Source organism: Populus alba, chromosome 19 (assembly GCF_005239225.2).
Source record: "Populus alba chromosome 19, ASM523922v2, whole genome shotgun sequence".
Taxonomy (NCBI): Eukaryota; Viridiplantae; Streptophyta; class Magnoliopsida; order Malpighiales; family Salicaceae; genus Populus; species Populus alba.
The window spans coordinates 14,317,588-14,389,676 of record NC_133302.1 but is presented as its reverse complement, the minus strand read 5'-3'; the positions used below and the strand labels follow the sequence as shown (position 1 = coordinate 14,389,676).

General features: G+C 33.1%; 4 protein-coding genes across 10 annotated transcripts; all 4 read left to right on the top strand.

Annotated features, from left to right (window-relative positions):
- The first annotated feature begins 17,842 nt into the window (after positions 1-17,842).
- On the top strand, positions 17,843-24,744 carry LOC118028869 (potassium transporter 2). Of its 5 annotated transcripts, XM_035032600.2 has the most exons (11): positions 17,843-18,178; positions 19,009-19,210; positions 19,757-19,861; positions 20,061-20,295; positions 20,403-20,648; positions 20,739-20,792; positions 21,801-22,061; positions 22,290-22,342; positions 22,439-22,556; positions 22,844-23,098; positions 23,428-24,744. In XM_035032600.2, the coding sequence occupies exons 3-11, from the start codon at positions 19,823-19,825 to the stop codon at positions 24,546-24,548; spliced, it is 2,382 nt and encodes a 793-aa protein (XP_034888491.1). In that variant the 5' UTR covers positions 17,843-18,178; positions 19,009-19,210; positions 19,757-19,822; the 3' UTR covers positions 24,549-24,744. The 5 variants fall into 5 exon arrangements, with proteins under 5 accessions (XP_034888491.1, XP_034888490.1, XP_034888493.1 ...); XM_035032599.2 differs by lacking the exon at positions 19,009-19,210; XM_035032602.2 differs by lacking the exons at positions 17,843-18,178; positions 19,009-19,210 and adding an exon at positions 18,318-18,652.
- An 18,138-nt stretch (positions 24,745-42,882) lies between these two features.
- On the top strand, positions 42,883-44,164 carry LOC118028871 (uncharacterized). Its single transcript, XM_035032605.2, has 3 exons — positions 42,883-43,218; positions 43,371-43,434; positions 43,904-44,164. The coding sequence occupies exons 1-3, from the start codon at positions 42,931-42,933 to the stop codon at positions 44,071-44,073; spliced, it is 522 nt and encodes a 173-aa protein (XP_034888496.1). The 5' UTR covers positions 42,883-42,930; the 3' UTR covers positions 44,074-44,164.
- A 6,848-nt stretch (positions 44,165-51,012) lies between these two features.
- Positions 51,013-56,961, top strand: LOC118028872 (tRNA (cytidine(32)/guanosine(34)-2'-O)-methyltransferase). Its single transcript, XM_035032607.2, has 11 exons — positions 51,013-51,166; positions 51,263-51,356; positions 51,444-51,493; positions 51,714-51,763; positions 52,476-52,584; positions 53,167-53,227; positions 53,350-53,402; positions 54,528-54,620; positions 55,112-55,175; positions 55,632-55,739; positions 56,333-56,961. Exons 1-11 carry the CDS (start codon positions 51,140-51,142, stop codon positions 56,572-56,574), a joined length of 951 nt encoding a protein of 316 aa, XP_034888498.1. The 5' UTR covers positions 51,013-51,139; the 3' UTR covers positions 56,575-56,961.
- Positions 56,962-58,874: 1,913 nt separating this feature from the next.
- On the top strand, positions 58,875-64,534 carry LOC118028890 (mini-chromosome maintenance complex-binding protein). 3 transcript variants are annotated; one of them, XR_004684106.2, is made up of 15 exons: positions 58,875-59,254; positions 59,375-59,488; positions 59,591-59,701; positions 59,893-60,024; positions 60,386-60,430; positions 61,082-61,192; positions 61,284-61,442; positions 61,763-61,837; positions 61,996-62,109; positions 62,256-62,458; positions 62,574-62,709; positions 62,941-63,168; positions 63,599-63,666; positions 63,764-63,932; positions 64,015-64,534. XR_004684106.2 is itself a non-coding variant. In XM_035032637.2 (15 exons), exons 1-14 carry the CDS (start codon positions 59,087-59,089, stop codon positions 63,876-63,878), a joined length of 1,779 nt encoding a protein of 592 aa, XP_034888528.1. In that variant the 5' UTR covers positions 58,875-59,086; the 3' UTR covers positions 63,879-63,909; positions 64,015-64,529. The 3 variants fall into 3 exon arrangements, 2 of the variants coding, with proteins under 2 accessions (XP_034888528.1, XP_034888527.1); XM_035032637.2 differs by having other exon boundaries at positions 63,764-63,909; positions 64,015-64,529; XM_035032636.2 differs by having other exon boundaries at positions 63,764-64,526.
- Positions 64,535-72,089: the final 7,555 nt, after the last annotated feature.

Here is a 72,089-nt window from a genome sequence, read left to right as displayed (position 1 = left end):
GAGAGACGGGAAAGAAAGAGAAAATTATTGCTGACAAAATGTACAAGCCTTCAAATAAAAGATCTTATCTCCAGGGAATTGATTGATGGACACACAAAATTGGAAGATATATTGATTTGAAATTCTAGATTAAAAAATTCAAACTCAATTTTTAAATCAATTGGTTGCTAGATCTTATATTTGCTCCTAGTCAGTCTAGATAAGTGTTCGGATATGTTTCTTTATCGATGAACAGAAAAAGAAAATTTGATTATTCTCGTCAGAATAAAAAATAAATAAATGCTAAAATTCGATGACCAAATAAAGAAGGCGGCAATGCACGGTATCTCATCCACATAGATAACACATCTTTCCACTCCTTTCCTCCAACCTAGCTAGGCCTGTACATGTTCATGTGACATTCTTTTTTAAAAAAAGTTTTCGTCTTCATTTTTTTTTTATTTCATCAATTTATTTTCTTATCTATTTATATATTATATATTACAATTAATTAATTAATTTTTATAATGAAAAAATTAATTTATTACTAGTTAAATATGGTTCACGGTGACATGCCATATATATGAAGAATATAATTTGTTGAAAATGTAAGCAAATAAAGAAAATAAATATGAATTGGATGGTAAAGCTAATCACATGATACAATACTTAAAATAAAAATTAATTCGAATAATATAGTCAATCACCAAATGCAAATGAATGCAATCGAATTAAAATAAATTGGACTACAAAGCCAACCATACTTAGATGCAAATATAATTGAAATAGTTTTGAATTATAAAAATAAATTTCTATATGAAATTGATGAAAACTTACAAATTGAGTATCCTTAGAAGATATTGGTATAAGAAAATGGAATTATAAATTTTTGAAACTTTAGAAGAGAATGAAGTTTTGTAGAGTGCTCTGAAAACCTTGGAAGAGAATGCTTTCTTATATAGAAAAATTGGTTAGTAGTATGAAAAAGTTTTTCTAATAATAAATCACTTAATTATTTCTCAATATTTTTTGTTGAATAATAATAGAAATATTTTCACATAATAATTAAACATATCTCCATGCAAATTAAAATCTTTGAAGATTCATTGCATTCTTTGTATTTTTTAATATAAAATCATGCTAATTACAGTAAAGTATTTTTTATCTTTCGCTCAACTAATGGTTTTTTAATCTAAGAATTTTTTAATCATAAATTATTTCTTGGTTTCATTATGATTCAGTTGATCAAACAATAATTGGCCAGAAAAAGGTAAGCAATAAGATAAAACATAAACACTCAACATGAAAAATCTGGAAATAAAATAATTGAGAGTTTAAATTGTGTAATCAAACTAGACTACATCAAAGTCCTAAAAAGATAAAATTTATTTCATAATAAATATGAGAGCAACCATGTTCTCATCGGAATACATCAAAATAAAATTAAGGAGAAGAATTAAACTATTATTCTTGAAATCCATTAATGAAGCACTTTATCCCAGCATGATTTCTTCTACAACATTTCTCCTCTTTCCCTCAAGTTGTCAATGGTGAAAAATCTTTTTTTCTTAGCAACTCTAGTCATGTTCTTGACCCCTTAATTCGAGCTTTATATTGAGAAAGTTATAAACATCAAAGTTGTAGATTCCTTTTTTATCTTTCTCTTTCCACTAAAATTACTTAATTTGGATATTTATAGAGAAACGTTATGTTTGATTTACTAAGATATGCTTCTGAAATTTCTAGTAAGGAAGTTTCTTGATTTTTACAATATAAAATTTCACTTTCCTCTTTCCCTACTTTTCCAAAATGTATGCACAAGTGAACCTTATCTCTTTAAGGTAAATTTCTTCATTTAATTGGCTTTTAAATGGGCTTCCTCAATTCCATGAGCCTTGATCCAATTAGTGTTAATATTTTGCTAGAATTCAAGGATTGATGCTAAATTTTCACTTCAAAACTCATGATTCCATGAATTTATTGCTCCCTATATATAATTAAGAATACATAAATAAAAATTATATAAAATATAGATATTGAAGATAAGCTAGCATAAAATTAAATGTAAGAGTATGGTAAAAATCATATAAAAATTAAGGACATCATATACCCCCAAACTTACTTATCATTTATCCTCAAACAAGAAAAAAGAGGAAAACAACTAAAAAACATGAATTGATTTAATTAATATAGTTTCCCACCTCAAAGGTTGCCTTAAATTTATAATCTAAAGGAATCATCTAATATCATACAAATCTAAAAGTTAATTTTGAACTTAATTATACCTCATTATCAACCATTTCATTCATGCTTACCTGTCATTTTCACTTTATTGTTAGCTCCTCAGATGATTTTTTTTTTATGAAAACAAGTAAATATAAAATTGATATCTAGTTATGAAATTGATATTTTAAACTTTATAAACTTGCTTTTCAAATCAATCTCCACTAATGTAGAATAACAATATTACTAAGGATTAATAGGTTTGTATTAGGCTTATAGTGCCAAGCTAAGGTTACAAAGAAAGGATAGGATTCAAACAAAGCAAGAGAACTTAATTTTAAACACAAATAAACATACTCACTTTTAACACATACACTACTCCTCAAACCTTTGAATCTCTCAAAATACCTCTTTATCATACTTTCAGAGATTCCTCTTTTTTTATTTTAAGAAATAAAATAACTTCCCAACATATTGTTGACTTTTAACACCCCTAAACGTATAACTTTGATAAAATAAGTTGTGGTAAAATTTACTTGTAGACTTTCTACCTCTCACACCTTATATACTCTTCAAAGAATGAAATTGTTCAAATTCAAATTTTTTTTAAAAAGTAAGGAAGTTAGTGTTTAAGGTCATATAGTGAATATAATGTTATATATATATATATATATATATATATATATATATATATATATATATATATGAAGCCAAATTATAATTCAACAAAACTCAAAGGATTGACTAAAGATAAGGATAATAAATAGGTAAGCTTGAAAGGCTCAATTTATTAAGAACAAATTCCTAAATTATTTTCCAAGTAATATCTTGTATAGGATTTCACTTTGAGTATCATATCGAACAAGTCTTAGAGTTTACTGAGATTATACAAATTTACAGTATCCATATAAAGCTTCTCTAAGCATGCAAAGTAGTTAGTAATCATGATAAACATTCATTGAATATAGAAAATATCAAATTATGCAAAATCAAGACATGGATTAACAAATAGACTTAAGAGATAAGGTTTTTTTTTCCCTTAATTATAATCAATGTCAACCATATTCTTATTATAATTTTTTTTATTCATCAAACCAATTTTATTTTATATTTTATATTTTTATTTTTGGTGTTTCAAACATAAACACATTATTCTCAATGAAAAAAAAAGAAAAAGAAAAATAATGAGAAGGGATAAAAAGTGCTCCTCTGATTTCTTATTAAATGTTGGTATTAAAAAATGCAATTGTATAACCCATTGAAGATCTCTCAAACTTATGCAACCTACCAAAAAAAAAAGATTAAAAAAAATAGTTAAATATAAAAGAAAACAAATTGGGTTGCCTTCCAAAAAATACTTACAAAAAATGCTTTATTTAAAATTTATAGTTAGACCATTCTCCAAGTTATTATTTAGAATTGATAAAAACTTTTGTGTGATAAATTCACCATTCACATAAGACTTTAACATCTTTCTATTGACCTTGAATGTCTCTTTAATCTTATGCTAAACTTAAATTGCTTTATATGAAAAAACATGAGTCAATTTAATCTTATGTCACAATAAATGGTCCTGTGATTTTCCAAAAAAACATTGATCTTGAATTGAATAGTAAAACTTTATATCACACTTTGAATTACCTTCTCAAAATATGCTTATCATGCCATCTTTTTTAGCTTTATCCTTGGAAATTCAAGTATTTTCATATGTATCGTTGCGAAATTCATTCATCTAATTAATTTTCAACATTCTCTTTATCACCTGTAACATTTAAATCAAAATTAAATGTCTTTATTTCATCTAATTAATTTTTAACGTTCTCGTATCACTTATAACAATTAAATCAAAATTAAGTGCATTTATCGCCTAATAAACTCTATATTTTAGCTCCATGAGTAAATGAAATGCTTTTTCATAAACTAAATAATAAGTTGGTATTCCAATTAGTGTTTTAAATGTTGTCTTATAAGCCTATAATGTATTTTCTAACATTCATGCTCATTCCTTTCATGAGATGCTAATGATATTCTCAAGTATGTGTTTCAACTTCTTATTAGACTTAACTTGGCTACTAGGATGATATAGTGTTGCAACATGATGAGTAACTCCATATTTAGCAAGTAAAGATTCAAATTGATGGTTGCAAAATAGCTTCCCACCATCACTATTTATCACTCTCGGAGTGCCAAATTAAAAAAACATATTTTTTTCAAAGAAAACTCATCATAACCCTAGCATTATTGGCTAACAAGGCAGCATCTTCCACCCATTTGAAGATGTAATCTACAACCATAAAAAATAATTCTTTTAGAATACAAAGATGAAAAATGACCTATTGATTAGTACTTAAAAGTACATGTTTATTAAGGTTTTATATCATCATTTTGCACTTGAAGTATCAATAACTCCTTAACTAAAGCATGCTTTTTAATAACAAGTTTGATACTATAAGATACCTTAATTTATGGTAAATGCTCATCTTAAATGCAGGCCTATCACATAAATAAAAGGATTGATTGATGAGTTTAAGTATTAAGTATTGAAAGTGAAAGGACAAAGAGATGGCCAAACTTATAAAAGAGATGCCGGTGCAGTCCAAACCGGAACATTGCTCGGTAATTGAATCATATCTGGAGCTCTAGATCTCGGATTTAGGTCCATTTTATATGGATGGAAAGGTAAGACAAAGGCCTACAACTTTCATGGGAGCCCAAGATTTAAAAAGGCCGTTTTGAAGTCCAAACTGAAGGAACAACGAAGAAGTCCGAAGCTGTCCTGCAGCCCAGACACTATTTAGTGTTCAGCCCATATCTTGAGTTCTAGAAGTCCAAATGACCTCATCTTTTTTTTGTTGGAAAGCTGAGACAATTTCCTAGAACATTCCTGAGGATTCTGGGCAAATTATGATGTTAGCAATGACGTCTTGTTCAGACAAGAAGATAAGAATTGTCACCAAGTCAAGATGTGGCCACCCACTCATCAATTAATTAACAAATCAATAGTTCCAAATTTTGGCCTATAAAAGGAGGCACTTACCATGTATTGAGGCATCTTGGTTTCCAGATCAAGATCATGCTCTTGCTTTCTCTCTTTGTATTGCTTATGTTTTGCTTTCATTAATATCAAGTTTATGCACTTCATTTCCTTTCCTTTACTTAGTTAACTTCTTTCTCATTTATGTTCTTATCTTGTTCATCTATGTTTCTTTCTTTCATTATGTTTAGCTAAGTTAATTATGTCAAGGTGAAAAGGGTACACTAATGGTGTAAGAATGAGTATAATATAAACTTAACATGGACCTTAACGTTGGATACTAACATGCTTTATATTTGTTATCTTGTTCACTTTTAATACTTTGCTTATTAAATGGTTAATCTAGATTTATGTTGTATAACACTTGGTACAACAAATACTTGGTACTTTCATAGCCCATACTGTATGGTATAACCGACACCTGAGCTATGAAAGGAACTTGATTTGTTGTTAACATAAGTTATAATCATGAATTTCTGCCAACATTTACAAGTATTAGCTTTATTCGAATAAGATAACTAATTTAATCATGTTACCAATTTATAATCTGATTGGAACCTCCTTTATGTGTGGTTTCCAATTGAGTAATAAGAGCTTATATTATACTTGTTTGAAGTACCATTAGTGGATCCTCTAACCTTAACATTTATTTTTATCGTTGTTTAATCCTTACATTAATCTTTCAACTCAAAGTTCTTATTAATTTCTTCCTTCTCTTCTTTATTATTGTTGTTGTTTTTTTTTTTATTATTATTATTATCTGTTCATAAACTCAGTATATAGGCTGGAAACCTGTGACCCGATCTTTTAGATCATTCTCAGGTATAACAACGCCACGTACTGAGTATTATTATTATTATTATTATTACTAGTACTACTATTGTTATTATTATCGTTATTATTGTTATTGTTGCGTTGTTATTTATAATTTATACAATTAACCTCTTTGTGGTTCGACCCCGGCCTTGCCGGGTTATTTATTACTTCGACACTCCTGCACTTGGGAGAAGACATCAAGCTTTTGGTCGTGTCACCTATGAAATCTATTCCTTGAATGTCAAATAATTCAATCATTAAAATATTATCCAAAGAAATCTCATGTTTCATAGAAATATTCCCAACTCACTAATAAGAATCACATAAATTAACATTAACAAAGGTAAAGGAATCCTAAAAAATGGATGTTCATTAAAATCCATATCGAAAAATCTTTGCTCCACCAAAGTGTTCACCCATATTTAATGAATGGCAATATCAGAGTACACTCTATGTCACTTCTTTGGGTACACATATTCTAATTATCTTGTATGTATAATACCGATAAAGAAAAGTTTCCTCTAAAAAATAAGCTAAAGAAAAAATCTTCTTTTGTTGATATTTCATCTTTGAAGGTAGAATTTGCGACACTAAGTAGTTGACTATGCTGGAATTACTATGGAACAAATTGCACAACCATCAAGCTCTCATCAAAAAATGTTTCATTGATTGGCAATTGCTACTCATCTCCCCCACCTTTGCGCTCAATCAAGTTCTCACAATTGGTATTTAGTGAAAGGTAGTTTCAATAGTTTCACCAGTGTGTTCAATGTAGATTATTTTTGTCTCAGCTGTAACATTCTTATTATGATGATTAACTCCACCATTGACGTTGGATTAGATTTTTGAGCGACAATGTGATAGTCAATCACTACATGATTGATCATAGTAGTCCTTTGTGAAAGAATTCTGAAAGTGAAACTTGTGTTTTGAAGGTGTGTCCTTATCATGTTATCTTGAACATCCTTGTTAAATGATAGGTCTGAGGTGATGAATCTGAAGATTCTCCTAGTGTGAAAAGGATGGTTAGTGTAACGCTTTCTGCCTCTTTGTTTTATCTTTGTAGATAAAAAAACATGATTGTTTGCATTTCATGAGTGAGAAAGGAAAAACGATGATTTTGCATTCAATGTTTAATAATCTAGTTTAGTTTGTTTTAGTTTCAAATTTTAGTGCAACAAAATAGACTTTGAGGATTGTATGATTGCTCACAAAAAAAGTATTATATATTGGTTTGAATTTATTGAGTTTTAGAGTGTAGCTTGTTCATCCAATTTTGTTCGCCATCATTCTCTTCAAAACATTATGTTGTTACGTCATGGTTTGCCCATTGCTTTGCATCACTATCAAATGAACACAGTAATCAATTAATTACTGGAAAATATTAAATTTTGATGAGATCTAAAGCCTTGTGCTCTAGATTTTCAGTATGGGGCCTCTCAGGCTTAACAAGATTCTAAACTCAGTTTCTGTAATTCAGTAGATTATAGTCTTGCATTTTCAATCTGTTGAGTTTGTTTGCAAAAGATCACTCTTTCTGATGGATAGATCCAAATCATTAAATAATACACACTTTGTTATGTACTACTGAATTCAGAGTTAAGAGTTACTGACATTTTTTTCCCTTTGCTAGAGAAAGGACCCCTAATCTTCAGAGTACCTAGATCCTAAAAATAAAGGGCCTTATTCAAGCCATGTTATTCTCCCAGACGTTGATAGAGATTCTCTTTCTTGTCTAGTAAAGGTATAGGTGCTTTATTCTTTTCAAACTCTGGTGTATCTATAAAGTATGTTGAAAGGTGCTATTTTTTAATTTTTTATATTTTTTGTATGTAGATATATGATTCTCTAGAGTCTAAATTGAAGCTAAATGATGTTTTTGAATTTGTCGGGGTCTTCACTTTTGATTCTAAGCTTCCATCAGAGAAGGTTGATCAGGATGAGTTCTCTAATGGTCTTTGCAATGATGTGTTTGTCAATTTCCCACCCAACAAGGTATTGACTCCTGTTGATCTAACTAGCTTGCTTTTCTGTATCTACCAACATTCTAATACTAGCAGACATTAGAATTTGATGATGTTGCCACAAATTCTGATTAACAAACTGATTTTTTTTTATCCAATCTTATTGAATCTGACTACTTCACATGTTACATATACACTTCCATGAGATACTATGTGTGGTGCTTAAGTAATTTATCATTTCGTTGCCAAATTTCTTGTTGAAATTGTTTTGTTTATTGTCTCCACATGATATCTGATTTGCAACATGTAGTTACATTAGTTACCTTTTTTTTTTGTGCAGGTGCCACGCCTCCATTGTGTTATTCATAGAAAACTCATAGTCTATGACTTTTTGCAGAACTCCCCTCTGACAGACGTGATTTATATGCTTTTTTTTTTTCCTATTGTACTTAATGGGATTCTTGTGTATTTCTAATCATACTATATCATACCTATTATAGACGTGTTCTGAATCATACTTGTCTTTGATCTTACAGCCAAAACCCTATTTAGTCAAAGAGGCAAGGGAAGCACTATTGAGGCATCTCACATCTATTCTTGGTAATGATGGGGTAGCAGCTCATTTCATGTTATTGCATCGTCTGTCTAGGGTAAATGATTTTCTTTCATTCTCACGGTTTCAGTGTTTTCCATATCTTTTATGGACTTATTCTCTTCCCACATCTAGTAATTCTGGCCTGTAAAGTAATGAAAAGGTATTTTTGTTAGAGAAGGTATATCTATAACTTTGAGGATGGGGTGAAACTCAATTAGCAAACCCTCACTCTTTTCATTTTGCTTAATAATATTTTCATTAGATGTTCATTATTTATTTCCTTTTTAGCTACTTATTATTTTTTATGCAATTGGTACTTTATTTGTTCTTTTCAAATTCTTGGTTATGATATGATCTATTATGTGTAGGTTTTGTTTGATGTTTGGTTTGATGTTTAAGATAGTTTATTGGAGTGTTAAATGGCAAATTAAAACATATTTTAACATGTTTTAATGATTCTAAATGTTTAGTAAAGGCTTAGTGCATAATATATTAAAAAGTGGTATTTTGTTTTTTATGTTACGTTATTCTTATTGGTTGACCGGGTTTACTTAATTTAAATGCATATTATTTATGGTTAATAATGTGAAAAATAGCCACTAAAACAATGTTGAAAGCTGGTTTTGGTTGATATAGAAGATATGGACTGTGCTTGTTATTTTACTTTTGATTTTATGTTTCTTATTGTTTACATGGTTCAAGCAAGTTGTGTTGAGCATGCTTAAGCTAGGGTTGATAAGTTTAGGCTATTTCCTAGCTTCTTAAGGCTTGTTTATGGGCTAAACTCTTGCTTGGCAATTCTAGGTTTTTCTTAGTTTTTGGTTTGACATTCATTAGATGAACATTGCCTTAGGTTTTTTATTTTTATGTCTGTTTTATTGTTTGTTGGCTTTTACATATGCAAGTATGCTTGTTGATCACTAATCTGGGATCTAAAAAGCTTAAAAACATTGAAATCTTGGCACTTGATCTTTGATTCTTTGTTTTGTATTTTTTTTTTTATAAAATCAAATAATTATGATATTTGGTTGTTTATTGTGTTAATCTAACCCTAAAATCTTGTTTGAGTGTTGCTTTTACATGTCTTAATGCCTTTAATTTGACATGATCTGGTATGGAATGAAATTCATGTTGTTAGGTTCTTCAACATGTTCTTCGTGTTGTTCATGAATTTCCAACAAAAACCTCATGTTTAATCTTCACTTGTTTTGTTTTATTTCTAGGTTGTGTTTTTGTTCTTAGGCCTTGGGCCATGAATCCTAACACAAGTGGTTGGGTTGAGCATATTCTAAGTTGTGTTTGTAGGCTTGGACTAGGCTTAAAGGCGTGTTTGGCAAGCCTAGTTTTTACCACATGAAAAATGCTTCTCTTTGTTCTTAAGTTGTGTTTGCCAAACATGACCTTAAAGTATTTTTTAAGCCTCTATTTTAGTTAAGGCTGTGTTTGGTAAATTGCCTTACTAATTTTCTAGCAATGTTTTTTTTGTGCTTTTGCCAAACAAGCTCAAATAATTTCCAAAAATATTCTAAATAAATTCAAAAACCATTTTCAAACTAATTATGGGTCCCTCGTGTATTTTTCCAACAATTTGACCTAATAACGAGTTATAAACTTACAATAAAGATACTGACCTAATATTAAAAATACCAGGTTTTTCTCTAAAATTTCAAAAAAAAAATTCCTTATTTCAAAAATACAAAAATGTCTTTATTTTTTAACAATTTTACCTATATCGGGTTGTAAACTAACACTATAAGATACTGACCTTATATTAAACATATAATGTTAAAGAAATATAGGTCATGTGTGCATGTCCAGGTTGAAATATAGGTCACCGAAAAGCCCAAATCCATATATAAGCATCGATTTCGACAAAGAAATATTGAAGATAAAGAATGCAATCTCCATTGTGCCCACTTCCAAGAGGTCTTGGACTCCTTGGAGATTAATATGTTTCACATCACTAGTTTGCTAAAAAAAATGCTCTAAAACATCTTTGGTGAAGGCCTATCTAATTAGCCTTTGACCTTTGCCCAAACTTAGATAACAATTCATCCTAAAGAAAGGATGGATGGATAGGGTTAGGAATCCCAATGTAATATAGCATTTATATAGTCAACAATACTTGCACTGGTAATGAATCTCACATAACAAATCTTATAAGGAAATTTATTATGATAAGATAACAATGTTAGAAGCAATAGTATGGGCTATCAAGGGTATGGAATTGTATGATTCCATATAAGCCAGAAAGATATGTCAAGTTCTAAACGTGGTTGTACCAAAAACATTCCATATACCCAAGTTCATAAAGTATACCGGAACTCAGTGCTCTACCACTCAATTCTTAGTACTATAAGATGGCTGAAATAGTGCATGATGAAAAATTACTAATGCACTTCTTTCAAGACAATTTGAGTGGGTAATGTTAAGTTAACACATGAGACTAGATAGCATAAGGATTCAAAGATGGAAAGACGTCATGAATCCTTTCATCAAGCAGTATAAATACAATATGAATATTGCTCACCTGTAAGTGTCATGCCAGCTTCGTCGAATATAATATTAACATATGTAAGTCTTTTAAGAACAAGTTCCTATAGTTAATCAAAGCCGGATGGATAACATTTAATGAGACTTCAAACATGAATACAAATTCACTACCTAATTATACTATGGGTAGCAGATCCATAAATACATTGGAGACTAAAAGCCCGAGGAACTTAAAGGTGTCCCTGAATAGGATTTATAAAATTTTGGTAGAAGCTAGATACAAAAAGGGTAGTTATGAAGACAGGTTAACAAGTAAAGATTTATGTACATTTCACTAAGATAAAGGCCATGTGATCAACCAATGTGAAGATTTCTATAATGAGATGATAAAGATGCCGACTCAATGAACTCTTAGAATTGAAAAGGCAACGAGCAGAGAGGTGTCCATAGTAGATTAACTTAGCAAAAAAAAAAAAAAGTCTACCAGGTACAATTTACTACATATGAATTACCCAAATTGATTATGTTTAAACCTACAATCGCAGGTAAATGAAATTACAAGGCCCTGCCACATAACTATAGGTATTCCTTTTACAGCATGCAACTAGTGCTTATTTTTCAAGTAGAAAGTCAGAGGTTTGACCCGCAGCGGGAGGTGTTTTACCCTAGAAGAACTTGAGAAAAAATGGAAGCTAAAGGGAAAGAAACAGTTGATCTGCTAAAGGAAGTAAATAATCTTGTCATTGAGGAAGAGATCAATGAGTTCCTGAAACTAATGAAACATAGTGAGTATAGTGTCATTAAGCAACTTAAGAAAACTCATGCTAAAATATCATTGTTATCATTGATTTTGAGCTTTGAGCCATATAAGAAAGCTCTATAAAAGGTGTTAAACGAGGTGTATATGCCTCAAGATATCAACCAAGAAACTATAGAGCACCTTATGGGCAGAATCTAGGCCTTGAATTATCTTTACTTCATCAAAGATGAATTGGATATCAATGGTACTTAACATAACAAACTAGTATACATCATAATACGACACAAAGATATCTTGATATGTAAGGTATTGATCAATAATGGTTCAACATTGAATATGCTGCCAAGAAATATGCTGAGGGAGATGTATGTCGATAAATCATATATGAGGCCAAGTATTATGATGGCGAGGATGTATAATGGCTTGCCAAGACAAATAATTGGGACCTTGGAAATAAAGTTGTATGTATTGAATGTGCTACCAAGAAACATGTTGAGGGAGATGTTTGTTGAAGAATCACACTTGAGGCCAAGTACCATAACGACGAGGGTGTATGATAGCTTACCAAGACAAATAATTAAGACCTTGAAAATAGAGTTGTATACGGGGTCGCAAGTGTTCTTAATGGCACTACAAGTGATGGCCATCCATCTTTTTTATCGTATGTTATTAGGAAGACCTTTGATCCACATAACTGAAGTGGTAGTGTTCTCGTTACATTAGTACTTGAAATACATCGTAAATTAGATCCTGGTAACTGTCAAAGATTAAGAAAGAATTTTCATGATAAAAAATACGATTGTACCATTCATCAAGGTAAAAGATTGCAGGGATGGAAATATTCATGTTTTTGAAATAGTGAATCCTAAATGGGTTCCTGAGAGCTTGTTCTTTTAGAAGGCTAAAGATTTCAGAAGTAGCATGAATGACAGTTAATTACTTCTTAAAACATGAGATTTCCTTTGAATTTTTTCCTAAAACCGTAATGTTAGAATGAGTTAATTTGATAAAATTAAAATATGTTGACCAGAAATTAAGGATTCGATATAAGCCCAAGAAGGATGAGTATATGCAAGTTATCATGATCAAGAAGGAAACAATGATGGCAAAAAATGAAGGAAGGGAGTTAAAAGAATAAGAGTTAACAATCCCACTACTCCGAACAACTTTCCCAATACCTGCTCAAGTGATTAGATCTAATAATGAAAGGTTGAAGATAATAACCTCCACATCAACACTTTAAAATGCGAGAACAAGGAATGAGTTTAGGAAACAAAGGTTGAAAAGGAGTAAGAAGTAAGAATGTTTCCTTTGGCGTTTAAAATCCAACATATACCAATGCCTGAGACAAAGAAAGACATAAGAAGTTTCTTTTGGTGTTTAAATTACATAACCTAATTCATATCACAGCTTATGATGACTTACGAGCTAATATTTTGATTATTCAGAAAGAAAAATCCAGGGTGTAGAATAGTTATTACCAAGAAGCTTTTGACAAGATCAATAGAATTTTAAAAAAACCTATCTTTGATAATACCCCATGTGCTAGGAAGACCTCTAATCCTATACTTGATAGTTATAGAAACAACTATGGGATGCATGTTGGGCCAACATGATGAATCAAGAAGGAAATAACAAGCCATCTATTACTTGAGCAAAAAGTTTAATAATTGTGAATCCTAGTATACCACAATAGAAAAGTTATGTTGTGCTTTGATTTGGAGTGCAAAAAGATTTAGGTAGTATATTTTGTACTACACAGCCTAGTTGATATTAAAATTAGATTTGTTCAAATATATTTGTGAAAAGCTCTATTTGTCAAGCCAGATAGTAAGATGGCAAGTGTTATTGGCAAAATACGATGTCATTTACATGACAAGAAAGGCTATTAAAAAAAAGCACAATTACTGACCATTTAGTAGATAATGTTGTGGAAGACTATGAACTATTGAATTTTAATCTTCTTGATAAGGATGTATTAGCAATTGAGAATAGCAGTGAAATAAATGACTGATGGACCATGTATTTTGATAGAGCAATGAATGTATCAAGAAATGGGATTGGAGTAGTGATAATTTCTATAGAAAAGAAGTAGTAGCCTATTTTGGTGAGGTTGTAGTTTGAATACACCAATAACATGGCCGAATATGAAGCTTGCATCATTGGTCTAGAAGTTACTTTAAAGCTAAGAGTTGGAAAACTTGATATTTATGGAGATTCACTGCTAATTATCCACCAGGTGAAAAGGGAATGAAAAACTAAAGAAGAAAAACTAAGGCCATACCAAGATTACCTCTCGAAGTTGGCTAATGAGTTCAATAAATGCTCCAATAATACATGGTATTCTTAAATATTTAGAGTTAGGTATATTGTTGCCAAACATGAAATATTTGTATTCAGGATCCTAAATTTCTGTCCAATTCTGAAAAGCCTACATTTAAACCTCTATTTTTAGTAGCATAGCTATTTGCCTATACCTTTTGACGAATAATAATTGGTTCTTTTGAGTTAGCTTATCTTAATATGATAATAATAACCCTTTTACATCATTCATGTAACTTATCCTAACCTATATATGCATATCTTCTTACTCAAGTCTATAACTCACTAAATCATGTTTGACTAGATTCTCTTTTGATATAGTAAAGTTCCATATATATATATATATATATATATATATATATATATATATATATATATATATAAAAAGGAGTTATAGCACATAAATACATCTTTTTTTATCCTAAAAGGTTCAACTATAGAATAAACTCTAAGTTTATTAAGTTACACTTGGTTATGATTAACTAGTTTTGAAGTCTTTTAAAACATCTTCAGAATATCCAAGTTACTAGTAGGGTTACTCAGTCCTACTTTACAAGCAATAAATGATAAAGGGTATTAAATCCTACAAAAGCTTATGAAAAAAGGCGAGTTCCAATATAAGTTAAAGACCTCAATAATACATGTGAGCTTAGACCTATGTATATCTCACGATACTTCCTATCAAATCCTAGTTGAAGCTCAATCATAGAGATAGAACAAAAAAAATATGTGGGTAACATGTGTTAATAGATCATATACAAGATAAATCATTAATAATCTCACACCTAACCCACAAAACAAGATACTGGAAGAATAAAAAAGCATAATGAAACATCAACGTGAAAGCTATAAGCATAAAAAAAAAATTTCCATAATAAGAAAAAAAGGCTTAACTGCTTAAATCCTTAATGGAGTCACTAAACTGTTACACCAGATATATAAGCAATAAATAAAGTAGTGGTGGTTTAAAATGTAGAGTTTCCAATCATTTTTCTTCAAGGTGAAAACTCAAACAACACCTAAAGGGCACCATATATTTTTAACCAAAGGAAATTTCTGTTAACAAGTTCATGTCAATGTCTTTTTATTTATCTCGATTTCTTGAATTATTGATGAAATGGATCTAAATTAATGCAATTACAAAGCCTAATAAATTAACAAACCATTCAAACATGACTTTCTAATGTTGTTAACATAGTTAATGGGAAAATAAATAGAAGATATCAACTAAGTTAAATAAATTAATAAAAAAATAAAGATAAAAATAACAACAATCAAAGAAAGACCTCATAATTGAATTCATGTCTTGGCATGATGATTCTTAGGGGTCAACATGTGTTTCGTGATGAGATTTATTGGAGCAACAATGTTAACTTTGAAGGCTTACAAAAGAGAAAAGAGGCTGGAGTTTTTTTAAGGGTTTTCCTCTTTATCTTTCTCTCATTTCAATATTCAAGGTCTATGTGTATATACAATGGTGTCTTATATCGATTATTCAAGGGTTTCTCTTTTTGGATTCTTTTTATAACAACATATATCTAGGTTGTACAATCCAGCCAAATGCATAACTTAAACACTCTTATGTAGCCTATGCCTTTTTTCAAGCTCTTTTTTTAACAAATTGATTTTTTTTAGATTAAATTTATTTTTTGTAATATCTTTCTTATATTTTAGAGAAAAAAAATGTGGTGATGAAAATTATCACTCTTCTAAGAATGAATTAATTAAACATCATTTTTTATAGTAGTTAAGGAGGTACGATCCATTCCTTCACTTTCTAAGTTCAAACCTTTGGAATAGTATCAATGAGAATTTATTAAATTCTTATCAACACACCAAACATATGTGGAGGATCACTTAGGGAGGGGACTTGGTTTGTGGAAATCCTTTACCATTGAACAAAAAACCAGAGAAATTAAGCAATGATTTATAAAAGATTAAACTTTTAATGTGGCTTTGGATAGTCATCAAAGCAATTTATCAATTAAATGAGCTTCAGAAAAATATGAAAACTAGATTTCATGGATCTTCTTGTCTCCATTACTATTAAAGTTACTATTAAAGAAAATATTACATAGACTAGGCTGCCACATCATTTATTTTTGACACTCAAATTTTTAAATTTAAAAATCTAAAAGATTGAGTTTTTCATTAAAAAAAAATGTTAAATTTCTTTAAATTTAGCTATTTTGAGAATCTTTGAAATTTTTATACCTTTAGTACTTTTCATGTTCTTGCATTGGTTCGATTTCCACTTAAAAATGGGTTTTTAAACTCGAATTTGGAATTACGGCATGCTCCTTGACTCATGGGCAGCTTGTTTTCCATTTGGAAGGTGAAGTTTCTAAATGTTTCTTGTGTTTTCAAGGCTACCTGTTATTACTTGGTAGTCCAAATCTCATTTTTATTATAAAAAAACAAATGCATTTATACCCGTTTTCATTAGTTTCTTGCTTTATATATTTTTTAATGGTTCTACATTTTAGCCTAAAACCATGCTCATATAGATATTTATTTAAATGTTAAACTTTTTTTTATTATTAATGTGGGTGTTTGAACCAGTTTATACGCACCTCAACTAATTCTACGGGTTTTATAATTAATGACCATATAAACCTCAAGTGGTTCTAAGAGAACTGAAACTCGTGACGAGAGAAACAAACCCAAGACCTGATAGTTAGACCTGATCAGTTAAATTATCTATCAGTATTAATTGTTAAACTTAATTGTTGTTGTCTCTGCCCTTTAGCTTAAAAAGTTTTTACAAAATTATGTTTTGGTTTTGGTTTCCCTGTATTTCAAAATAAAAGTGCAAGAAGAAAAGGCAAGTATAAAATAAATAACAGAATGGGTGTGATATACTATATATGTGTGTGTTTGTTTTAAGCTATAAAAAGCCCATGGAGGATGATAACCAATGATTAATTTTATTCTTTTAATTTCCATGCATTACATGAAGCCCCATTTCAGAGTAGCTCTCCTGTCAATGCTTGGACATATCTTGTTGTCTTTCGTAGAGTTCAGGGAGTTATGATGTCATCAATGTTCAAATGAAGAGGATTTGTTTGCTTTATCAAATTTATATGGGTTCATAGGGCTGTGGCTATACTTTTATAGCCGACACCTAGCCTTTGTTAGGTATGAATTTTAAATAAAGTTAGCTAAATTTTAAAAAATTTATATTTTTAAATTATTTTAATATATTAATATTTTAAAAAATTTATAAAACAATAAAATAAATATATTATTTTAATATATTTTTAAATTAAAAATACTTTAAAAAATAATCCTATCACACAAACAAACACTCTAAACCTTAAACATGCAAGCAACCTAAATTATATGAAATGGGAAAGAGGTTTCTTTCATTAAAATAAATAAATAAATTTTCTTTATCTAAATTAATAGTGAAAAAGGTGATATCATCCGATCTCAAACTCATCCATTGGTTAGATCTAACTTCAATCATAGTGATTAGAGAAAGATGGATTAATTATATTTATTAAGAATTAATTGTTGGATTAGAAGCATTTTTAAGGTGGCTTCCTAATTGAGAGAATCTCTGGGATTTTTACGTTGCGATGTATTGTCCGGCCCACGTTATATTTTGTACGCTTCTGCCATTATTATTTTTACTTTCTTAATGTTCACGTTCACTTCACTACACAGTCTCCACTGAGCAACATTCGCCTTTGTCGGTTGGTCACAGGTTTTGTCCTTTCATTTTAACCTTTCAAATCCATCCAAAAACCCCCCTTACAAATCTGCTTCACATGTTCTAACTCCCTTTTGCGTTATAGATCTTAATTATTTTGTTAAATGGCCAGTTACTATTATATCAAAGCTAGCTAGTGAAGAGCCCCATGTTCATCATTGATAATATCCGTATAATGCATAGCCTGTCAAGGCAATGTGAGCGTTCAGAAGAAATCAAAACGTATAGAGTGCCGTCAAGAAGCTCGAATTAGCTAGCTATATCGTGGAAAACGGAGGTAAATTTGTTAGTTCTATGTATATTTTCTGTTTCTTCATGCAAATATTAATTTCTCCAATGTTAAGTTTACCAAGAAAAATGCGTGTCGTGTATTTACGGAGTGGGGTAGTTATAGATTTGTGAAGACTGAGCTGTGCCAGAAATAGAGGGAAAGTCAGTGGCAAGATCAAGAAACACCCAAAAAGGCTTGAAGAGAGATGAAGCAAACTGCAAATGACTGTTTATCGTATAATAGGCAAACCTACCAAGTGCCAAGAAAGCGGGTGAGCTGGGTTTAATTAGGAAGAAAACATAAACAAATAAAAGCTGATCTTGTCAACGTTTTCTAAGAGCTGATGTTTGCTAGAAAAGTATTTATGAAAGGAGCTGCTGGTGATCATGAATACATTAATTTGAAGATAAATGCCATCCTCAGCTCTTGTTTTTTACTTGCTCACAAGGGTTTGTTCGTCTCTGATGCCGATTTGTGGAGGTTAGTTTTGGTGATGATTTATTTTGAACATGTAAATTGTTCTGATTGGCTTTGTTTCTGTTTTCTTGAATCAGTTGCTAAACCCCTTATATTTAATTAATTAATAGCCATTATAGCAACAGTTCACCTTCTTTCATTATTTTTGCCCCTCTTAGCAAAGCCTAATTCAAAGATTTTGCAAGCAAAAGATTTTTAGAAGGCCTGTTATGGTAGGTCAGGTCCGATTTCGAGAAAAAGGTTTTCTTTCTTGTAATCAACAGACAAAAACATAAAGAAGAGAGAGGGAGGGAGGGAGGGAAACTGTGTGGGGCATATTGTTATACGGTCCTAAATATCGACTTTATTTCCGTGGACAGTTGTTGGTGGGGGAAGTGATGGCTACAAACACGACTGACGTTAAATCACGTGATGGTGCCTTTTGGTTGCCATCTCTCAAGATTCTAAACATTTTAGTGCTCCCTTCCTTTTCCATGTGGAAATATAGCAGCAGCAGCAGCTCTGAGGTCAATAAACACTGTAGCATGCGGTAGTGAGTAGTATATTGTTAACTTTGAGGAGGTTAGTTAAGTATTGTTTTTTGTTGTTTAATCTCCGTCTATCTTTGTCTGTATTGGGCTGTGCTGTTCAATATAAGGCATTGCACTAGCTTTCTAGTTTTGATTAAATTACAAGAAACAGTCAGGTATCAGTTTCTGTCCCTTTTACTTGTTTGTAAGATTAAACGAGTGGGGCTTTAGAAGAGGGACCCTTGTGAATCAATCTCTCTCTCTCTCAATAATTCCGATGTGCAAGTTGAGCTTCAATTTTTTAGCTGATTTCCAAGTTCTTACCAGAAGTTAGGAGGCGGGTGTCACTTGGATGAGTAAACAAAAATTGCACATCAAGATTTTCTCATTTTCAAAGGAGTTTGGTGAGGATGTGATGGAGGGTATGGATGGCGTGTGGGTTTTCCGGAAAGGGTACTGAATGGGACTGCCGGGTGTTAAAGCTTTGATATGCATGGTTGCCCTTTCAATTTTCATTAATGATAAACTTTCCATTGCCTTTACAAATTTCTCTTTCTATTGTACTGTGTTTTCAATCAAAATATATGTTTCCCTGCAGATCTACAGTTAACTTCTTCCAATAGCAGCAAAACATTCAGTGTGAAGATTAAGGCAGCATAGAGCCATGGATCTTGGGCATGGCAAGTGTTGGGATACTTCAAAGGCGTGTAGTTGCATTTTGAGCTCAACTTTTTGGATCTTTACTTTCAGTTGCATTTAGGCATTGCCAATTGGAATTTTGGAATTTAGACCATTTAATATGGCATAAGATCTTAAGACTCAAATTCAATTAAATTTGGTCACTTGATAAGCTTCAGCCACTTGACTTACCTAAGAGTACTGTTTCTGAAATTGCATTGCAGAAGGAATCCTGGAAGACATTGTTTCTTTTGGCTTACCAAAGCCTTGGAGTAGTATATGGGGACTTGAGCACTTCCCCTCTCTATGTTTACAAGAGCACATTTGCAGAAGACATTCAACATTCAGATACTAATGAAGAGATCTTCGGTGTTTTGTCTTTTGTTTTCTGGACTCTCACTCTTGTCCCCTTATTCAAGTATGTCTTTGTGGTCCTTCGAGCAGATGACAATGGAGAGGGTGTGTGTGATCAATTATGCTATTTTTTTGTATCACTCAATCATCAAAATCACTTTATTCTTATTTTGATTAATTTAATATATATATACTTGTGATTTTCCTAATAGGTGGTACTTTTGCGTTGTATTCATTGATCTGCCGGCATGCAAAAGTTAGCCTTCTGCCCAACAGACAGGTTGCAGATGAAGCACTTTCCACATACAAACTAGAGAACGCGCCGGAGAAGAAAAACAGCTCAAGAGTTAAAATGTACCTTGAGAAGCACAAGTGCTTGCACACTGCTTTGCTAATCTTGGTTCTTCTTGGCACTTGCATGGTAATTGGAGATGGAGTCCTCACTCCAGCAATTTCTGGTAAAATTCATTCTAGTAGCACTTAATTACGATTTAGCATCACTTTCATTTCATTGACTAGCATTTTATTCTAAAATATTTTGTTTGCAGTCTTCTCTGCAGTGTCTGGTCTTGAGCTTTCCATGTCCAACAACCATCATCAATGTAAGCTTCTTAGCTGAATGGAGTCAAAGCATGTAAATTTTTTATGCAGAGTCATTAATAGCAGACCATACTCAAACATAAAAATAGATTTATGTTGCCAAACCAAATACATTGGAGAAACATATGCTGTAATGGGAGTAGGTTAATTGTCTGCAAAAACAGCAGACTATTTCATGCTAGTTGATTGTATATAACCGAGTTTTCTGAACCATTATTTACATGATCATTCTCGAGTAGACAAACAGAGGCTTTGGTTTTATGTGGACATGGGACATTTGCAAATGTCACCAAGGTGATTTAATTATTCAGAGTGAGGCATCTGTGTAGGCCCAATGTGAATGATAAAGAACAAGTTGATTGATGGTCATTTTGATTCTGTTGGTGAACAAGTTGGCCTGAAGTTGTGGGACCATTCAGTTGCCCATCTTGTGGTCTTGATTGATGGTCTCCCCCAATATCTTATCCCTTTCTAGTCCTTGTTACAATTTTGTTCTAGGCCATGTAGATAAGCAACTATGCAAGTGAGAATATGAAATTGGTAGAGTAAAATGTTATGCTTATTGTTGCAGAGTTGAAATGGGTGAATTGGAGAAGTAAATAAAATTCCTAAGAAGAACTCAAAGTGATAGTAGCTATCAATATTATGTTGCAATGGCGGAAAGGGACATAACCAATACTATAATAATGTATCGCTGTCCACATTGTTTTTGCTGTTATTCAATAAATGTCTTTCTGAAACGGCTAAGTTCTTTAATATATAAGACAAACTTGGATGTCATCAATAGAGTTTCTTCCTCACTAGAAAGTCAGTAGTTTTGTTTATTTTCCTACAGGAGTATTAGCATTTCCAGTTTAATTTTCATTATAAAAAAAATGGTACATGATGGCTTAGGACATATTCATAATTAAAGGTATTAAGTAGAACTTAGAGATTATTATTTATATGCCATTTTATTGTTAGTCTTATTTCATATTCCAAGAGCACTCATTCTGTCACTCATTTTGCAGATGCAGTAGTTCCAATCACTTGCTTCATCTTGGTGTGCCTTTTTGCACTTCAACATTATGGCACGCATCGGGTGGGATTTCTCTTTGCGCCAGTTGTTGTGGCATGGCTATTGTGCATCAGTGCCCTTGGCCTATACAATATAATCTACTGGAACCCACATGTCTATCAAGCTCTTTCTCCATATTACATGTTCAAGTTCTTGAAGAAAACAAAGAAAGGAGGGTGGATGTCTTTGGGTGGAATATTGCTGTGCATAACAGGTTCTTTGTTTGCCTTTTTCCTGCCTGTGTGTTTGACTGGATACCAATTTTAAGCTCACCCTGTTCTGTGGTTTCTGTATCTTGCTAAGCCAATAATAGAATATCTCATAGTCTTCTTTCCATCATATAAAATTGATGGATCATACTCTAGGAAAGAACTTCTGAATGATTCATTCTTTACATAATTCAGTTACCAAGTACCAATATTCTGTGTGACTGTGTATGCAGGCTCAGAGGCAATGTTTGCTGATCTTGGCCACTTCTCATATGCTGCAATTCAAGTAAGTCTGACACTTTATAGTCTTCCAGAATCTTGTCTGGTCAATAAAGTCAGTGCTCAATGCTGATAAAGTATGCTACTCTTCAAACCGTTTCAGATTGCTTTCACCTTTCTGGTTTATCCAGCACTTATATTAGCATATATGGGGCAAGCTGCCTATTTGTCACAGCATCATGACAACACAAACCACATTGGCTTTTATATTTCAGTCCCAGGTACGTCTTCTTTATTCCTTTCCTAGGAAATTGCAATGTTCAACATGCATGTGATTAATGAAATGCTGGCTGAAGGAAGAATTAGTATTCTGGTAGCAGAATTACTTCGATATGCAAGCTAATTCAGATCGAAATGAATTGTGAGGTTGTAGCACTAGGAGGGGGGGGGGGATCTTGAAAAGAAAATGAAAGATTTCAATTCGTCAATTTCTTCAATGTGCGCTTGTACTTCACTAGTATACATACTTATCGGGGAGAATAAATAATTCCAAAATTTTCTGTAACAGAAAAGTTAAGGATACCAGTTCTCATAATAGCTATTCTTGCTTCTGTTGTGGGAAGCCAAGCGATCATCAGTGGAACATTCTCTATCATAAACCAGAGCCAGTCGCTTGGCTGTTTCCCAAGAGTGAAGGTTGTTCACACTTCTGACAAGATACACGGACAGATTTATATCCCTGAGATCAATTGGATGCTCATGATCCTCTGCGTTGCTGTGACCATTGGATTTAGAGACACAAAGCACATGGGAAATGCATCAGGCAAGTTTCACCATCTAATCCTACCAAGGTTCTTAATTTTATGTTTAATTATAGAGAAGTAAGGTGTACCATTTAACTTTCTAACCTTTAACATATGCACTTGTTAGATTGGAAATTTAAGTTCATTTCTGTTGATACTTGACAAGGACAATGTCAATTTTAAGCTTAAATCTTCTGCAGCAAGCCTACCACTATTTCAATTTGTCAGTCGAACTTCAGCATTAGCCTTATTATATTGCATTATTATTGAAGTTCAACATTGAAATTAGATTAGTACTGAGGGATTTGTTGAACTCGGAGTTTTACAGTCTTGTTCTTATCTATTGCAGGGTTAGCAGTGATGACAGTGATGCTAGTGACCACATGCCTTACTTCCCTGGTTATCATACTTTGTTGGCACAAGCCCCCTATAGTAGCGCTGTCCTTTCTACTTTTCTTTGGCTCAGTTGAATTGCTTTACTTCTCAGCATCACTTACCAAATTCACCGAGGGTGCATGGCTCCCCATGCTTCTAGCCCTCATTCTGATGACCATCATGTTTATTTGGCATTATGCCACCATTAAAAAATATGAATTTGACCTCCACAACAAGGTATCACTAGAATGGCTTTTAGCCTTGGGTTCAAGCTTGGGAATTGCTAGGGTCCCCGGCATTGGCTTAGTTTTCACCGATCTCACCTCTGGCATCCCTGCTAACTTCTCACGCTTTGTCACCAACCTCCCGGCCTTCCACCGTGTCCTTGTCTTTGTGTGCATAAAGTCAGTTCCTGTGCCTTATGTGCCCCCTGCAGAGAGGTATCTTGTTGGTCGTGTGGGTCCTCCAGCACATCGGTCTTACAGGTGCATTGTCCGTTATGGATATCGTGATGTGCACCAGGATGTTGATTCTTTTGAAACAGAGCTTGCTGCTAGACTGGCTGATTTCATCAACTATGATTGGCATCGAGCGCACGGGACTTACTCATTTCCTGAAGACAACGCATCTCTATCCAATGAATCATCAACTGAGTGTAGATTGGCAGTGATTGGAACTGTCTCTTTCTCCAGCATACCACCTTACGAGGTCGAGGAGAGTGTGCAGCCAGCAAGTGTCTCTGGTGGTTTCCCAACAGTAGACAGTGTGACAGATGTTATTGAAATGGAACCCGTTGGGGTAGTAGAAAGAAGAGTGAGGTTTGCTACTGATGATGAGTCTGTAACTCATTCATCAGCTGATATGGATTTTCAGATGCAAGGAGAGCTAGAAGATTTGTCAACAGCCCAACAAGCTGGTACTGCATTTATAATAGGGCACTCGCATGTTCAAGCAAAACAAGGTTCGTCCGTTCTGAAGAGATTGGCTCTTAATTTTGGTTACAATTTTCTCAGGCGGAACTGCCGGGGGCCAGATGTGGCGCTCAAGGTGCCACCAGTCTCCCTTCTAGAGGTTGGCATGGTTTATATTGTGTAAGATTCCAGTGCAAGTAATCTGTCAGCTTGTTTTATATAGAGCTAAACTGAAGAGTAGAGAGAGGAAAAGTGTGCATGTTGACTAACAACTCTTTAGAATTGTAATGATGTGTCATTAACAATCAAATGCATTGTGACATAGAAGAATGAAATTACTCGGAGATTTGTACAATCATTATGATATAGAAAAATGAACATTACCAGAAATTCGCTAAATACCAACGGACATACCGACGGAATTTTTTTTGTCGGTAATTTTCGGCCGAAATCACCGACGGAAAATATTCATCGGTAATTAGGTCGGTAATTACCGACGGAAATAGGCCGTCGGTAATTACCGACCGAATTACCGACCGAAAATTCAGAATTAATGAAAAAAGGTCGGGCAGTGGCGCGGGGGTTTTGGCGGGTGATTTTTCCGACGGAATCACCGACGGAATTAAAAACTGGGGCCCGTACGCGTGATGGGACCTGTTCACCGTCAAACAATACCGACGGAATCACCGACGGATTTGGAATGCCAGATACGTACCGGTGACGTGACCGGTGCACCGTTAAAAATACCGATGGAATCACCGAGGGATTTGAATAGCAGGTCCGTGCGGTGACGTGTCGATTGCCCGTCAGAATTACCGACGGTTTTTGCCGACGGATTAACCGACGGAATACAAACCGTCGGTAATTCCGTCGGCAAAAGTGAATATATGGCCACTCTGCCGACACTCTCCTCCCCCATTTCTCCTTCTTCTTCCTAATCCTAACCCTCCCCCATCTGCAAAATAACCAGCCCCCCCTCGCCCCAAAACAAAAATCTTTCTCATCTCAGCACAACAAGTTGTATTTGTTTTGTGGTCACAGCATCCGTGTTCTGATTTACTGACGGATTTTATCATTTTTTGTAAGTAATTCTATCTTTTAAAATTTTAACATTTAAATGTTAATTTTATTGTTTTTTTAGTATATATATATATATATATTTTTTTTTTAGTAGATGTACATGTTTTATTGTTATTTCTCAAACAAACTTGTAGTATATGAATGTATAATTTTATACTTGTTATGGTTTGTTTTAGATTTTGTAAGATTGTATTTGTTTGAAAATTGTTAAAACTTAATTTGTAGAATTACCGAATTACATGTTGTGTTTTGAAATAATTAAGAGCTTGCTTAATTAATGGGTCCTTTTTATAGAGGTTCGATAGAAGTCATGGATGATCGTTCATGGATGTATCTAGATTCACCTCAAGGATTGCGGAGGATGGATTATTGTAACGGGGTTCAGGGTTTTATTAATTTCGCAACATCTATTCCCAGAAATTTTACTGGAGGCGGTATTAGGTGTCCATGCAGAAAGTGTCAAAATAAAAAGTATCTGCATCCAGATGTTGTAATGATGCATCTTCTACACAAAGGGTTTGTTGAGGATTACGAGTATTGGTATGCACATGGAGAGGTATTTGTTAGTAATAGGAGAATGAGAGAAACGGTGGTTGGGTCAACTTCTAGTGCTAGCAACGTGCATGAAGCGGCAAATGACAACATTAATCCTTACAGAAACATGGTTATGGATGCAATGGGAATGAATCAAGATAATGTCAATCAATGTCCAATCGTAGAAGAAGAACCTAATGCAGAGGCAGCTAGGTTTTTTGATTTGTTGAAAGATTCTGACGAACCATTATGGGATGGCTGCACAAACCACAGTAAATTATCGGCTGTGGCACAGGTGTTCACCATCAAGTCAGATCACGGGTTAAGTGAGGCCAGGTATGACAAAATTATTGATTGGGCAGGAAGCATTTTACCAGAAGGGAACAGGCTCAAAGAGAACTTCTATGCTGCGAAGTCCATGATGAAGCCCCTCGGTTTAGGATACCAGAAAATTGACATGTGCCCTAACTTCTGCATGTTATACTACCTTGAAAATGCTGTGATGACCGAGTGCATGACATGCGGGCATTCCCGTTACAAACCCAGAACTGGCAGGGGGAAGACTCTAGTGGCATATAAAAAACTTAGATATTTCCCGATCACACCAAGACTGCAGAGGTTATTTATGTCACCAAGGACTGCTGAGCACATGACATGGCACCAAACACACGATGTTGTTGATGGTGTGATGGTGCATCCTTCTGACGGCGAAGCGTGGAAACGCTTTAACAGTGTTCATCCGGACTTTTCTGCTGAATCAAGGAATGTTCGACTTGGGTTGTGTATAGACGGGTTCAACCCATTTGGGTCATTTGCTGCTCCCTATTCTTGTTGGCCGGTCATTCTCACAGTTTATAACTTGCCACCGGGAATGTGTATGAGGCCGGAGTTCATGTTTCTATCTACTGTCATACCCGGTCCAAGCAGCCCGGGGCGGAATATAGATGTTTGTCTTCGACCGTTGATAGATGAACTGGCGTAGTTGTGGTCCTCCGAATCTCTGACTTATGATATATCGAGGAAACAAAATTTCCTTATGAGGGCGGCTTTGATGTGGACTATCAGTGATTTTCCAGCTTATGGAATGCTTTCTGGTTGGAGCACGCATGGGAAACTCGCATGTCCATACTGCATGGAAAACGACAAGGCATTCACGCTAGCAAACGGAGGTAAAGCTTCTTTTTTTGACTGTCACCGTCGCTTCTTGCCACTTAATCACAGGTTCAGAAAAAACAGAAAAGATTTCTTTGTTGGTAGAGTTGAAAAAGATGTTGCATCCCCGCGTCTTTCTGGTGAAGAATTGCATCATGTTGTATCAAAGTACGGTGACATTGTGTTTGGCCTTCAATCAGGTAAGCAAAAGTTTCCTGGTTTTGGTTTGACCCATAATTGGGTAAAGCGAAGTATCTTTTGGGAGCTTCCGTATTGGAAGACTAATCTTCTCCGCCATAACCTTGACGTCATGCACATCGAAAAGAACGTGTTTGAGAATATTTTCAACACCGTCATGGATGTGAAGGGGAAGACAAAGGACAACATGAAGGCTAGATTGGATATAGCTTTATACTGTAACCGTAAAAATATGGAGTTGGTTTATGACGAGTCACGGGTTGCAAAACCAAGGGCAAGCTTCGTGTTAGAGAAAAACGCACAACTGCTAGTCTATAAATGGCTTAAGAGTCTGCGTTTCCCGGATGGACATGTATCGAACATATCAAGGCTTGTTAACATAGAGGACTGCAGATTGTATGGAATGAAGAGCCATGACTGCCACGTGTTTATGCAAACACTCATCCCATTAGCTTTTCGTGATTTGTTGCCAAAGGGAATATTGGATGCACTAACGGAGATCAGTCATTTCTTCAGAGATATATGCTCCAGCAAGATGAATGTTGAGCACATTGAGATGCTTCAAACGAATATCATCGAGACACTATGCAAACTTGAGATGATATTCCCTCCTTTATTTTTTGACTCAATGGAGCATCTCCCTATACATCTACCGTTCGAGGCAAAAGCTGGAGGACCGGTCCAGTATAGATGGATGTACCCATTCGAACGGTGAGATATTACAGTTGCAATGGGATTCATATCTTAAAGTATTTTCTATGTTTTTCTTATTTGAAAATACTTGAATTGTACTTCAATGCAGGTACTTGTTTAATCTAAAAAAAAAGGTTAAGAACAAGGCGCATGTTGAGGCTTCGATATCTAGGCCTATATTGTTGAAGAGATATCAACATTTATCTCGTACTATTTCGAACCTCATCTGAGAACAAGAATCAATCGCGTTCCACGGCATGACGATGGCGGTGAAGTGCCTTCCAGTGGGAACTTGTCAATATTCTCCAATACTGGACGACCCACACCTAAAAATGCCGTAAGAGGAAGATATTTGTCGGAAATAGAATTCAAACAAGCACACAACTATGTTCTATTTAACTGTGATGAGCTGAGACCATTTATTCAGTAAGTCTATATATGTGTAATAGTAATTAAACTTTGTCAGTAATATACTGTTAATTATATATTGTAATATCATACACTCATTATCACTTGCAGGCAACATCGACAATATTTGCTCTCCAATAACTCGCAGCTGACCGAATCCCAGATCTTTCAATTACAAGATGAACAATTTGTCACATGGTTCAGAACACATGTAAGCACTATCACAAACTCATTCTAACGTATGCATGTCATTACGAGATTCTCGTTCATTTACCGTGTATTGATGTACATTTAATTACATATATTTACAAGGTTTATCAAATGGGAAGGAGTGCGCCCAAGTCATTGTCTTCACTAAGCCTCGGTCCTGAAAGAAAAGTTAGGTGCTACAACGGGTATTTTGTCAATGGATATGTTTTCCATACTGAAGAATACGGGCAAGGAAGAAAGATATACAACTGCGGTGTTTGTGTTAAGGGATCCACAAGTAGCCAGTTAGAAGTTGACTACTATGGTAGATTAGAAGAGGTCGTCGAACTGCAATATCATAGCGAGCAGAATAAAGTGTTTTTATTCAAATGCTATTGGTATGACACGACGGACAGAGGTATCAGAGTTGATCCGCACCATGGTCTGGTTGAAATCAACTCAAAAGGTAGACTCCGCAACATAAACGATGTCTTTATTTTCGCAAAGCAATGTCAACAAGTTTATTACACATACACCCCTTCATTTAGAAAGGATCGTTCAAGAGTTGATTGGTTGTCCGTTTTAAAAACGAAACCACGGGGTCGTGTCGAGGTTGTTCAGGATGAGAACGAAGACACAAGTGTGCGAGATGAAGTCTTTCAAGTTCGTGAGTTGGTTAAACCATATCGAGTTGCTCCTTCGATTGAATTGGAAGAAAATTCAAATTTTCGAGTTCTCGATGATAGTCTTGTTGATATTGACGGAGAGGAGTTGAATGTTGTTCTCAGCTCTAGCGGACAAGCAAATGTCGATGAAGAAGATGATATCCATATTGAAGATTGCGATGAAGATGATGACAATTCAATTGACGAGGAAGAAGAAGAAAATTCCGACTAATTATGAAAATGAAGCCCTATGTAAAAACATTTGTCTCATGTAATTTAGATTATTGATGATGTATTTTGTAAAACAAAATATTTACTGTTTAAGCAATGTGGTTATTGTGTTTATGTGATGGACAGTTTATCAGTTAAGTTTCTGCAGGAAGGTAAACAGGCAATACAAAGACAACCTTTCCTGCATCATGCAATCTTACCGACGGATAGTGATCCGTCGGTATCTCACAGAGAGTTCGAAATTAATTACGCGAAATGCCACCACCACCGACGACATTACCGACGGCTTCACCGACACATACACCGACGGATTATAGTCCGTCGGTATCTCACAGAGAGTTCGAAAATATTTACAACAAAATGCCACAATCACCGACGTCCATACCGACGGATATTTATCCGTCGGTATCTCACAGAGAGTTCGAAAATATTTACAACAAAATGCCACAATCACCGACGTCCATACCGACGGATAATCATCCGTCGGTACCTCACAGAGAATTCGAAAATATTTACAACAAATGCCACCAACACCTAATTACCGACGGAGTAGGTCCGTCGGTAATTTGTCGGTTACACATATTACCGACAGAATTATTGACAGACCGCGCGTTTTCCAAAGTGCGTTAATTGTGCCTCTGAACTTGTCAGATTACCGACGGAATCACCGACGGACTACGAAAAATTTGGAGGGCTTTTAAAAATTCGGAGCGAAATTCGAAAAATACCGACAGAATTTTTACCTGTTACCGACGGAATTTTACCCTTTTACCGACGGAGGTGAAGTCCGTCGGTGATTCCGTCGGTAAAATTGACCTATAAGTTCCAGCCCCGCCGCTTCGCCTCATTTTTTCTTCTTCTCTCCGCCGCTTCGCTTCTCCTCCGTTTTTCACCTTAGATTTTTCATTTTTTTCACCTCAATCCTTAAACACTTTCACCTTTAATCTCTAGCAAGATTTGGTGTTGTAAATCTTCATTATATTAAAAGGTATGTGTTTTTTTTCTAATTTATTTTATTTTATTTTATTTTTAGTTGTTTTTATTTTTGTTGTGTTGGTGTTTTTTGTTGCAATGTAGATAAAGTTTTGAATTTGACACATTATTAAGGTATGTATATTTCGTTCCTTTTTTTTTTTTTGAATTTTTTGAATATTTTTTGGATTTGTTGAATATTTATGAATTTAATTGTTGAATAATTGAATTTAATTGTTGAATTTATTGAATATTTTTTGTTGTTGTGTTGTTAGAATTGTTATTAGTTAATTTAACTTAGAATTAGTTAAAGTTGAATATTTGAATATTTTTTGAATATTTTTTGCATTTGTTGAATATTTGTGAATTTAATTGTTGAATAATTGAATTTAATTGTTGAATTTATTGAATATTTTTTGTTGTTGTGTTGTTAGAATTGTTATTAGTTAATTTAACTTAGAATTAGTTAAAGTTGAATATTTGAATAATTTTTGAATTTGTTGAATATTTGTGAATTTAATTGTTGAATTTATTGAATATTTTTTGTTGTTGTGTTGTTAGAATTGTTATTAGTTAATTTAACTTAGAATTAGTTAAAGTTGAATATTTGAATATTTTTTGAATAATTTTTGAATTTGTTGAATATTTGTGAATTTAATTGTTGAATTTATTGAATATTTTTTGTTGTTGTGTTGTTAGAATTGTTATTAGTTAATTTAACTTAGAATTAGTTAAAGTTGAATATTTGAATATTTTTTGAATTTTTTGAATTATAATTGTTAATATTGAATTGTAATGATTAATTTGTTGAATTATAATTTGTTGAATTTATTGAATATATTTTTTGTCATATTTTTTATTGTTTTGAATTTATTGAATTGTAAGGATTAATAGTTGAATATGTTGGAATAATTAGTATAGATTGGTTCGATTGGTTGTGGCTATTGTTAATATTTGCAGGTTTGTGGATTTGGGTAGTATCCAGTATAGGGGAGGTGCTGCCGATTTTTTTTTAACTTTTGAATTTTATTATACAATTATTAATATAAAATTGTTTAGATGTGCAAAATGAAAACCAGAGCTGGTCGTCTAGTCGAATCAAGTTCGTCTAGCAGCGATGATGATGTTTCCTTAGGTGCCTCTCAAGAAGAGGCACCTACACCACCTGCGCCGTCAACCGATGCTACCTCTTCCAGCGATGTTTCACATCGCAGACGCGGCATGCCTTCGAAGCGGAATCAATTTACCCGCCAGTTCGAGGCACAGTGGAAGGACGATCTTTCAATGTAAGTTTGTTAATGTTTTAGTTTTTTTTATATAAAAAAAACAAATTTAAAACATAATTTATGAAGTAATCACAAATTAATTTCATTTCTTTTCAGGTTCACAAACATTGAGGCCGCCCGATTAATATCATCGGCGTTTAAAGCGTCGATGGAGATTCCATTGTTTCAATGGAGTCAGATATCCAGACATCCTGAATGGATGCCTCAAATCAATGCATGGTTTCGTAGATTTGAGGTTCGTGTTAATATATAATTTTCAGCTTATTTCTAATAAATTCAAGTTCTAATTGTAAATAATTTATTAACATTTTAAAAGATTATTTTTTTTATATACAGCATCGATTCTGCTGGGACGATGAACATGACAGTGTTGTGAGGAGGGTGTGGGAAAATCACGCGGCAATTAGGTAACATCGAAAACAATACGACTTTTTTTTACATAATTATTTATGTTTTGAAATGTAATTTTTTCGTGCGTGAATTAGGTTGCGTGATTTTTGGTATGACGCCCAGAAAAAAGCAAAAAAAACAGCGAGGGATAAGGGGTTACAAGGCTGGAACGATATTGCGGTTTGGAGGGATTTCAAACCAATATACATCCCGGAAGATATATGGCCGCACTATCTTCAGCACGTGACGTCTGAGCGGTTCACTCGACGCTCATAGTCCGGTGCCGGCAACCGGAATCGGCAAATTCATGGCTCGGTTACAACGCACACCGGCGGCTCCGTTCCGTTTGCTGCACATGCGAAACGGATGGTAAGATTAATTTAAATGAAATATATCGTTCAATTAATTTGTTGTTAATACATTTGTTTCATTATATATAGGCTACGTCTCTTGGACGTGAGCCGAGCCCTATGGAGCTGTTTGTGGAGACGCACGTGCGGAGTCATGACCGCCAAAAGGGGACGCAACAGTTCGTTGACAACCGTGCTCAACAGTTTGTGGTGTGTTTGTTCAACCATTTTATTTTATAAGTTATTATCATGTTTATTGAATTGAATATGATTATTTTTTTTTTCAGGAGACCTATAATAATCAGTTGAGGGAGAGATACGGGGATGATCCTTCAACCCATCCGGAATTCGATCCGGATTTGTGGATGGAGGCTGGATCGTCAGGTGGACCCGATAAAAATCGGGTTTACGGGCTCTCCAACACTACCACTGCCAAGTTGCGGTCAACCGGTACTGCTTCAACCGGTGGGAGCTCCCAATCTGTATCGAGCTCTCAATCTAAGGAGTTTGTGGTCTTGCAGCAAAGGTGCGACCACCTATCAGAGGCGTACACACAACTCAAAGAAGAGCAAAGATTGGCGAACGAACAACACAGATTGGCGGACGAACAACGCAGAGCAGAGTCTGAACAACAAAGAGCGGCCTATGAAGAGCTTCGTCAAATGGTCATGAACATGACACAAGGTGGAACATGTGCGCCTAATCCTTTTTGGCCGCCTAACCCCCACCCTCCTCCTCCTCCTCCTCCTCCTCCACCTTTATATTAATTGTTTTTTTTTTAAACACATTCATTTTGTAATGAATATTATTTAACTTTGAGTTTTTGTTGCTTAATATAAATTTTATTTGCATAATTGGTTTGTATTACTATTAATTTATATTATTTTTTCTAAATAATTAAAAAAAATTACACAGGGATTTACCGACGGAAAAAATCCGTCGGCATTGGACACCCATCATCGACATATTCACCGACGGAAATAATTCGTCGGCATTGGACAGTGTCTGCGGTATTCCATCCCATCACCGACAGAAATAATCCGTCGGTATAAAAATACCGACGAATTTACAGACGGATTTATTCGGTCGGTATGAAATATCACCGACACTTTTGCCGACGGATATAGTCCGTCGGTATTTACATAACACCGACGGAAAATATTTCGTCGGTATATTCCAAGCGGGAAACTTTTTTTTTTTGGCGCGCACGGTCCGTCGGTAAAACCGTCGGTAAATGTTTTTTTTGTATTACCGACCGATATAGCAACAGAATGTGGAATCACCGACAAAAGGTATTCCGACGGGAGTATTCCGTCGGTAATATAGTCGGTAAATACTTTACCGACGAACGTTCTATCACACACCGACGGAATATTTCCGTCGGTAAAACTGTGAAATCTTGTAGTGGAAAAGCGTATGTATGGCTTGATAGCTTCTATACTTGTTCTTCTATCTTTTATTGTTTTAGTGAGTGTGTGACATTAAGTGCAAAATGTTTTTTTTGGTTAAAATTATATCAAAGTAATATATGTTTTCAGATTTTTTTTTTATTTTTAACATCAACACATTAAAACTATCAAAAAAACTTTTAAAAATATCAATGTAATACTTTTTCAAGTTAAAAAATGATAAAAAGCACTCAAAAGCGAAAGCAGAAGTGCATTTAAACACACTATTATCTCATTATATTAAAAATCACCATGTATTTTACCTTTATTTTTAAAGAAAAAACACAATTTACATTTTAAAACAACTTAATTTTCTAATTTAAATGAAATGGTAATCTACTTTCATTCTAGTATAATATAATATAAATATCTACAAATCCTTAAAAACTCAAATAAAAATTTAACCTAGTGTTTTTAATCAATTTGTTGAAGCCAAAAAGGATATGTTTAAGACAACTTGGTGATTGTTCTTGTAGATTCATTTTTCAATCTTGGGTGGTTGTCAAACTTTTTTTAAAAAGGAATGGTTGGTGGGTTAGCTAAAAAAGTTATAAAGTGGTGACCTTCGACATGAGAGATGAGGGTAAGTTTCTAGGACATCTTCTCTTATTGGTTTTGTTGAAATCAATGATGTTTTTGCTGTTTGTAAATGGGGTTTGTGAGAATTTGTCTTTTATAGGTTTTAATTGATTTGTTTCTTTATAATCACACCTTTTGTCTTTCTAACAATCCCCACCACAACTCAATCACTTCATTAACAATGCAATCCTCCTTTAACAACCAAACCATTTTATCCTTTTGAATCACACATGCCCCAATCACTCACTGTCATAAATGAGTAGAGAAGAAGAAGAAGAATACGTTGGAAATTTGAATGTAAATATCATGATTGTTGCAAGTCAAACCTATGTTATGCATCATTTTGCTAAGCTAATTGTCTTATACACACCATTTTCACTAAACCTGCAACTCACCGTTTCACTCAACCTTTTGTGCACTATTTGGTAGTTGGTGTCACGCATCGTTTAGCTTTCTCTATAAATGGAATGAGAAGACAAAGCTAGTTATATCTTTTTTTCTTGGAAACAATACGAGCTGTTATATATGATAGTTGTAACAAAATAGAAAAGCATGGAAAAATGAACCCAAAATATGAGTAAATGAAAGAGTTGGATTAAGTGAATCTCTTTATAGCTCTTTCCCAATGTTTTCTGTTTACAACTTCTACTATTGATTTTTCCTAAGTTGAGTGTTGTGTGTATATGTGAAAACTTCATATAAATTTTAGTATTTCACTACATTGTTAATTGGTGATATATCCATTTCACTTGCAACAAGTGGTATCATAGTAGACCTTCCACAAACCCTAAGCATGGCATTTGACACTTAAGCAGCTGATCTAAAATGATTGGAGGATTCCTTTGATGTTGTGAAAAAGAAACCAGCCTGAAGCATAAGCATTTGGTTAATCTGTTGAAGGAACAAAGTTAGAAACTAGATTATACCATAAAAAGTTATGAAGCTCAGATTGGAGATATAAGGAACCTAATTGGGGGCATGGCACATCAGGTGAAGTTCATCTTACATAAGTTTTCTCAAACTCCAGGGAGTTCCAACTAAGAAAAAGACAAACATACTTTTATTCAATAAGAGTCAGATTATAAGGCAAGTCTTGTGAATGAAGAAAGAACTTATGCCTACAAGGTAAACATACCTAAATATCGCTTTCCAATATTTAAGGAAGAAGATGTGCATAAATGGCAAGATAAATGTGTATAGTATTTTAAGATAAAAGGGATTGAAGATTCTAAGAAACTGAAAATTGCATCTTATTACTTAGATGACATTGCTCTTTACTGACATCAAAATTTCATGAGGAGTTTAAGGGACCAAAAAGTGAGTTGGGAGGAGTATGTAAAAGCTATTTGTTATGGGTTTGAGGGTAGAAAGACCCTCTAAAAGAACTAATAGATTTGAAACAAATTTGGGAACAAGGCTGAGATTAGTGAGAAACAAGCCTTGGTGGTTTTTCTAGGAGTTTTTAAAGAAGAGATTAAAAACATAGTAAAGATGTTTGAATCCGAAACCCTCAATAATGCCTATAACCTATCAAGACTACAAGTTAACACCTTAGCTTATAGAAAGTCCTTAAGATATTCTAGCAAACTTTCAAACCCTATCAATAATCACTCTAATTCAGCCAGAAATACACTACCACTAAACACCACGAAGAATCTTTTCACCCCAAAAACTAGCTTACCTAAGCCTAATCTTACCAACTAGACAACTAATCTAACCCTAAACAACAAAAACCGTGTTAAGCATATCAAGTCCACCAAGAACTAGGAATTTAAAGAAGGGAGATTAAAAGGCTTATGTTTTTTGTGCGAGATGAAAAATTTGTTCATGGTCATAAATGTAAGAATAAGAGGTTGTGTTCCTTAAAATTATGGAAGAAGATGGTGAGGTTACTGAAGAGGATGATCAAGGAGAAGAGGTTAACACAAGGGAGGTTATGTTAGTTTAATATGTCATGTAGCCAATCGATTGGTTACATGTGGCATTATTATATTCATATAAATACATATTTATTATTAATAAAGGCTTTATTTATCTTTAATATTCATATAATATTAGATTAATGAATCTAATATTTGATTTATGAATCTAGAGTAAAGATAAAGTTCATAGGATAAAAATGTTTTGTAAAGGAAATTATAAAGTGATTATAATTATAAAATTCTTATTGCATCAAAGCATTATTTCTAAAATATTATTAGTCGATTCTCTCTTAGATACTGGACATTTATTAGAACCGTAGAGATTGGTATATATTATGTTCTTTCCTTTATGAAATAAAACAATTGTTCTTATAAGTTGGAGTATAACGTATACCTATAACTAATTTATAGGTGTTTGTCATAAGACATGTTTACTGAATGACTCGCATGACAATTCAATATAGAGATATCACATGTGTCTATGAAAAGGCTCATGTGACGGTTGTGTAAGTGATCCTTTAACTTGATATCACTAAGTTGTTTGATATAGGGAGTGTTATGTTTTGATTTTGTTACATGTTATCTTGGTAAAGGTAAAACATGGACAGACATTGGATATAACATAGACTATATGAAGGTATTTGAGTGATCAAGAGAGGATCCATCACCTTAGATAAATTAGAGAAAATGTTTCACATGTTCTCAAATAGTATTGATTATTAAATCATTACTCAAGGTGGAACGAGATTTGAAAGAGTTTCAAATCTTATTCAAATAATCAATGACTATAATGTTGCAAACAAATATGATTTAAAATGATAGACACAATTCATGCTAAAATGTCTAAATTGAAACATTATTGATGAAAGTGATACTAATTATACTAAGAAATCGATCATTGAAATATCAATTCAAACCATTTATGACTTTCCTAATATTTTAAGGATCATGACATATTGTTAGACGGTATACTTAATTTTGAAATATAAATTAATCAATTATTAAATTGATAATAAATTAAATTATTTAATTCTATTTATTTGGAATTATAATTTATATTTAGACCAACATATTAGGAATCTAATGGGTCACACACATTAAGAACCATTAATTATGAATTAAACTGGGATAATTAATTAAGTGTGACTTAATTGAAAATAATTTTAGAAATTAAGCATTAGGATGTATTTAATTCATGGATTGTAATTCTAGTCCTAGAATAATCAAATAGGGACTTGATTGATAAAATTTCTAAAATTATCCTTAAATAATATATGGATATTATTTAAAGAGCAAATAGATATTTTGTCATTTATAAGATTTTTAGAATTCCCTATAAATATAAAATTATACCTCTTATTTTGATGAGATTATTTGTTAGAAAGAAAACCTATGTAAGTTACAAAATAAAAAGCTAGCACTCTATACATAATAATCTCTCTCTTCTAAATAGGAATTTAGGAGATTTTTTTAGTAGTGGCTCATGTGGATTACAGTTGTATGCCAGACAATTGGATGACTTGTGATTTGCGACAACTTAGCCTTTAAGAAATTATTCAAAACCAAAAAAATATATATCTTCAAGTAATAAATCTCTAAACTTCTCTAGATCTATCTAACAGGGATCATAGGGACTCCCAAATAATTTTATTTTATTATTTCTACTATATGTATGATATTCAGGAACCTAACAAGTTATATCCTATATATCTTTGAATGCCTTAGAAAGAATCGTGAGGTTTCAAATCATGAAGGTTGCTGGTAAGATTAAGAAACAAACCTTGTATATTCTAGTTAACTCAAGAAGTACCCACAACTTCCTCAACACATTCATGGCTCTTAAACTATAGTGTAAGTTAACTACTATCAAGCCAATGATAATGCAAATTGTTAATGGGGAGAAAATGGTCTACAACTCAGTTTGCAAGAGACTCAGATGAAAAATGCAGGGAGTATGTTTTACGGAAAATGTTTTTATTATTGAGTTGTATAATTATAGCATGGTATTAGGTGTTCAATGGATGTCAATATTGGGGGGATATTTTGTGTAACTATAAGCATATGTGGATGTCTTTTAATTGAGAGGGATAAATAGAACTCCTCAAAAGAGAAAATCAAGTTAAATTTAAAACTATCAAGTTTGAACAACCAAGCTTCTTAGTGGAAAATCATAAACAAGAGGCAATATATCACCTATATAGTTTGAGAATCCTAGAGAAGCATAAACACTTCATTAGTTCAATGATAGCTCAGCTTCCTCAAAATCAAAACAATGATGTTATCCTACAGTCATTGCTGGAAACTTATCAGGATTTGTTCCAAGAACCAAAGGGGCTTCCACCCCTAAGAGCTCATGATCATGCTATTTTTGTCAAGCAGTGAATCTAAAAGCCTATAGATATTTAAGGCTACAAAAAAATGTGTTGAAGAATATAGTGATAAAGATGTTGGAAGGTGGCACTATCAAACCAAGTAACAGTCCATTTGCTTCCTTAGTGATTCTTGTCAAGAGAAGGACTCAACCTAGAGGTTTTGTGTAGACTACAGAGACTTGAACAAGCTCATTATAAAAGACAAATACTATATTTCAATGATGGAATAATTGTTAGAAGAACTAATGGATGTAGTTGTGTTCTCTGAGATTGACCTCGGGTCTGGATACTATCATATCATAATGGCACCAGGAGAGAAATTCAAGATAGCTTTTAGAACATACATTGGTCACTATAAGTTCCTAGCTATACCCTTTAGGCTAACAAAAGCCCTAGCTATGTTTTAGAGCTTAATAAATGAGATTTTTAAAGAACATTTAAAGAAATTCATTTTGGTGTTCTTTGATGATAATTTGGCGTGTTGGTACAAACACCTAAGAACTGTTTTTGAGTTAATAAGGGCACATCAATTGGTTATTAAGGCTAGTAAAAGTAATTTTTGCAGTGAGTAAGTTGAGTACTTAGGCCATATTATTTTTAAAAAAAGGGGTAGCTACTGACCCTCACAAAATACAAGCTATAGTTGATTAGCCATTACCAAATAACTTAAAGCAATTGAGTGATTTTTTGAAGGATGACAGGTTACTATATCAGGTTTATTAAAGGTTTTAGGGTCATTTGCAAGTCACTGACACAATTGTTAAGAAAGGATGCAATTGCATTGAATGAATAGGCTAAAAAGGCATTTAATCAGCTGAAAAAACTTATGAAAAATTCCCTAGTACTAACCTTATCTAACTTGAACAAAATATTTTATGGTAAAAACATATGCTTCTTTGATTGGAATGGGAATAGTTCTTATACAAGAAAGGCATATAATTAATTTATTAGTAATTCAATAGGTCTTAAACAACAAACTATGTTAGTATATGAGAGGTAGATGATAAATATCCTATGCAGTTACTAAGTGGAAGCATTATTTGTAAGGAAGGCACTTTAAAATCTGCATAGACCATACGAGTCTTAAGTATTTTCTACACCAGAAAATGGCCACCCTCATTCAACATCTATGGCTTATCAAACTCCTAGGATATGACTACGAGATAGAGTATAGAAAAGAAAAATAAAATATAGCAGTAAACACCTTTTCTAAGATCTCTAGCAAGGAACTTTATACATTGAATGTGTCTACCATCTTCACCAGTATTATGGAAGAAATCAGAAGATCGTGGGAAAAGGATTATTTTATGCAAGAAATCATTCAAGATATGAGAAGATCTATAGACTCACATCCCAGCTATACTTGGGTCAATGGTCACCTTAACAAGAAAAGAAAGGTGGTGGTAGGTCTGAATTGCAAAATAAATTGATCTTATTGTATCATTATATCATTGTATCAATGTTCAGTAATGAGGGCATTCTAGGATGACATTTACTTTTAAAAAGGTGGGAGGTTTATTTTATTGGAATGGGCAACAAAAGCATATTCAACAGTTTGTACATGAATACACCATTTGTCAAAAGAATAAATATGAGAATGTGGCTACTCCTGGACTCTTACAACCCTTACATATTCCATATGCTCCATTTATTTATACTAGTTTGGACTTTATAGAAGAATCAACATCTATAGTGAGTGACAAAGATCTAGTGTTTTATAGAAGATTTTGGAAGGAGATGTTCAGCATTCAAATGTCAACTTATTCTACTTTTCTGCTTACCATCCACATACTGATGGACAGACTGGGATAGTTAACAAATGCATTAAAAATTACTTAAAATGCATGACTAGAAATTATCCAAAACAGTGGGTGAGATGGTTATCTTTAGCATAATGGCGATACAACACCAATTTTCACTCTACTACTAAACTGACACGATATGACTGTATGAATTTCCTCCTCTAATACATATTCCTTATTTTCCTAAGAATTTTGTAGTAAAATCAGTTGATGAAGCATTAATTAGGAGAGAATACATGATTAAAAGGGTCAGGTTCACCTTCAATATGCACGAAAAAGAATGACATAATTAGCAAACCAATAGAGAAGTGAAATATGCTTTCCAGGAGGAGATTATGTATATTTAATGCTACAACCTTATAAGCAACAATCAATAATTTAGAGATCAATATAAAAAGTTAGCCGCTAAGTTCTTTGAGCCTTACCATGTGATTGACAAGATTGGCAATATGGCATACAAGCTAGAATTGTCATCCTCAATTATAACTCATCTCATCTTTCATGTGTCCTAGCTTAAGAAACACATGGGTAATCATGCGATGCAAATTGCCCTCCTAGTCTTTTCCCAAGCACCTGACCTCTACCCACAAACTATATTAGATAGACAAATTGCATAGAAAAAGAAAAAAGTTGTGATCCGAGTTCTAGTTCACTTGAAGGGACTACCACCATTTGATGCCACTTAGGAGTTCACATATGAATTGGCATCACATTTTCCATAGTTCAACCTTAAGAACAAGGAATTTTTCTTAGAAGAGAATTGTCATGAGTGACTAGAGAATAAGAAGAAGAATACGTTGGCAATTTGAATTTAAATATAATGACCATTGCAAGCTAAGCCTATGTTGCACACCATTTTACTAAGCTAATTGTCTCATGCGCTCTGTTTTGCTAAACCTATAACTCACCGTTTCACTGAGCCTTCTGTGCACTGTTTGGTAATTAGTGTTGCACACCGTTTAACTTTCTCAAGAACTAGAAAAAGAAAATAGTACATGGTATTTATTTCCTCTTTTCTTGGAAACAACACGAGTTGTTATATAAGGCAGTTGTAATGGAATGGAAAAGTATAGAAAAATAAACCTAAAAGATGAGTAAATGACAAAGTTGGATTCAGTTGAATCTCTCTAACTATTTCCCAATATTTTCTATTTAAATTTCTACTATTGATTTTTCCTTAATTAAATGGTATGAGTGTGAAATCTTCATTTAAATTCTAATATTCCATTGGATACATTGTTAATTAACAACAGTGATATTTGCAACACTTACTTGTCAATCTAATTAAGGAACCCAAAAGAAAATCTCAACATCAATGGGTTTATTATTAGTCAATAAAAAAGAGAAGTTAGACATAGATGAGCTATGAAAATGGGGAATAAAAGGGTGAAATGGGGGGAGATGAAGGGTGTGTTTGAGATTGTAGTAGAGGTGATGGTTTAAAGTGTTTTTCATTTATAAATACATCAAAATAAAGTTTTTTTATTTTTTAAAAATTATTTTAACATTAGTATATCAAAAAATTCTAAAAACATGAAAAAAAAATATTTTAAGCAAAAAAATCAAAATTCAAGAAAGCACGATTTGCACCGCATTTCTAACCAAGCTGAAAATCAAGGACAATGGTCAGAGCAGAGAATGGTTTAGAAACAACTTTGAAATAGGTTAAAGATTTGATGGGAAGTCTTGAAAGGATGACAGTTAGGGTTTCCTGGGGTAAAGTTTTGGTTTGTTGGGTTTGGATGGCCGGATTCTAGAGAGGAGAAAAGGGTGAGGATTAAATCGTAGAAGAAAAAATACTTTTCAAATGCCAACCTCTGCATTAAATCTTGTTGTGTGGTTGCTATTCAATAAGGAATGAATTATTACCAGGAATTTGGTGTTCTTTGAATCATCGAAAAGATAACAAGACACATGCAAAATCCTAATCCTTGCTAACCACTAATATTTGATTTTATAATGATATTTTTCACGTACACACAAACACATGTGCTTAGAGAGAGATTCTGCTTTCATTTTCATAGAAGAGAGGAAACAATTTGGTTAGTAGATACTTAATAAAATAATTCACATCTTTGAGCAGCAAAGTGCAAAACTCCTCTCATTTTTGTTCGTTTGGCAATGGGCCACGTAGTTTTACTCTGACCACCAAGTCTTTTGAGTGGCAGCCATTCCACGCGCAGTTTGCACTTTGCTGTAAATAAGTGGCTCTGCTAAGCAGACCAGACAAAGCCACACTGAGATATAAAGGCAACCTTCATAGCTGTGGAATGGGATACAATTCAGAAAAGAAAAATGGGACTCAGAACTCTTCCTTTGTCACCTTCACGGAACTGTTTCCCTCCACATGTTGGTGTAGCTCAGAACCTGTCTAACTATAGGCCTAACAAGAGCTTCAACTTCAAAATCTCAGCTAAAACAGAGAGTGGTAACGAGGAAGAGCCCAAGAAGAGCAAGCAATCTTTGTTTAGCAGTGTAGCTGAAGCTCTAGATTTCTCTCAAGTTCGGTCTGCCAAGGATGCCGAGCTTCTGGAGGAGGCTAGAGAAAACACCAGTTCTGGTGGCAGAATGACAAGGGAACAGGTATTGTAACATTTCTCACTCAAAATGCATTGCACGATACGCAGCTTGTAGTTGGTACAAGAGATTTAGTATTGGTTCATCGTAGATAGTTTGGATTTAATGAACAGTCCATGTTGTGTAGTGTATGGTGACTGGTTTCTAATTATCTGCAGTATGGTGCTCTTAGAAGAAAAATCGGAGGGACATACAAGGATTTCTTTAAATCCTACGTTGATGGTATGTTTCTTTTCATTTTGGAATTCATTTTTTTGTTCAGATTTTATCATCATATTTCTTCAAGGAGAATTGAACCAAACTGAGTAAAAGAATGCAAGAAGGTCACGGTTCTGCATCTGTTCTTGGTTCACTTTTTTCCACGCTTCAATTTCTTACCTGCACGCCAACAATTACCATTTTCATCACCAGAACTAATGCATGAAGTGCCTGCCACTCAAGATTAAAGAAAAATTTATAATTAAATCGGACAGATTATCAGCAATGGGGACTTTTTCTTTTTTCTGCAGATAACTATGTTAAATTATAGCTATGTTGCTGTGTGGACCTAAATTATGTGCTATATATATAATATCCTTTCATCTTCTTGCATCTTAAACGAAAACGGCTCTTGTATCTTAAATCACAACTCCAAACACCTCGTATGATAAATTACACTAAATCACTAATTTTATTTATATCATGAAATCAGTGGACGGGCAATATGTTGAAGAAGGCTGGGTCGACAAAACGTGCAAGGTCTGTAAGAAAGATACTAGCGGTGATCCAAGGCAGGTGGACAAGTTGGGAAGATATGTTCATGTAGAATGCATGGAGAAGGCCAACTCTGGAAACTTTTTCACCAGACTTTTCTCAGGATGAGAGGGGATGGTACTGAGTGAATTTTTCTTTCAATAGTTATGGATATTGCCTTGTATTATAGACTCATAATGAAGCAATTTATTTATATGTCTGAACCATCTTCCTCTTGGCTGTGAAGTGAGAATCAAATTTTCACATATCCCAATTAAAGAGACGCTTCATAATCATTGATGGTAAAAGTGAACCTAAATGTCATTATTTCTGTAGCAGCTGAGCTTTCATTCAAATGCAACAGAGAAGGGGGAGCATTCAAACAATTTTTGCTTGCTGTATATGATAATGCAGGGACTCCAAGCACTGCTAGCTAAAGGAAAAACTTGATCTCGCTGCTACGCGAGTATGTCGATGGGTTTGCCTAGTCCTAGCTGAATCATCAAATGAAGTTAAATATAAAGAAACTTTGATTTGTTTCCGCAGTCAGAATTGTGGAGTATACAAATACCTGCAAGCGCAGAATGCAACCTGTGAAGAACATGAATTGCTTGAGCAATAATATTGCATTTAAGAACATTACATTATGTTGCTCATTGTCTCTTGCATCAATTTGGCTCATATTTGCATCAATCTGTCGCTTCTCACTCTTTTTCACCATTGGAACAATCTTTGCAGGTTAGTAAAACTCCAGTAACTTGATCCTGTGAAATATTTAGTTCTGTGTGATTATGCAGCATGTGCTGTTATGCTATTATCCTGGTAGAGGCCTCTGCCTTCTCATATTCCACTCTCTGATGATAAAATGCAAGAAATGAGCTTCTAATTATGAGTTATTTCACAATGAACTAAATACGATTGAGCTCTGATTAAGTCTAATCTTCACAAATTTATTACTCCAAGCTGCCTGTTGAAAGCCTTGCCCGGCTCTCGGAGCCAATTGAGCCCCGCCATATTTTTGGTGTTGATTAGAAACCTGGACCAGAGGGCACTGGTCCACACTCAACAGCAATACTTTTAGTATAGTATAAATAGATCATTAGCGGTGCACCGTGGATTAGGTTAATTTTTTTTATCATAAAAAAAAAATGTTTAGATGACGGCCGCCATTTAAAAAAAAAAGAAAGAAAAATCTGAAACTACACTAAAGTTATTGATTTAAATTGATTCAATAAATTTGTTTAAATTAATAATATAATTTAAAAAATATGCATCAATAGTAAATAAAACAAATAAAAAAAATAGCAATAATTAACTTAAGAAAATAATACTCTAGAGAAGAATAAAGAAAAACCAATTAAAGACTTATCATCACTCTTTTTTTTGACACCACCTCACAACCAGGAAGAGCTCATTAAGACGTTTCTAACTCCATAACAAAGATTGTACAGCAACAGTGAAAGAGGTTTACACATGCTATCAGAGCAGCAACTCGAAGAGCAAACCAAAATAAATTTATCATAAAGTAAGCATCTCATAGTTATATTTAACTAATTAATTTAGTTTAATTCAAAAAACAAAATTCTTTTTGAAAAAAAAGTTCAATTTAAACATAAAATGACAAACAAAAAAAATCCAAGATGACCGTATCATTTTTAAAATTAGTGAAGATCCTATATAACACAAATAAAAAAAAAGGAGTCTGGTCTCTAATTAAATAAATATTAAAAAATAAAATTGAAAAAACTTGAGATTAAGAAAAGAAAAAACAAGCAAACCTAGGTAAATCTTCTAAACCTGGATTAATCTCTTGAACTTGTAAACTATGAAATCCTAAACTTGAACTCAATAAAAAACAAAAGAGCTTATTCCCTAACTAATTTAATTTTGAATGATAAAATTAAAAAAAAAATATATAGTTTTATAAATTATCTCAAATAAAACAAATAATAAATTTTGATAAGTTTAAGAAATTTTTTTCAAAGTAAAAAAAATAATAATAGCAGTAAAAAATGAGAATTAAATTTGATAGGTAAAAAACTAAAGGAGGATGAAACCGTTAAAAAATTATTTTAAAAATTATCTCAAATAAAACAAATAAAAAAAAATAGAGACCAAATATGATATATATAAAAAAAGTTGGAGGATGAAATTGAAAAAAAAAATCTAATTTTATAAATTATTTCAAATAAAACAAATAATAAACAAAAAAACATGGACTAAATCTAAATAAAAAATAAACTTAAAGGTTGCTTTGAGAAATTGAAGGGTCAAATACAGAAATCAAAGAGAAAAGAGAAAGGAAGAAAAAACAAATCGTTGGCATCAAACTGAATGTTCATTGGACATATTATCGCCCAAGGATGGTAGGGCCAACTAGACAATCTTAGTGTTGCCCCTATAAGTCATTGATTGGTTGTCGAATGACCATAGCGCAGGCACCTCCCACCTAACCATTTTGTAAAATAATATTTTATATTTATTAAAATATTAAATTTACCCTTAATAAACTTTGTTATAACAAAAAAACTATGTTGAAAATACATAAAATCCCCTGGATATTAGCTTAATATTTTTTTTATTTGAATGATAATTAAGCCATTTCATTGTGTTGAAAAAAAGGAGAAGAAAAATACTAAAAAGCCTTGAATTCCAGTTTAATATTTTTTATTTATTTTTAAGTGTAATTAAGTTATTTTACTATTATGAAAAAATCAATTTGTCTCAATCATTCTAATAATGATCAATGAATCATGTAGAAAAAGATCGTATTACCCTTATTAGTAAGTTATTTAATTTTGTTTGAGAATAGCAAAATGATGATTTCACTATCTCAATCTATAGATTCATGTCTTTGTTTATAATGAATGACCAAGACTTTTAGTTTTTTTATTTAATGCTAACACACTTACAGTTTCCTCAATTAAGCAATTTTATGGCCCCAATAAAAGTATGTTATGGAATGTTAGGTGACAATATACCATTACCAAAAACACATAATTTCAATGTGCAAATCTCATGGAATTTGATGGATGAGACTTGTGAACAAAATTCCTTAGCATTAGAAAGCTTTATGTCCGTCTAGAATCCAAGTTTTAGTTGGAGTAAAAAATGAGGAAAATGATGAACAATGTAACTCCTATACTGTAGCAAATTATTGGGCTTAGAGATTCATCGGGTCTTACCAGCCTGATATCCAGTTTTGATACATTGCAGTTGGAAATCAAGCTATCCCATTAAATTATACACAAGATATCATCCCAGTAATACAGAACTTGCACAATGTGTTAGTAGGATTGTAGGTGTTCTAATTAAACATAATGTGATTCGATAAATCACCTACATCCACTAAGCAATCAATATTTTTAGAGATTAAATAAAAGATATAAATATACATCCATGGAGGAAGATGATCATATCCACTCAACTTAATCCCCATTCTCTCTCACACACACTGCTACAAGGTTACAGGGGCTACTCCTCTTGCAGCTACTCTCTCTCGTCACATTTCTCTCTTATTTTATACTCATATTATTGCTTTTCATTGCCGCTTATTTATAGGCAAGATTAGCCAGCAAATGGAAGAGCATTCCAACTCATTTTCCTCTTCGATGGCACTAATTATTCCATTAAATTGGTTTGTTAGGTGAGTTGTTAATGGTGGGCTTGTTTTCTCTCTATTATCCTAATAAACTACCACTTGAAGCCCAAAAGGCACTACACTTGTCTTCTATCCTTGAAGACCTTTCGAAGCTCCACACGACTTCAGTTCTTATCATCATGGCTAACTCATGTTTGATCTAAGTTATTGTCACTCAACTAACTCCCATTTGATTTGAGTTATCATCATTTGGCTAACTCTCACTTGATTTCAGTGTTTCATTTAGCCTATGCTTATTATGTATTCTTGAGCATCATCTTGATTGCTTTTTCTTGACATCCTGGTGGGATCTCTCCATCAACATCAAGTTTGATCTCCACTTTCAAGTACGATAGTTATCATCTGAGTATCACAACTTGATTATGAGCTCTCACTCTTTCAAAAGTCTACTCATTTAAAAGTTGACGTCTACCCTTTATTCCACCCTAGAAATCGTGTCTTACTACTTTTTGAGTCTCTCACTCTTAGTCATAAAAGTACAACTAGCTCTCCACCTTTAACTATTGGGGTAACCCATTAAAGGTTTATCTACATATGTTTTTATACTATAAGTATTATAGTGCCATTTTCGAGCTTACCACTCTAACAAATTTCAACTTGTTTCTAGAACCTGCACATGTCTTCTGCTCATACCTAGCATTCGTGTCTTAATGCTCCATAAGTCATCCATTTATTGTCAAGAGAAAAAAATTTTCTACCTTATTAATCTTTAACATAGGGGCAATATCCATGAAAATCAATTTAGTGTTTTTCATAATACTCATCATAGTCATTCCATTGGATATCTATACATTTATCCACTCATATTTTACCGTAACATCAGCTATGGGGTGATCTAAACTTGGGCTTATATCATGGCCTTCATACCTTCTCTTAAGGTGTCTTTACTCATTGTCATGAGATAGCTGCAACCTTTTTTATTTAGAATGTCTCAAAATGGCTTCAAAATTATCTATCATTATGTGTACTTATAGGATAGATTGATGCCATTGTTTATATATAAAGATAAAGCTATGGTATGCTCCTCGCAATCTTTCATCTTAATTTCTATGTTTAAAGTTTATGCACTTTTCATTATCACACTTGCACCTGTTCACTCTGTATGCTAGATAATTTTATTTACATCAATTAGATATTTGGTGTCTTTACCTTTATCATATATGTTTACACCCCCTCAATTAAGCGCATATGCAATAGCTCATCTTTATATCCTTACATCATAAAAAAAGTCTTTGTTATTGTCTTCATCAATAACATAAAGTCTTTTCATTGATGTATTGTTTTACAACCTTATTACAGTCTCTACTCTTGAGCTTTATTAGGACCACTTCAACTTATTTCACTTCTTGTCTCATTACATCACCACATTGGATTCTATGGGTACTCTTACATAATCTTCATATGCCCTTATGTAATTTTTGTTCAATTGGTTTCTCTATATTCCTTGTTTATGCTTGACATTATCTTATCATGTCACAACACATGTTCCAATTAAAATAGTGTATCAATTTTTATCTTTATCTTGTTATATTTCTCTTCCATTATCAATTAATCTCTTTTGTTCTACCCTCGAGAAATCACAATCATTGAATCAAGCTTTTCTAAAGAAATCTCTTACTCCATCAGATCCTTGAACATGAGGAACCCAATTGTTCTTTTATGTCATCATCTTACTAGTTTTCAACTATTTCATTACAAACTACTACATATATCCAAATAGTATTGTATGGGTAATCTTTCAACTAAGTAAGTTTCTAAGAAAGATTAGAAGGGTCACACTGATCCCATTTAAAACTCAATCTCCTAGACAGAACTTTATAAATCATATTTATTGATCATATTATTTTTCTATATATATAACCATTTGCTAGCTCTGTTGCAACTTTCCTTTATAAATGATCTGGAATATCTTGGTTATCTACCTTATTTCTCAACATTTAATGAGACTACCAGTACTTTAAATTTGTCAACATTGATCTTCATTATTTTCCACTTAATAATGATCAGGTGTTTAGAATATCTTACTTTTGCCTTCCTTAAAGGCAAATAAAATTCCCCATTTAGCAATTCAACACACATAATTGGGCTAACATGTATGACTTTTCCTTCTTCATCCCCTTCGACCATCACAATGATCTTTAGATGTCTTCTCATTAAGTAACCTCTCTTATTAAATCACTATTACCACTCTAGTTTAAGTCTCAACAATCAGACCATGCCATTGCATATGAAACAATCAAATTAGCTAGAAACAAGTTTGAAATCATCCAAATCACATTCAAAACAACTAAGACTTGATTAAAACAATTATGTTCTAATGGATGGCCCAGATTTAATCACAAATCTAGTTATATGTAGGATTGGATCTTATCCCTCAGCTCACGGATTGGCTTTTAGCTTGTTAATATGGTTGATGGGATCTACTTTGTTGACATGTCAGCCAGCTAAAGGGTTCGTTAGCACATGTGTTTATTGTCCTATCCACCCTAAGTTGCAAAATGTTAAAAAAAATAAATCTAACAACTTAAGTTTTTGAGTTGAAATAATCTAAATATCAAATAGTTGAGAATCTCAATCTCACCATCTCAATAAATTAATAAAATTAAGTACAATATAGTAGTGATTTTTTTAAATAAGGTTGTTTTTATGACAAGTATAGTTATTTTTACAACCTCGAGTGATATTACATTAGACTATGTGTTGTTCACTCCTAGTAATGTTGTCGTACCTGAAAGCAACTTGAATTATTTCAACTTGTTTGATATCATACTTGATGCATTACATTAGACTATGTTTAATAATAAAAGGAAGACAGGAGCAGCTTCATATAAAAATCTTAAAATGAAACTTGCTTAACTTTGTTTAAGCTTACCAAATGGAGAAACAGTTTCTTAAAAAAAGAAAAATTCAAGGATATAATTTAACAAATTTGTTAGCAATTGTGTTTTTTGAAAAAAAAAATTAATTTTAAAATTAATTAATTTTATGTTTTTTAAATTATTTTAATGTGCTGATATTAAAATTTAATTTAAAAAATTATTATTTTGATATATTTTCAAATAAAAAGTACTTTGAAAAATAATATCTACCATATTTTTCAAATAGATTCTTAAAAAGTATTTAGAAGTGTGATAGTTGTTTCTTTTAAAAGTATTTTTTACTTAGAAATACATTAAAATAATATCAATATATCAAAACAATTTTAAAAAATATAAAAAAAAAAATATTAGAACACAATGCCACAAATGAGATAAAAGGAATTTTTGGCACTTGATGTCCATAAATACATGGACTTGTTTGTGACAAGAATAATAAATTAAGGGGTGTTCTGTCTATCAGAAATTGCAAACGATGAGGAATTACTTAGGTCATCAACGATGACAATACTTAATAAGTAATAAAAAAAATATTAGTGCCCCGCCTGACCCGATTCACCCCAACCAGAAGTGGAGGCTCCGCCAAAAACCATCTCTGCTGGTCGCCACCGTTTCCCCTTTTTTAGTGGTCTGTCTACAGAGATTGAATTGTGAGATTATGGGGAAAGCTTCAAGGGATAAAAGGGTATGGTATACTTGAGTTTGGTTACAAGTTGATTTTGTCTTGCTAGTTATATACATTTGTCATTGGAGAAAACTAACAAGAAAATAAAATTTGTAGGATATATACTATAGAAAAGCAAAAGAAGAAGGTTGGCGTGCTCGAAGTGCCTTTAAGCTCATTCAGATAGATGAGGAATTCAATATTTTTGAAGGTGTGCTCATTGTTTTTTCAATACTTGTTTACGGGAAACAGTTTTAAGCCATTTTTTTTATTTTGTTGGTTCTTTTTTTGTTTGTAGGAGTGAAGCGTGTGGTGGATTTATGTGCTGCACCTGGTAGCTGGAGTCAGGTATTTATATTTGATTTGAATAATAGTTATGATAATACCATTAACCTTCTGGTTGTGCGCTAAAATCTACTTAATTTTAGGTGCTAAAGATGTTCATCATTAGCATGTTAGGGCTGTTTGCTGTTGATATGCCTTAACAGCAGGCCTTGCATTTACCTTATATGCTGTTCTTCTTTGAATTTCCTGGCTAGCTTGTGATGTACACACTCCCCTTCTGCAGGTTTTGAGCCGTAAACTATATTTACCAGCAAAACTTTCACCTGATTCAAGGTACGTGATCTTTTAATTTATGTGTTTTCTTGCATTCATTATTATTTAATCTTTTTTTATTTAGTTAAAATTAAAATTATAGCAGTAAGTTGTCTTTTTTTATAAGAACTTCATTTTCCCATATATGCATTAACATGATGGTAGCTTTCGTGTACTAAAGATTCTATTAAGTTCTTATTATATGTGGATGGAAGTAATGATCCTACTGGGGCCAGAGGTTCATTATGTGTGTCGCCTTCAATCTGTTTTGATTCAGTATGGCATGTAAAACCCACTTCCAATTGGATGTGTTACAACTGTATTGTAGTTTTGATTACCGTATGTTTTTTCTTTGATAACTTGTCTAGATACAACTACTGAGGCATGTTTCTTAAGTTACAGAGTACTGACTTTGACTTCCATTTATTCCCTGCTCACGAATGCTTGTGATGGAATATGCTCAGCAGACACCCTCCATTGGAAAAACCTTGTTAGAAACAAAAAAGTTGTTTGTGGCTTTTATATACTTTGAAGTTTTATTCATTCTAAGCCTGTATTCTTGGGTTATTAACGTCTCTTGTGTGCACAATCTCATCATATATAATAAATATTGAAGCAGAAATAATTCTTGTTAAAAGAAAGAAATAAAGAAACGGAAATCAAAATTGAAATTAATTCTTCCTGCTTTCTGCATTCTTATTGAAACAATAACTTTCTGCATCATGATTCGCAGGGATAATGATCTTCCTCTTATTGTGGCCATTGATTTGCAACCTATGGCTCCCATTGAAGGTGTTATCCAAGTGCAGGGTGATATTACCAATGCCCGAACTGCTGAAGTGGTGAGGATGGTTTTTAACCTCAAATTCTCCATCATGTTTATCTTATGTGGTAGAGTGATGGTGTTCATGGCTTCCTCAGAATAATTCATTCTCATTATAAAGAAAAGCATGTCCAGAAGTTTTTTTTTCTAATTAAGCATTAGAAATTATCTTGGAATTCGTATTTCTGATTGTTAGCAAAAGTTGGTGGCAAACTCCATTTACTAATCTTGTAATTAGCATGTGGAGCTACTACCATGTTTCTCCATTGAAGAGAATTTTCTGAATGAATGCTTAGATGGGCATTGTAAATGCTAAAAGAAGTTGGGCGTATCCACTACAAATGGAGTAGAATGGCCATTCTTTTCATATTTGTTTTGCAAGCCATCCTTAAGTAGATGGATCCATACATTTCTTTTCAACTTCCATCTATTGTTTTGGTCCCCTTCAGGTGAGTGCAGGAATGCTTGTGCATGTAAATGTGCGTGTACATATAACCATGGATGTGTCTGGCTTTCTATGCACATCACTGTACCTAGTGTTTATTTTTGTTTCACACTAGATAGCTAATTCTTCAAAGGATCTTTACTGACTCTTTTACAGGTCATTAGACATTTTGATGGCAGCAAGGCTGACTTGGTTGTGTGTGATGGTGCCCCTGATGGTAAATAACCTTCTGGCCCTGCACTAACTTTGTATTGTATTATAATCCCCTTAGTTGCTAAATTATTGGTGATAAGCTTCTTACAGTTTTTCAAATTAGTTTTATTTTGTGCTAATTTGTAGTTACCGGACTCCATGACATGGATGAATTTGTTCAGTCTCAACTCATACTAGCGGTAAGAGCTGTTCTTGTTATGCTCATTTGTAGTTATTAAGGATGTCAAGAACCCTACAAAATCAAACCTTGATATACATATGATCTTTTACAGTAAAGTGGCAACCCTTTATAAATATTCCAAATCATTTTGGGAAATCTCATATCTTTTAGTCCATATCTGATTTTAGTGTCAAGTACTAGATCTTTTACATGAACTAACTTGTATAAATTGGCCATTTGTTTTTGGGATCTGAATATATTAGTGAGCCATCTTAACCATACTTGATTCAAGAGGTGATTTCACTCAACTCTTGAAAGTCATGAGAAATCAGATGACAAGGAGCTAAAAGTTGGAAACTGTGAATCAATTACGGTTTTTCTTGATTTGGAACTGTACTTGATTTGGCATGCAATTAAGCAAAAACATGATAAAGCTTAATCATGAAGATATGTCGGTGTTCATAAAGCATGACATGGCTAGCATGGTGTCTTTTAAATTTACTTTGAAAGAATGTGCTTTATAATGATTGAACACTCAAAAGCATTGGCCTAATGTCAGGCCAGTCAGCTTTGGTTTAAGAAATGTTATCTGGTTTTGTAATTTTTCATTTCACAAGTATCCTAAACCTTTTTTTCCTTGTACTGACACTGAAAGCCTATATATTATTTGAACCTTAACCAGTCTGAACAGAACTTAGGACTATATTTTGTTTGATTCAGTTTTTCTTGATAGTTGCTACTAAGGGAACCCTCTGAGTTCTTAATTATCATAGAAATCAGTCAAAACCCAACCAAGTTGCACCTCTGCAATTAAAATCCTCTTTGCTTTCTTCAGCTACTGTGGAGAAAATAATGGAAAATTAAACTGTCTTGACTTGGCAGGTGCTTACAATCGTAGGACAATAGAGTTCATTCAAGTGTTTCAAATCCTCATCATAACAGTTATTCTAACTCAGCTACTATCATTCATCTGCTTTTTTATCTCATTCTTTTGCTAATGTTTGGTCTGTTTGCACTGTCACTATTCCTGCATGTGAAACCAGGTCCTTTACGTGATTGCTTGCTGGCTTTTGCATCTGTAGATGTTTCTGAATATTGGTGAAGTTTGTATTAGAATGATTGTGGCTGGATTACCTTTCTGCAGGGTTTAACAATTGTCACACATGTACTCAAAGAAGGTGGAAAATTTATTGCGAAGATATTTCGTGGAAAAGATACAAGTCTTCTGTATTGCCAGGTGAATAAAATGCTGTTCTTAAATGTACCAAATTTTTAAGAATAAGCTCATGAGATCTGATAAAGTTACAAAAAAATGAACCCTCAACACTCAAGTTGAAAGTTTGGTTCTGCTAGTACTTTTATTTCCTCATACTGTACTGAAATTCTCATTATGTGAGAATAAGGTTGCAGTTGACAAGATGAGTTTTCCATTAAGATAGAAAAACATTGCTTGATTTTAGATGATAAATAAACAAAAGCAATGATGGTAGACCCGTCAAACCAAACCTAGAACTAAGTCTCCTGGATTAATTTGAGATAAAATGCAAGTAGGCTCTTTAAAATCGGGTCACATATCCCCTGAGTCAAAATAAAGTGCTTGTAGTCGTATAAAGATGGAGACATTTTTCACTTTATTCATTTGGTTTATATGCTTGTTCCTTATAAATGTCCAAGAATGTAGTTATTGTTTGCTTACTTGGAATTTTTGTATTTTCTTCCCTGTTTCAGCTCAAATTATTTTTTCCTGTGGTGACTTTTGCCAAGCCAAAAAGTAGCCGCAATTCCAGCATAGGTAAGTACCTTTGTTGACTGTTGTGCCACTCGCTAGTTTGTTTTTTTCTGTATCTTTTAAATGTCTTAGCTGAAGTAATTCAAGAGCATATCTTGTCAGAATATCAATTTTACCACACCCAGTACCGTAAAAAATCCATTTCCTGGCATTGATCAGTACTGTAACTCTAATAACCGAGGAATTCCTGCTACTGTTAGAGTGGATTTTCTTTCTTAGGGAGAAAAAAACAGATAAAACATAAACAAAATGTGCTGAGAATGCCTTAATGGAATAGCAACCCCACCCAAGTGGAACATCAACCTCATCTGGGTAGAGGTGAATCCTGCCACAGATTTGACCCATGATGGGCATGAAAACCAGTGGATGATCCCAAGTGCCATCCACCAGGCTGCATGACTAGTTTATGCATTATACCTTAAGATAGTATTAAATTGTTTCCCTTCCCTTTCCTTGCAGAGGCATTTGCAGTTTGTGAGAATTACTCTCCTCCTGAGGGATTTGATCCGAAACACTTGCATCGCCTTTTGGAAAAGGTGGGAAGCCCCTCTGGTGCAGATGACCTAGGTAATGTAATATTTTTTGTTTTTCAGATACATGTGTGTCTGTATGTTTAGATTCTGTTATTGACATGCTAGAGTGCATTATTTGGCACAGGTTTTGGTGCATCAACTCCTGGCACGTCATTTTACATTTTTTTTCCCACTAAAGAATCATCTCTCTGTTGATCACTCTTTAACTTTTGAGATTGATAACCAACCACAATCCCCCAGCCTTGTACATATATTGTTTTTTTGTTTCCTTCTGCAATGACACAAGCTGCACACAACTATTGAAATCAAAACTTGTTCGTGTCATTGTAAGTCTTCTTGACCATATACTAGATGATTAGCCAACCAAAATTTTTAGATCAGGCGTTGACATTTAATTGCAATCGTTGAGGGCAGTAGATTATGGGGGCAGAGAATGAACGAAAAATTATTCATATAATGGCTTTGCATGAAACCAGTTTGGTATCTGATCATATGATAATATTTAATAGAATGGCTGTTGTGTTGCTTAATGGAAGTTTCAAAATTGTGGCAGTGGGACTTGTGCGAAGATATCTTGTTTACATGGTGTTATTTCTTCACTCGTATTTTGTTTTTTTGAGATGACAGATTGCAGTAGCGGGTGGTTAGAAGGGGCAAGTAAGGTGTATATTCCATTTCTAGCTTGCGGGGACCTTAGTGGGTATGACTCTGACCGATCATATCCACTACCAAAAGATGCCGATGGCACTTATCAGAGCTTGGATCCTGTACAACCCCCAATCGCCCCTCCTTATAAAAGAGCCCTTGAAATGAAGAAAGCTTCTAGTCATGGTGTAAAAGAGCTTGAAAAGCTCTCTTTGGATTCTTGATTGTGCGAAGCTTTTTCCTTTTTTTCCACAAACTAGGAATGGTTAGCTTTGTTATACGGACCTGTCACTAGATGGCATAATTGCAATCACTTGTCTTCGACATTCTGGTCAATTTTTCTTTCAAATTGTTAGCCCATCTTGGCTTACATGTATGTATACATCTTTATCTGGAGAATGCATACGAGCCAGCGTCAAGAACAATGATGGTTTTTGAAGACCTTGTTTGGCTGTGGAGCCATTGCTGCTAGCTTGCTGATGGAAATCTGTCGTGTGATCTAGTATTCGAGTAGCGCACATTGTAAGGAGAGTTTACTGGTCGAGCAGGCCTTTATTGTAGGGGCTTTTTTTATCGGCAAGCAATGCACTTTGGAACTGAATTGTTTATTATTTAACTATGTTTTATAGCATTCGTTTAACCTTGGTTAAACTACCAAACCCTATATTCAAGTCATAAGACTGAATAACCTCACATAAAGCAAACTAAAATAAATTATAAAATTTAATTCTCAATAACCTCACATAAAGCAAACTAAAATAAATTATAAAATTTAATTCTCAATCAACCCAAGTGATGAATGATGAAATTGAAGGGGAAAAATAATCACAAAAAAGAATTAAAAAATATCATGAGTCAACTAGGTTAACCATCATAACTCATGACTTAGGTCAAGAGATTGAAAAAAAGACAACGATGAAATTGAAAAAAAAAAATTAAAAAAAGAATAAAAAAATATTCAAGTCAGTTTGGTTTAACCTGCTAAACCCTTGATTTGGATCATGAAATTGAAATAGCCTTATAAAAACAAACTAAAATAAATTACGAAACTTAATATTCTTAATCAACCCGAATGATGAAAGATGAAATTAAAAAAAATAACAATTACAAAATAGGATAAAAAAATACTTTAGTCAACGGGGTTAATCAGTAAAATTCATGACTTGGATTGTGAGATTAAGATAACGTTGTAGAAAGCAAACAAAAAAAATTATGAAGTTTATTTTACATTATGTTATATTTAGGGGTGAGCAAAAAAATAAAAAAACTGATTAAACCGAGAAAACCAGAAAATAAATAATAAAAAAAACTGAACCGTGAAAAAAACCGATTAGACTTTTTAAAAAACCAACCGGTTTGGTTTTATAAGCCTAAAACCCAAAAAACTAAATCGAACCTGAACCGAAAAAATCCCAAAAAATACTTGAAAAAAACGAGTCAAATCAGGAAAATATGCCAAATCAGAACCGGTTTTTGCTCTAAAGTAAACTGAATAGAACCAAACTAAAACTAGTTGGTTTGAACCGATTTGGTTTTTTTTTTAAAAAAACTAATTTTATTTTTTTAAATAAAAACCGAATTAAATTAAAAATAATAACCCCTAATTATATTATTAGTTGTCTTCTGCTGCCGGTTATTGGACATCTCTTTTTCATGAGGTACATCCTCATCTCATATGACACAAGTACTTTATGTTTTGGTATCTCTTTCAAACATAGTTATTCTAGCACACAACTTGTTGACAAAAACACAAACAAAAAAACAATAATATAAAAAGCTAAAATTAAAGCAGAATAGAATTGTCATACACAACTTTAACTTATAATTTTTTTTGTGAGAATATAAATTTGATATATTCTATCCAAATACAAGCTAAATATCTTTATTTATATTAATACTAGGTGTTATGAAATTATTTTAGAGATTTTTAAACTAAAAAGAAAAAAATAAAAATAAAATTACTAATATGAAAAAGATAGACAGCTGCCCTTGATGATGATTATTGGTTGTTAGCAGCAGATCAGAAGTTGTCTTGATTGCCTATATATAGTTTGGGTTTGGTGGAGTGTTCTCACGTCAAAGAATGACACAACATTATGAAACTTTAATAAGACTACTCCTCTAGTCCTTTAATTTTGACTTTTTAGGATCAGTCAAAAATCACTTTGAAGTGTATGATCCAATGTACTATTTTTTATTTTTTTTTATATAAAAAAAATCCCTACCCAGAAACCCACAAAACCCTCTTAATTCCTTTACAAATTAACCTCCAAAAAAAAAAAAAAAATTCAAGATTCTGCCTCTCTAATTTTGTCCAAGGCCTAATCCGCGTGTATGCCTAAACATTCTTTTTTTTAAAAAAAAAGAATTTTAGTCTAATCTAATTACCTAGTTAATAAAAATTAAATATCATTGTAATTTTTTTCACAAGACATCATAGTTAATAATATATATGTTTAAATATAAATATAAAGGTGAAAATAGTGGGCTCGAGATTGCTTTCCCTAGCGAAGACAAAATTAAACTAAAAAAAAAAAAAAAAAAAACAAAGAAAGGAAAGAAGAAAGCGCGGGGGGGAGCTAGGGCTAGCGTGTCTGTAGTCCTAACATAATGGCGGGAAAAAACCCACCCCTAAAGAATTGGCGGGAAAATCTCGTTATTATCATCATTTAGCGCGCGAAGCCAGTATCACACTCCACAGATCTGAAACTAAAAACACAAAATTCAGATCAGAAAATGGTGGGACCGATGTACGATTTCGTCGCAAACCCTCTCGGAGCCGTCCGATTAACATTTGACAAGACAATCGGGTCCGGATCAGACCCGTCCTCCTTCGATGGCAAAGATTGGGGCGCCGTCGACCTCTTCCGCCACTTCCTCTTCGACCAAGCCCGCCTCTCCCAGGTAAATAAACACAACCATAACTTTTCAAATCCCTAAAATTCGAGTTTAAATTATAATTACGTTGTTGGTAATTAAATGTTTAATTAATACGTGTTAACCAGTAGTAATTCGATAATGTAGGTTCCAATTCTTAATGGTGCAACAATAAATTGGATTAAACCGAACACTCTAGTTCGGTTTCGGGGAATGATACAAGACATGATGGGAAATGAATTATATGTTGGTGCTTATAAGGTATAAATTGTTTTCTTTTTAATCTCTACGATGTGATCATGTTGTGCTGTATTTTTTTGAAATTGGTGAAGTAGTTTGTGTTTGTGCGTCGTGTTTTTGAAGGATGGTTCAGTTTGGAGGACTAACAAATTCATGGATATCTCTCAATGCCCCGTGGAACTTAACTCGCCTGATATGCGTCTCTGGGAGCGTCGTTTATTGTACTGTGTTCCGGTAAGTTTCCTACACATCATTTTCCCTGCATTTTCTGTCCCGAGCTTCATTTTGTTAGAGTAGCACATGGATGTGTTGATTAGTTATATACATATATTTTTAATGAGAACTCAACAGTGCTTCTGCGTGGAATTGTAAGCTTACTTGATGATTGGACTGTTCTGAGGTCTTCTTTTGCTGGCTTTCTTTAGGTTCCGGGATTAAATTCGTGGGCTGAATCTACTTCTGAGGGAGCGGTAAATATGTGCATGGATTCGACTTCTGAACAAAGAGATAAGCGTAGGAGAATGGACATTGAAGCTGTGGATCACAATGATTTTCCGGTAATTCCTATCTCTAATTCATGTCCTCTTTTTTTACTTAGACAAAGTTTTGTCCAAGTGGTAGAAAATCTGACAATTGGTATTTAGTGAAAGGTAGTTTCGATAGTTTCCAGTTTGTTCATCTACTTCCATTAACTTTACACCAGTTTGTTCAATGTAGATTATTTTCATCTCAGCTGTAGCATTCTTATTATGATGATTAACTCTACCATTGACGCTGGATTAGATTTTTGAGCCACAATGTGATAGTCACTACTTGATTGATCGTAGTAGTCCTTTGTGTAAGAATTCTGAAAGTGAAACCTGTGTTTTGAAGGTGTGTCCTTATTATGTTATCTTGAACATCCTTGTTGAATGACAGGTCTCAGGTGATGAATCTGAAGATTCTCCTAGTGCGAAAAGGATGGTTAGTGTAACACTCTCTGCCTCTTTGTTTTATCTTTGTAGATAAGAAATATGATTGTTTGCATTTCATGAGTGAGAAAGGAAAAACGATGATTTTGAATTCAATGTTTAATAAAATCTAATTTAGTTTGTTTTAGTTTCAAATTTTAGTGCAACAAAACAGACTTTGAGAATTATATGCTTGCTCAGAAAAAAATGTATTCTATATTGATTTGAATTTATTGAGTTTTAGAGTGTGGCTTGTTCATCTGATTTTGTTCGCCATCATTCTCTCCAAAGCATTATGCTGTTACGTCATAGTTTGCCCATTGCTTTGCATCAGTGTCAAATGAACACGGTAATCAATTAATTACTGGCAAATATTAAATTTTGATGAGATCTAAAGCCTTGTGTTCTGAAGGATAAAATGCAAAAAAATAAGCATGAGTTTTTCTCTAGATTTTCAGTGTGGGGCCTCCCAGGCTTAACAAGATTCTAAACTCAGTTTTCTGTAATTCAGTAGATTATAGTCTTGCATTTACAATCTGTTGAGTTTGTTTGCAAAAGATCACTCTTTCTGAGGGATAGATCCAAATCATTAAATAATACGCACTTTGCTATGTACTACTGAATTCAGAGTTAAGAGTTGCTGACATTTTTTTCCCTTTGCTAGAGAGAGGATCCTTCATCTTCACAGTACCTGGGTCCTAAAAATGAAGGGCCTTGTTCAAGCCATGTTATTCTCCCAGACGTTGATAGAGATTCTCTTCCTTGTCTAGTAAAGGTATAGTTGCCATATTATTTTCAAACTATGGTGTATCTATAAAGTATGATGAAAGGTGCTATGTTTTTATTTTTCATTTTTTTGTGTGCAGATATATGATTCTCCAGAGTCTGAGTTGAAGCTAAATGATGTTTTTGAATTTGTCGGGGTCCTCACTTTTGATTCTGAGCTTCCATCAGAGAAGGTTGATCAGGATGAGTTCTCTAATGGTCTTTGTGATGACGTGTCTGTCAATTTGCCACCAAACAAGGTATTGACTCCTGTTGATCTGACTAGCTTGCTTTTCTGTATCTACCAACATTCTAATACTAGCAGACATTAGAATTTGATGATGCTGCAATAAATTCTCATTAACAAACTGATGTTTTTTTTATCCAATCTCATAGAATAGTTATTGATTCTGACTACTTCACATGTTACAGACACTTCCATGAGATACCATGTGTGGTGCTTAAGTAATTTATCATTTTGTTGCCAAATTTCTTGTCGAAACTGTTCTATTTGTTGTCTCGACATGATGTCTGATTTGCAACATGTAGTTACATTAGTTCCCTTCTTTTTTTGGTGCAGGTGCCACGCCTCCATTGTGTTATTCATAGGAAACTCACAGCCTATGACTTTCTGCAGAACTCCCCTCCGACAGAGGTGATTTATATAGAACTTGCTCCCATTTGATTGATTGATATAATTGTCTATATGCTTTTTTTCTGTTGTACTTAATGGGATTCTTGTGTATTTCTAATCATACTATATCATACCTATTGTAGACATGTTCTGAACCATGCTTGTCTTTGATCCTACAGCCAAAACCCCATTTAGTCAAAGAGGCAAGGGAAGCACTGTTGAGGCATCTCACATCTATTCTTGGCAATGATGGGGTAGCAGCTCATTTCATGTTGTTGCATCTTCTGTCTAGGGTAAATGATTTTCTTTCATTCTCACGGTTTCAGTTATAGTTCATCCATGACTCTACTTCTTTAGTGTATTCCATATCTTTTGTGGACCTATTCTCTTCCCACATCTGGTAATTCTGGCCTGTAAAGTAATAAGTTTTCTTAAGCAGGTACATGCCAGAGCAGATAATGTTGCTGTTGGGAAGCTTTCTTTGAACCTTACTTGTATTAGCAAAGAGACCGCATCTGTATTTGGCACTAAACTAAGTATTGTCATCAAGAATCTTCTTCCCTTCACAAAATGCATACCCCTGACCGTGGAATATCTCAACTCGGCTTCTCTTGCTCCCAAAAAGGATTATCAAATAAATAGGTAGTGAATTTGTAAATTTTGCTACTGCAAATCAGTTGTCCTTTCTGTAGCATGTTATATTGGAACCACCAATGTCTGGATAGTGCTTGACAGTCTAACTTGCTTGATGTTTCAGGCTGATACCTGGAGTTCTACAGCTAGCTGAGGGCTCACACTTAATTTTTGATGAGACATGTTTGGAAACAGGAACCCTCAATTCTGCTGGGGTTGAGAACGCAAGGTTGCTAAAAGCCCTGACAGAGTTGCAAAAGGTGATGCTCATTCGTGAAGTGTCCTCTTTAGTAGATAGTTAATTGGATTGGAATGTTCTGTTTGATCATTTGTGCCCTTCTCCTAGGAGGGTGACTTCCTGTTGTAGTCATTTCTTTGAATTAAAAAGGCCTACACTTAATATTATAGTTTGACACAGGTCTAGTCTCGAATCACTTGCTCGTCATTGGGAGTAATGAGGTTACTCACTATCAAGAAATTGTTTGTCTCAGGTTGAGTATGATTTTAAGTATTACAAGATGGAGATGATGGCTGATGTCCAAATGCTAATATTGTCAGAAGGGAAATCAAACATCATGCCAGCTGATATAATTATGCCATTCCAGCCTTCTTCGGCAGGTCCCTCAGATGTTGTGCCTACAGAAGTCCTGGAAGCTTGGAGATGGTACTTGGCTACTGTTAGATCCATGCCTCATTTGATCTCTCCAGAAATGCAGAAGGTATGTGCTAGATTCATTTTGTAACTTGCATTGCTAGCATGATGGTGCTAGTTTTTGCCTACACTTGGTGCTTCCTATTTCAAGGGCATGCTTTACGTTTTCTTCCAGTTTATATTTTAACAGAAATAACTTGATACACTAGGTTCAGATAGGACTTAGTGGTTAGCGTAGAAGTTATGCAAACATATACCAAATGCCACACCGCTGTCCCATACCCAGAAAACCTGCAATTATTTCAAGGCCTTGTTGATTGTCTTCTCTTGTACCTGGTTTCCTGGTACTAGCCTATACCTGGTTATCTAGGTATTATCTTACGGGCCTTGTCAAATGTGAAAAAAAGAAGAAGCATAGAAAGCAGAACAGAGTTGAAAAGAATATAAGAGGACGAGCATCATCGTTCAGCATTGACACTATTGCTATTGGTTCACAGGTGGTAGAAAATGACTTGGTTACTGCTAGGCAAGCGGATCGAAGCTTAGGCAGCCAAGACTTCAGCAGGTCATGAGCTCTAGAGTTGTCCTTTTGCATGATATTATTAGCTCTCCGCATCCTTATCCTGGTTTTGTTAAACCTGTAGTCTTTCTTCTCCTTGCAGATGGCTGACAATGGGACGCCTCATTTCTGCCAGTTTCGGCGAGACCTCACTCTCATTGGAGCACTGGCAAATGGTAAAGGAGCTGGAGAGGCTAAGGATGGATAGACTCAAGTGAAATATGCCTGTTGATGCCGGCACTCAAACAAGTAAAACTAAAGGCATTCTATTTGTAAATACTTCGCCTGCTTGTGGTTGCAAAACAATGACGTCACAGGATATCACCCAATTTTAACCTGACCCTCCTCTTGCAGAGCTTGGATTATCGGGCGTTTCCTTGATTGCATAAAAGAGGAATCCGGCACTGCATTGGGAGTTCCTTGTATTTTATTGGAGGTATTTATCAACTTAGGAATAACGAAAGGGTGTTATTTGGATGTCTCACGTTATTTGATTGTAGAGAATTTATGTAGACCATTTTTCACGAACGTAACAATTGGAAAGGTGAAGTTTCCCAGAAATTTCAAGGCATTACAAAGCTAAAACTTTGTTTATTTCTTCTTTCTCTATAACAAAATATTTTAGTTGTGTTGGAATATATTACAAAACTTTGATAAAAAAGAAGCTAGTAATTAGTTCATTATTCAGCTTGGTGGGAATCTTAGGTAATTTTGTTGCCTTGGACATTTTCATTATATTGCCGAAGTATTTTTTTCATTATATGCAACCACTAAATGTAATATACGTTGGCAAGACCAGGCCACATCATGATGAATTTCTTTTATAATTCAAGGTTCACATGGTCATCCAATGTGATATTATTATCTTCTTTTAATGGAATTTCTTCTTGGTATGATCCAAGATATTCTCCAGTCCCATTTGCAAGTGCATCCATGATCATATTTTATTTTTGTGTTGATTTGAATGCTAAAAGGTATATCAATATTTCTTTATTTATTCTAAATAAAAGAATACATATGCATTGCTTATACAAAAAATAAACAATCACATATTATTTGATTAAAAATACTAGTTATTTATTTTATAAATCAGTAAGCAAAGATGAAATTAACTAATTATCAATAAAATCAATTATCAATCAATAAAGATAGCCAAGATTGCTCCTTAATCATCGACCAAGAAAAAAAAATATCAAGTCCTATAAAAAAGGAGCCATTAACAAGATAATTAGTGGATATTATAGATTGATACAAATATATACCACTAATAGAAGGATGTGTGAGTATAAAAAGCATAAATTATATTATGATGATGATTATATAGTTCTTATCTACTATAAATAATTTGTATAGAATTAATATTTTTTATTTTTTTTGTGAAATTTTATTTCTAAAACAATATAAATAGGCCATCCAACAACTTAGAATGATGAATGATGGCAAATCCCATATATATAACTTATTCTACAATTAATTCATAGCTTGCTTCCATTTATTGTTTTGTTTCTTTTACTGTAATTTACAACTTTTTTCTCTTTTTATTTCTTTTTAGTTTTTTCTTTTGGCATTATCCTTTTTTTTATTTTTATTCTAAACTTATCAGACTCAAGTTTAGAATTTCATATCATGTTTAATTATTCAAAATTAAATTTTTAATTGTAATTTCTCATTGTTCAAATAAAAATATGACAACAAAAAATATATTGATCGATGAGCAAATAATTTATAAATAGTGGAGGATGTTTCATTATCAAGATTATTTTATCATATCAACAAAATTGAAATGAGTTTAAGCATAATTCAATTATCCAAAGCCCATCATCATTAAAAATGAAATATTAGGGTTTTTTTTTTTTTTTTTTTTTTAAGGATCAATCTTCAAGTCATTTTATTTCATAATAAGTTAGATAACTTGTCATAAAGACATGATTTTGAAAATTGTTCTTCAAGTCAAACAAATATGAAAATAACTTACTTTTGTTAAGATATTTTATTGTGTATTTAATCTTTACTTTGGTACAATCAATCTATTACCTTAGAATTTTTGCAAGACTAGTTTTAGATGTTCTAGTTGCATTTAAAACTAGGTGGTGATTTCTTTATTCCTCTCAACCCTTTTAGTTCACTTACATATCCCCTGTGATAGGAAAAAAATTGAAAAATATTGAACGACCTACCTACACACCATATAAATACATCACAAAAACTCATATAACCACACAGACATATCAAAAACCTAGGCTAAAAAAATATTAGAAATAAAGAGAATAATAATAGGATATGGTATCATTGACCATGTTATGCACCGACCAATCATGATCATCCTTTTAAGATGATCTTGTTGCCACTAGAACAAAATAATCTAACCACCAGAACATTTTCATTCACCACAAGTATTTCTTAGATGCTCTCTTCAACATGTCTCACTCACCCTTTTCTACTTTCAGCCTTTTTGTTTTTTATGCAAATATGTCTATAGATTTGTAGTTTTTCTAGCTATTATGTCCCTGATCTTTCAATTTTAACATATATACCGTCGAATATTATTCTTTCTAGTTTAATTATCACCCTATATTTGATATGTTTCACAATGATTTGTTAATTTTTTTTTAAATATATATAATTTGGTGTTCTTAACACAATTCATACAAATATTGGGTGATAGTTAAACTCTAATCTGTTCAATTGGGTTAAACTTAAAAGAATTAATGAGACCTTTAATTTTGTTTGATATATTAAAAGGAATTTCAATTAAATTTTATGATCTATGTTTGCTTAATTCATGATGGATGAATATGTAATATTTCATGTTATTATATTTATGTTGTTGTTCATTATTGTCATATTATTATTTAAATTTTTAATTTTTTAATGATTAGTGGTTAAAGGTGATCTTACATAATATATTAGTTTTTTTTCGGTATAAAACCTTCAATGAACTTTTTTTTTTTTTTTTCCTGCCAATGATGAAGCTAGTAATATGCTAACTTTTCAACGCATCTAAAAATTAAAATAACCAACAAAATTAATACATCAACAACCATATTAAGTTCCAATGGTTAATTTTAATTTTTGTAATCATCCTTACATGCTCGAGTGCGCTATTATTTGTAACTTTATGATATTATTTAATGCTTATGCCAATGTTAGTCGGGATTTGAGACTATTTTGGTTAGAGATGAGCCAAAAAATTAAAAAATCAATTAAATCGAGAAAAAAAAAAATAATAGATTAAATTTTTTTAAAAAAACCGGTTCGATTTTGTTTTAGTATTATAAGTCTGAAATCCAAAAAAGCCGAATCGAATCCAAACCGAGCTAAAACAAAAGAAAAAACCCGAGCAAAACCGTTTGAACTGGTTTTTGTCCTAAAAAAAACTGAATCAAACTGGTTTCGTTTTTTTTTTTTTTAAATTTTGGTTTGATTATTTTTTTTTGATAAAAATCAAATCGAACCGAAAATGATCACCTCTAATTTTGGCTATAATAACAAGGCTTTTTAATGTTTACTATTTATTTACTTTATTATTTTTTAAGACCATGTTCATTTATTTTATTTCTGTTTTTATTATTCTTAAACTAATTTCTTACAAAAATTGAAAATTCTTATAAATTAAAAAATAAACGGTAACCTCCTTATAAGGAAATACTTGGGTGACATGGTTTTCCTTAGCCATGTAAGCAATTCTCTTAATCAGAACTAAAAACTAGTGCCAGACACTTGGTTTTTTTTTATAAAAAATTGACTGACATCTTTACTTTGTAACAAACTATATATATCTTCATGATCGCACAAATGTCAGGTGTGATCGAGAACACTTTCACCGGGCGTGGAGCTCCTCATGCTGAGATATGAAATAGAATCTGGGTGATGGACATTCTATTCGGTTGGTTTGATGTCTGGATTCAGGGAGTAGAACCGCTGCCTAATCTTGTCTCATCTCCATTTCCATGAGAGCAGCAGTCCTGGAAGGTCTCTGCTTATATGGCTCTTTCTGGCAATTGGTGTTGGGACATGCTTAAAGATTTATCATCAAATGCAGTTCGTTTAAAAATCGCCGGCGTTCATCCACCCAATCCAAATTCCGGTGAAGACCGGATTGTATGGGGCTTCCTAATAATGATTGTCTTACGACAAAGTCTGCATATAATTTCTTGTTAGATACTGACAGATGAAGAAAGTGGACTTTGGAACCTGATCTGGAAGTGTTAGTACCCCAAACGGAATCGTTCATTTTTTATGGTTGAATGCAAATGGGAGATTATTGACTAATGTAAGGTTGAAATGCCATCTCTGTGATGATATTACTTGCCATTGCTGTGGCCGTACACCACAATCAATCACTCATATGTTCTTAGGGCTGTTACTTAAAGAGGAGACCCTGATCACGGTAATTACAGTCAAGTAATGGCAGCCATTACAGAGCTTCTGCAACGCCAATGGCAAGTTCAGTTACTTCATGTGTTTAGGGATGCCAATCATAGTGTTGATCTGTTGGCTTCTCATGCTTATTCCTTCCCTATACATCTTGTCTGGGTTGCTAATTCTCCCCCTGATTGCCTCCAGATTCTCTAGGAGGACATTTGTGGACCTGCTGATCACTGAAAGAGTTTGTGCCGTGAAAACACCACAGTTACTTGATACTCCTAAATAAAGTTTATTATTGAGGTGATTGATCATTTACATCAAAACGATTACGACCGTACTTCCCTCATTCGATTAATATAGGAAGAAAATTACAAATTTTGTTACATACGACCAGTAGTAAATATAAATATCCCGCAGCTAGCTCTTGAAGGAAAGCTCATGCAGTAGAAGGCTGCTACAGCCATGGACATTTCTTGACTACTTAGGCACGTTGGAGACTCCAGGAGCAGCACTCTCTCCTTGCTTTTCATAGTAATGGTAGACTGCCGCACCCGATAGGACTGCAAGTGTTATGGCTTGGGCATGCATCCTGCAGGCCTCCAGAGAAGAACCATGAATATTACAAGCTAGTAAAACAAGCAGTAACTGCGCTAGTATTAACTTACACACAGACATGGTAGAAAAACACGACGACTGTGTAGAGAGATATCGGTGTAACACAACGCACCTAGCATGTATAAGCCTGAGACTTGGCTTGACCAGAGGTGTTCTTGCTCGCGTATAAGCCAGTGAACCTCCAATTGCAGTTGCCCATAGCGTTCCTGCATCAAACAAGCTGTTTAGGAAAGAAAGCAAACAAAACCAAACGAAATGGGAAAGCAGGACATGGCTAGTATGATCCAACCGGAATTACTAACCAATGCTGGCAAGCTTGTGCTCTGAAACCCATGACTGAATTGCCTCCATCTTCATGCTTATCTGCACCTCTTTTATCGATACACCGGAGAAAACTAGAGTGGATAGACTGCGTGGGAGCGGCGCCGTGGTAACCAAGGTTAAATGGCGGATTGCATTTATAGACAAGAAGGGTGAGTGATGTTGAAATATGAGCGAGCTTTTACTGTTCTTGCTGCGGCCCCCTGGTTTTGATCGTAATGGAGAGGAACTGCTTACACTTTTCTTGGAACACTGAAACTATAAACAAGAGGCTCCCTCCCCTACCTGGTTTTGTTGCTGGAGGTTATTTTCTTTAGGAACACGTGCGCACGTGATGTCTGGACGCCCTGGTGCCACTGGATTTCCATTAAATCTAGGAGCTCAGAGATATGGGCACATGGTAAAGACAATCATCGTACTACTCTTCATGGGTGGGTGCAGCGCATTGACCTCAAAGCGAAAAGGTTTGAGCTTTTGTTTTCAGTTTTACCGACACATGGCGTGAAAAACTTTTTAGAATTTATTTTTTTAATTTCATTTTTATGTTAATAAAAACAAACATTCTTGTAAATAAATAAACAAATGAATAAAATTACGAAGGAGAAGGAGAGATATATATATTTTTTAAATTATTATTTCTTGATTCGTGTAGTTTTTCGGTTTTAACATAGGATAGTTTATTTAATAAAAACATATTTTAAAAAAACTATAATGATTTAAAAAATATAATTTTTTTATTTATTAATTTCTTTTTTATTTTAATAAAAAAAAACTCACTTAGAGGAAGGTCTTTTTGTAAGGCATCACCTCGAAACCATCATTTTTTTGTCTACGAGAAGTATTAATTTTTAAGTACAAATTTATTATAATAGTGAAATAAAGGTTTTTTAAAAAATAAAAAAAAATTATATATCAACTGTTTTTACTAATCTATAAGAAAAAAAATTAGAACAATATATTTAAGACAATTGAGCAAACATTTTATAATAAAAATGAAATATTTTATTTTCATTTAATATTAACAAGCAAGTTATTTAAGAATTTTACATATTATACCAATACATAATTATTAATAATACCACCATAAAAAAAACTCTAATGACATAATTCAACAATCATTTAAATATTTAAATGGTACTTTTATAAATTAATTTAAACTATATAAAAAAATAAGATGCTCATGAGCAAAGAAAAAAGTTGTCGTGCTTGGCCTAGAAAAACAATTTGGCTAAAAAAGCCATGCCCACATACATGTTTTTTTTTTTTTTTTTTCAATGGGAAAACAACCATATTTTTTATATATACAGGACAGTGCAGATAGGCAAAAAGTTAGTTCAAGTTTTTGAATTTTAAAAAAATTTTCAATTTATTTTCTCTTTAAAATATATATAAAAAACTTCATATAAATTTTAATGAACCCATTAAAAAATAGCTTATAATCATTTAAAAAAATTAAACTAATTGTTTTTATGAATCTTATCTACTTTTTATGACATGTTCAAAGAAAATATTATCTCCATTGAATCTCTCTTTCTAAAACAAATTTACTACAATAAGATTAATTTTTTTGGTAGCTAGAAAATGATCAACTAATCACTTTATCTCTCTCATGCTTTTTTCTAGCAACCTTTTCACTCCTTTTAAATTTTCAAAACTAAAACGTAAAACAAATAAAGTTTAGGACTTAAACATCAAGCTCTCAAAATATAGGGACTGAAAAAAAAACAAACACTTTAGGGATCAAATTGTTTTTTTGCGCACCCCTGGAACATAAAAGAGTATATCATTTTTTTTTTTGGTTTAAATATTAAAATTGATCTCTATTATTTTAATTTTTTTAGTTGATAAAACCAAACTCTATTTTGCAAAATCGAGCATCCATTATAATGCTTGAATATTTTTTTAAAATTAAAAATACAATGTAGCACATGAAATAAAAACAAATTCTAAGTCTAAAAAAAGTGTGAGCATAATATGAATAAAATTAAAAAAAATTCCAGTGATTGTAATATATAATTTTACAAGGGTAAAAAAAAAAAAGACTAACTAGTTGCAATATAGCAATCAAAGTGCAATTGAGTCTTGAGATACAATAAAGGAAATAGTACAATACTATTCTCTTTTAGTTTATTTATTATTCTATGCCATTTAGTTTCATTAAATTTACAATTATAAAATATAAATATAAATATAAACCAGCTAAACCACTAAAACATTTGTCATGTTTATTGTGTCATGTATTAAGTGCTCTTTCACAAGATTGTTCATGCTGACATTGGAAATGTTTTCTTCCACTTTGGCCCATCAAGTGGTCGTAGGTGTTATGGAATTGTTTTATCTTAAAAGAATTCTTTATAATTTAGCATGGAAGGGGTTATTTTTTAGTTTTGTCTAATTATTAATAACTTGATTATTTTTAGATAATAGTAAATAAAGAAAATGTTCATAAAAATTTCTATTAAAACCAAAATATATAGACTTGCCTGCATTCCACACCAGAATAAATAAAGTTTTTCAAAAAAACTTGTTAGTGGAGGAAGTTCTTCTAGGGATAAAAGACATAGGACTAAAGAGAGAGCTAAAAAAAAAAAAAAAATCTTTCATGTATAATCCTATATAATCTTGAATATTATCAGTTCCAGAACGTAAACCAAATAATACAATACAAGCAAAAGTTTCTAGATTCATGCATATATAAAAGATTATATAAATTATCATGCTTGCATGTTTATAATTTAAATCTCCAATAATTATCCCAATAATTATATATTCAATTTCACCTATAGATGCAAGCATACGTTTCATGCCTTTGATCATTGTTTTTCTATTTTTATTTATTTTGACTAAGAAGAAAGTAAGTGACTAAAATTATATTATGTGATGGCCTATCATACTTTTTAAAAAAACTAAATTTTTTATTTTAAATTAATTTTTTAAGTGTTATTAAATTATTTTAATGGACTAATGTCAAAAATAAATTTTAATAAATAAATACAGAAAATATTATTTTAATATATTTTTAAATAAAAAATACTTCTAAAAAAATTATTATTCCAATTTTATTACCTTAAGTAAGTTAGAGTCATAGTTAGAAAACTTGCATTTACGATTCATGTATTGCGTGC

Bases quoted from the DNA above. Each gene is read 5' to 3' on its own strand.
- LOC118028869 (XM_035032599.2), top strand. From the start codon at position 19,823: ATGGATCTTGGGCATGGCAAGTGTTGGGATACTTCAAAG. The intron at 19,862-20,060 runs GCGTGTAGTTGC...ATTGCATTGCAG, and splicing joins AGTGTTGGGATACTTCAAAG to AAGGAATCCTGGAAGACATT. The intron at 20,296-20,402 runs GTGTGTGTGATC...TTTTCCTAATAG, and splicing joins AGCAGATGACAATGGAGAGG to GTGGTACTTTTGCGTTGTAT.
- LOC118028871 (XM_035032605.2), top strand. From the start codon at position 42,931: ATGGGACTCAGAACTCTTCCTTTGTCACCTTCACGGAACTGTTTCCCT. The intron at 43,219-43,370 runs GTATTGTAACAT...AATTATCTGCAG, and splicing joins GCAGAATGACAAGGGAACAG to TATGGTGCTCTTAGAAGAAA. The intron at 43,435-43,903 runs GTATGTTTCTTT...TCATGAAATCAG, and splicing joins CTTTAAATCCTACGTTGATG to TGGACGGGCAATATGTTGAA.
- LOC118028872 (XM_035032607.2), top strand. From the start codon at position 51,140: ATGGGGAAAGCTTCAAGGGATAAAAGG. The intron at 52,585-53,166 runs GTGAGGATGGTT...ACTCTTTTACAG, and splicing joins ATGCCCGAACTGCTGAAGTG to GTCATTAGACATTTTGATGG. The intron at 54,621-55,111 runs GTGAATAAAATG...TCCCTGTTTCAG, and splicing joins CAAGTCTTCTGTATTGCCAG to CTCAAATTATTTTTTCCTGT.
- LOC118028890 (XM_035032637.2), top strand. From the start codon at position 59,087: ATGGTGGGACCGATGTACGATTTCGTCGCAAACCCTCTCGGAGCCGTC. The intron at 60,025-60,385 runs GTAATTCCTATC...GTTGAATGACAG, and splicing joins TGGATCACAATGATTTTCCG to GTCTCAGGTGATGAATCTGA. The intron at 62,110-62,255 runs GTAAATGATTTT...TTTCTTAAGCAG, and splicing joins TGTTGCATCTTCTGTCTAGG to GTACATGCCAGAGCAGATAA.